We start from the raw sequence: 56,426 nt of genomic DNA on the forward strand, positions 1-56,426 counted from the left end.
AATTATGACAAGTACTATAAATAAAAGTCAGCTAGCAGCACTTTTTAAATACAGACTTGATCAGCTTATACTGTGTATTTTACTCTCATTAGGAAACTTTGAATAGTTCACCCTATACCCAGAGATCTAGGAATTAATTCCTTTTGAACTCGTCCATTCAAATGGTAGAACGGTGATTCTTCCTAATTATTACCCAATTTTGCTTCTTTTTTGATATTATCAGTACTATGTTTCCTTTTTTGTTTTTAATTATAAAAAATGTCAAATGCAAAAGGTAGAGAAGATGATGAACCTCATTATCCACTTTCAAAAGTCATTAACTCATGGCCAATCTCATTTCATCCATCATCTCATCCATCTATTTCCCCCACCCCACACGCACCACACACAGGCTCACAGATTATTTTGATGCAAAACCCGGAACTCTGACTTCATAAATAGTTCAGTATCTACCTCTAAAAGATATCCTCCTGAATTAATTCTGAAACATTAAATATCAAGATGGTGTTGAAAGTTCCCTAGCTGTTGGAAGTGTTTTCGTACATGGGTTTGTCTTGATCAGGCTCCAAACATGGTTCATACATTGCATTTGGTTGACATTGACATTTCCTTAAGTCTCTTAATCTTAGAGTTCCCCTTCTTTATTATCTTTACAATTTATTTATTGAAGAAACTAGGTCATTTGTCCAGTGTTCCACATTCTGGCTTTTGCAGATGTGATCAATCCCTGGAATAATGTTTAACAGGTTAATCTGTCCCCTATTTCCATAAACTGGTAGTTAGATCTAGCAGCAAAAACTAACCAAGAGTGATTTTGCTACCCGAGAGACATCTGGTAACATCTGAAAACAGTTTTGGTTGTCACAAGTAGAGAGGCGTTACTGGCATCTAGCAGTTGTATACCAAGGATGCTGCTAACCATCCTACAATATCTAGGACAGCTCCCACAATAAAGAATTATCTGACCCAAAACCTCAAGTGTCAGTGTTGAGAGACCCTGATCTAGAGGCTTTGCCTATTGATGTTTTTTGTTTTAGCAAGGAGATACTTGATAGGTAGTATTAGTCTTCCTTCAAGAGGCACATAACATCTGGCTGTCATTCTTTTTATGATATCAACATCTGCCTATGGCCCTTGATGTTTCTCCTATACCCTAGCCACAAGTTCCCAAGATATTATGTAAAGTCTGGCCAAATGCAAAATTTTTATTTCTGGGTAACGTGACTTATGTCCCTTCTATCATGGTGAACTCAATTACAATCCAACATTGACTAACGATGTACAATGTAGAGGACGGGGGAGGTACAGAGCATGAGGAAAGGCACTAAGTAGTCCAGGAAAACTAGAAAGAAACACCTTTCCACTGGATACCCTAACCTTGGAATAAACAAAAAGGCAACCTCCTCTCTCCCATCCGCACCTGGCCAAATGTCCCAGGAATTCAAAAAGCTCTCTTCACCAAGAGGTTAGCTCCTTACAATACAGGTTGAAGCCCTAAAGCCTATACTAAACTTATTATATGGATTTGTTTTCTTTAATATTTATTTATTTTTACTTTTTAGTGAATCTAAATATCAAAATGCTGGTATTTTGGTATTCCTTAAGCCAAATATCAAAATATCTACCATGCACATTTGAGCATTAAGATCACTATATTTTAAGGTCTTCAGATGGCAGGGGCTGTGATTGATGAGAGACAGTAAGGCAGGCTTTTTCCATAGCCATACATTTTAACATGAATAGGCACACTGTAATGTATCATCCCCACCATTACCATGCATTTATATTGTCTTTTAAACGAAAACTGGCCATAGTCATTTACATTGGCTTTTAAAAAATTTTATTTTTTATACAGCAGGTTCTTATTGGTTATCTATTTTATACATATTGGTGTATATTACATTGGCTTTTAAAATGCGTTTTTACTCAAAACTATTTACTCATGTAAAGTGGATAATCCACAACCCATTTAAAAGACTAATGGAAATACTTAAAAGATTAATATTGGGCTGGCCAAAAGGTTTGTTTGGTTTTTTCCATAAGATGGCTCTCGTATCACTTAGTTGTCTTTAACATCATTTGAAACAATTTTGTTAAGATTGTATGCAGGCTGTCATATTACTGTGCATTTAAAAAAGACATCAAAATTGGTGAATTTTTGTGTAGCCATTTTTATATTGAAGATTGAAGAAAAAAGCAGTATTTTCATCATATTAGGCTTTATTATTTCAAGAAAGGTAAAAACGCAACTGAAACGCAAAAAAAAACATTTGCACAGTATATGGAGAAGGTGCTGTGACATTGAATGTGTCAAAAGTGTTTTGCGAAGTTTCGTGCTGGAGATTTCTCACTGGACGATGCTCCATGGTCGGGTAGACCAAGACCAGTTGAAGGTGACAGCGATCAAATCGAGACATTAATTGAAAACAATGAATACGACGCGAGAGATAGCTGACATGCTCAAAATATCCAAATCAAGTGTTGAAAATCATTTGCACCAGCTTGGTTATGTTCATCGCTTTGAAGTTTGGGTTCCACATAAATGAAAAAAAACCTTCTAGACCCTATTTCCGCATGCAATTCTCTACAGAAATGTAATGAAAACATTCCGTTTTTAAAACAAATTGTGACAGGTGATGAAAAGTGGATACTGTACAATAATATGGAATGGAAGAGATCGTGGGGGAAACGAACCACCGGCAACCACACCAAAGGCCGGTCTTCATCCAAAGGTGATGTGTAAATGGTGGGATTGGAAGGGAGTCCTCTATGATGACCTCCTTCCAGAAAACCAAATGATTAATTTCAACAAGTACTGCTCCCAATTAGACCAACTGAAAGCAGCGCTCGAAAAGCATCCAGAAGTAGTCAAAAGAAAATGCATAATCTTCAATCAGAATAACACAAGACTGCATGTCTCTTTGATGACCACGTAAAAACGGTTACAGCTTAGCTGGGAAGTTCTGATTCACCTGCTGTATTCACCAGACATTGCATCTTCAGATTTCCATTTATTTCAGTCTTTACAAAATTCTCTTAATGGAAAAAATTTCCATTCCTGGAAGACTGTAAAAGGCACCTGGAACAGTTCTTTGCTCAAAAAGATAAAAAGTTTGGGGAAGATAGAATTATGAAGTTGCCTGAAAATGGCAGAAGGTAGTGGAACAAAAGGATGAATACCTTGTTCAATAAAGTTCTGGGTGAAAATGAAAAATGTGTCTTTCATTCAAGCTCTCTTCAATCATTTAAAGAAAATAAGTGTAGGGAAGAAAAAAGTTGCAGTTGGGAGAGATACATTTTAAAAAATGGTTTGAGGGCTTCCCTGGTGGTGCAGCAGTTAAGAATCCACCTGCCAATTCAGGGGACACAGGTTCAAGCCCTGGTCCGGGAAGATCCCACATGCCGTGGAGCAGCTAAGCCCATGCGCCACAACTACTGAGCCTGCGCTCTAGAGCCCACGAGCCACAACTACTGAAGCCCGTGTGCCTAGAGCCCGTGCTCCACAACAAGAGAAGCCCGCACACTGCAACAAAGAGGAGCCCCCCTCGCTGCAACTAGAGAAAGCCCACGAGCAGCAATGAAGACCCAATGCAGCCAAAAAAATTTTTTAAATAAATAAATAATTAAAAAAAAACGGTTTGTAAAAACCTGTTTCTCAAATACTGTCCTACTTACTTCAACTATCCATACATCACCCCCCAACACACACACACAGACTCCCTAAGAATGTTGTTTCAGCAGAGTAAAACCATTATTTATTATCATAATAGGCAATTTCTTCTCTAGCTATGCCAGTTTTCAAGTATTCATGGGGAGAAGGTACGAATCAGAACTCATAATCCCTACTCCCAGTGAACTCACAATCTACTGGTATAAAAAGCTGTGTACTGTTCAGATAGATCTCTTCAACAGTCTTTTCAGGATCCCAAGTTCTGAAAAAATTTTTTAACTGTTGATGTTTGATTTTTTTAAAACGGGAGAACAAAATTATTTATAATCCATGCCTTTGCTATCCTATAAAATATTCAAATTAACACTTAAAACATTCTTTTCTAATTTTTCCTTTGAGCTCCTCCTTGGTTAGTCAGTAATTTTCCAAAAATTTTATCATAAAATAAAGCCCATGACACTTAAAAAAAAATACTCTTTATACCTTCATGTAGAAATCTTATATAAGCCTTCTTATTGGCTTACAGTACACTTATCCTTCATGGTTATTTTTAATGTTAACAAGAATAAACTACATTTGAAATAAACAATTCCTCTTTCTAGTTCAGCAGTTCATGTAATATGATTTGATTTACTAGGGCCATGAATATAAATACATATGGAGCATCAAAAATATTAACTCAAAATTATCTGAAGAGTCTACATTTACCAGGAAGCACTGTGTCACATTAGCAGTGAATGAAGTCAAAGCGCACAGAGTAATACATAGCAGCGGGGAATAAACTCTTGAAACATAACATTTTGGGGAAATCTGGTTTTCAAATAATGACCCATAAGAGCTAAAGAAATGAACTAAAAAAGAAAAGATAACAATGGTTTAATTTTATTCACATGTAGTTGCCATGAAAAGGTTAACTCATTCATAAAGACATTTTTGCTATTCAAACATCCTTTGCCTCTCATCATCTCTTACAAATAAATCCCCACCACAGAGCAGAAATGTTAGAAGTTATACCACAAATGGAGCACACTAAGTATTTTTAAAACCTTTAAAATATGGCTTATGAACAATTTTACATAGCAGGTTACCTATTAATATGTTACATATTAAACAGATCTCTGGTACCATTTTAGACAATCAGATTTCCTTGATATTAAAGATGGAGTTGGCATTTTTGTCAAAAAGGTATTTTAAACCTGTTAGGGAGTTTCTATAGTGTGGAATTTCACTTCTTTCTAAAGTGGCATCTTAAGCATATCATTTTTAAATCAAACAAGAAATTAGATCCATCTCTGGGAAAACACCAATTTTTATTGTATGCATCATGTAAACTCCTTGCTATTAGTGTCTATGCAGATACTCTTAACTAAGGGAAAAAAAACAGATTCTTGTTCTGGATATACAACAAAACCTAGATTATCTTTGTATAGTAACATTTATATAAAAATTTTGACAAGAACCTGATAAATGTTGCCAGAACTAAGAGCACTCGATTTGATTATAATACATCCTAGCTTTCACAGAATTTACTTCTGAGCTCACTAGACTCAAGTTCTATACGATAGAGTCTGTTTACTTTACCAATGTATATCTAGCACCTGACACAGTACATGGCACTGAGTGGGTATTCAATAAATATTTCAGTGATTGAAGAAAAGCTTTTAACAGCAAGTGAAAAAAAATACAACTTTGAATAACTGGAATGAGAATACCAATTGTCTCATGATGCAGCAAGAGGTACTTTCTGTGATAATTCTAGGATTACTTATAAGTAGATCAGGAATTAGGTAAAGAAACTGTCATAACGGGAAAAAAAGAAAAGCCATAACATTTTACCCTCCAAAGCTAATGCGTAAAACTTGGAATATGAGTTAGGTGAAAACTACCATGATAGTAAGTAAGGCAATTCCAAAACTAAAGTGTTTTGCATATTTATTAAATAATCCATTTTCTTTCTGACAATACTCCTACACTAGATGAAAATATTTTTTAAAGGTTTTACCAAACTCCTAATAGAATATGTCTAATTAGTTCATCCTTTTAGTCTCTGAATCCATGTTAGATAGTTGTAAATAAGGAAGAACTTTATTAGACACTCAAATCATTTAAAAAAAATTACCTAAGATCTAAAATAGTTATTGGATAATTAATACATTTGAAATGGTGTCATGATTTTGTCCAGATATATTTCACCCAGCATTGTCAAAATTAACCTGACAGTCAATTAAATGAAAACATCTATAAATAATTTCAAAAATGATTGTTTGAATTTTTTAAATCAATAGTCATAACAATATCATTGTGTTCTGAAATTAGAAAACTCTTGGCATATAAAAAACACATTTACCTACTTCAATTAGGTCAATGTCAGGATTTATCAAAATTCTCCATCATCAAATCTTAAAAAATCTTGAATTTTAGGTACTACAGAAAAATACTAATCAAATGAGATGTGTTTGGTCTGACCAATTCCACAAACTTAGGAGGAAAAGGAAGGAAAAACAGCTTGTACAGTTAAATTTCAAATCTTAAACATTAATCTTTTATTGGCGCCTACCTCTCTAAATTTAAAGATATCAGCACTCTTGGAAACCAACTGTAAGCAATATAGAAATTTCACTGGTATGAATTCTAATCAATTTAGTCCATCCATTTTCTTACACAGTGAATATCTTTTCCATCAGAATCCAACAGAAGAATAATACAAATCTCACTTTCTTGATCACCTTTGAGCCCAAGGCCAACCAGTCTCAACAATAACCAAAAAATGTAGCCTTATGACTGGCAGTCTGTTTCCACAGTAAAACTATTTTTTCCAGTAATCAAAATTGTCATCTGAGGAAATCCTTCACTGTTCTAGAAGGACAGTTCGAAGCTCATCTTCTTTATTGATCAACATTGAAGCAATCGCTCCGTCATTAAACTCAAAGGAAGTTCCTCCATCTACAACCATGCAGGCATCCCAACAACGAGAACGAACACAAACCCTAAGCAGAAAGAAACACCTCATTAAATATTAACACTTTTCTTAATCCTAAATTACAGTTTCTTTAAAACACTTCATTTTCATCTAAATTGGCAGATAGATCATTTGGCCTTGATTTTAAAAATCAAGTTGCTCTTTGGTATAAGAGAATTAGTCACTATGTGAATACATGGGTACATTATCAAAAAAATCTCAAAACTTAAATGTTCAGGAGAGCTCCATTCACCCAAACATTTATCAGTGAACAAGTTCTGATGGAATTCATAGGCTTTTGAATGTTGAGTTATTACCATTACAAGTATTTTAAGGAGTGAGCGAGAATGTAACTATTTTCATGTAAAATTTTTATTTACGTACAACATACAGAAAAGGCACAAATTATTAGGGTACAGCTCAATGAACACACTTGCGTAATCAACACCCAAATTAGAAACTGAATGTTACCCAGCTCCCCAGAAGCTCCCTCACTGCTCTTACTCCCATCTCCCAGTCTCTACCCCCAGCCCCTCCTTCCCAAGCATATCCACTATCCTAATTTCAATCACCATAGTAGTAATAGTTTTGTCTATTCTTGAACTTTATATAAATGGAAGAACACAATAGGTATGCCTGTGTCTGGTTTCTTTTGCTCAATAGCATGTTTGTGAAATCATCCATGTTATTACCTGTAGCAGCCGTGTGTTCATTTTCATTGCTGTCTGAAAACACTTGCATTGTACAAAAATACCCAAATTTAAGTATCTCTTCTACCATTCATGGACATTTGGGTTTTTACCTATTGGGAATAGTGCTACTATGAATATCCTTGAGCATGTCTTTTGGTGCACACATTTCTGGTCAGCGTATACATTTCTGCTGGATATATATCTTGGAGCAGAATTACTGGGTCACTGCATGCGCTATATTCAGCTTTGGTAGGTAACTGCCAAACAAGTTCCCAAACTATTCCTAATGGTAGTATATAAAAGTCCCACTTGCTTCACCTTATCAACAACTGGTATTTCAGCTATTCTGGTGTGTGTGGTATCATATTATGTAGTTTTAAGTTATATTTCTCAGATGAATAATAAGGTCAAGGATATTTTTCCATATCCTTATCAGCCATTTGGATATTCTCTTTTGTGAAATGCCTGTCCATGACTTTTGGCCATTTTTCTACTGGGTTGCCTGTCTTTTTCTTATTGACTTGTAGGAATTTTTAAAATATATTCTGGATATGAGTCCATTGCTAGACTATCTCACTCTGTGGCTTGCCTTTTTATTTTCTTAATGGTGTCTTGATTAACAAAAGTTCTTAACTCTAATGTAGTTCAATTTATCAATCTTGTTGCTAAGAAATATTTTCCAACCACCAAAGTCATAAAGCTATTCTCCTACTTATAAGAGCAAACATTTAAATGAATCTTTATAGTTTCACCCAAACTGAGTATAGATTCGTTGATTAATCAAAATTAACTCTCAAATGATAAAGTGATTTTTAAGTATGACGAGTTTCCTTTTTTGTGTCTTTCCTGGAAAAATTCAGTTGTGTATTTTCAAAAAACTATATGCACACTGTAAGCAGCAATTTGTAATTAAACTGTTCTTTGCTTGTCATGAGATAGATGACAGTTTTTCAGAATTATAGCAGGGTTTCTTGTTAGTTTGGAAAATTGGGCAACCTTTACAAAATAAGAAATTGCAAACATTTCTGTATATCCTCTTCCCCTCAAAAAAAAATCCAAGGCAAATTTAATAGATGTGGGGGGGGGGATTCACTTTTAGGGGAAAGCTGGAAGCAATGAATCCTACTCTAGAGTTATACTGCTGTACAGGTTAGACTTTGTACGAATGCATGTCCTGCTTTTATGCCACAGCATATGAAAAAAAAAGTTGCTTTCCAGTCAGTTTCTTTTGAAGTGATAATTTGATCTTACTGTGTCTTACTAGAGTAAACAAACAAACAAGCCCACATCACCCAATAAATAACTTTGTTCTCCTTTCTATTAACTTTTTAGTTTCTCTAAAATGGAACCCTAAGTTTTAGACAAAATATTACTTTAGCCAGGTTAGCATGACACCTCTTTAGTTCTACAGGTTCTACTTTCCCTGCTAGATTAAGTTTGAAGGAGTGAATATAATGAAATTGAACACTTTTAAAGCCAACTGTGCTTTATAAATACAAGGGAGGAAAACAGCCACAAGACAACTTTGGAAGCTTACTTTGAGGTGAAACAACGCTGACGACTGCTTGAAAAAACTCTGTTTGCTATTGGTTCTCGAATACTGAAAAGTATTTTTGGTTCTTCTGGACTGTAGAGCAGCGATTCATTATATTCATTTGTTACTATAAAGGAAAAAAAAAACAAATATTAGCACATTCGATGAAAGACAGTCACTTCTGAGAAGTGCAAAATGAAAATGGATGCCATCCCAAGCACAGTTCTATTCCAAAGGTCTGGTTGGCAGCAAGTTTCCTGGAACTCACAACACATTCCATTAAAAAAAAAACAAAAAAAAAACACTTATAAATGAGGAGTATGTTCCAAGATTAGCCCACAGAAGCCTACATCACCCACAATAGAGCAGAAATAGGTACATTTGGCTGGGGTCGGGGGGTATCTATAAAGCTAGTAATCAAACAAAAAAAAGAGAAACTAATTTGAGGCACTCGAAAATGGACGTTAAGTTGCCATAATCTCTTGCTAATAAGTTCCTTTACAAAATACCACGCCAAAGAGTTCATAAGTATAAGTTAATAGTCTTGATATAAAATTCAGTCTCAAACAATGGCAGGCAATATCCTTTCTCTAATGAAACTGCTATTACTCAAGATATTTCTAGAAGTCTTTCGGATCTGCTTTCTCTCTAACCAAGAGGCACACAAGAGTTGGCATGCAGAGCACAAACTGGTTAAAAACAACTGTACAAAGAAACTGGGCTTGAAAGAACATTTAGTTGAGCACCACATTAAAAGACATTGCAAGACTATTAGATAATCTACCCTATATACCAAAATTTCATTTGAATTAAATGAAATGGCTGTAACAGTGACTGCACCACTGGCATTCACTATTGCTTCTGAAGATAGTCAAATCTTCAAAGGAATAATATTCATTCAGTAAAGCAGTATGTTTATTAAAAGAAAAATCAATCACTGTATTTTATATATATCCTTAAATTAATTTGTATACCTGATATAAATTTCAGTTGTTTTATACATATTATGCTTTAAGTTTAATTATATAATGAAGAATCAGTTACTATAAATGTCTAACTTTCCTTTCTTTGATGCAGATTTAACACTAATTCTAGCTCAAAGCCATGATTAAAATTATCTTTTAGGTCTCAAATTGAGAGAGGGAGAAAACAGTCCATTTTAGAGAGCTGAAAGTAACTGCAGAGATTTAGTCCTGTTTACAAACTATATTTTAAAGACAAACTATCTCCCCAACAAAGAAAGTCTTACGAGAATCCAAAATATATAAATAAAATGAACTCACACTGTTAACATACTCTATCATGTATTCCTAAATCTTTTTTTTTTTTTTTTTTTTTTTGCGGTACGCGGGCCTCTCACTGTTGTGGCCTCTCCTGTTGCCGAGCACAGGCTCCGGACGCGCAGGCTCAGTGGCCATGGCTCACGGGCCCAGCCGCTCCACGGCATGTGGGATCTTCCCGGATCGGGGCACAAACCCGTGTCCCCTGCATCGGCAGGCGGACTCTCAACCACTGTGCCACCAGGGAAGCCCTGCTAAGTCATTTTAAAAACGACCAGTAAGAACATGTCTGTTCTGATATCTCTCAAACTCAAATGTTTATGGATGACAGCTGCAGCATAGGTAAATAGATGCAACTATAAACAAGTCTGGATTTTTTGTTGTTTTTTAAAAAATAATTTACCTTGAAATCTTAGGATACTCCTCAATTAAACAGAGACAGCACGATTTAGCTTTAGTTTGAGGTCCATACTTTTGAAAATGATCCTAGCAGATGAGCAGACTTTAGTGTGTTAAAATTTCATATGCAAATCAAATGAATGTGGTTTTCAGTTTACGAATTTAAATATTTAAAACAAATAAAATTTAACAAATAAATTTGAAAAATTCCTATGCCCCAGCCATCTACGTCCACTCTCTCATTCCACAGTTGAGGAAGCAGAAGAGCAAAGAAAGAGTCTTGCCCATCGTTTCACAGTGAGTGACTGGCTGGTCTGGGATTGGAACCTAGTCTTCAAATTCGCTCATCAGTATCCTTTCTCCAACTGTGCTGGTTCTCTTAAAGGAACCCTGAAATAACTGGGCAGGGATACACAGGAGAAGGTTAAAGAGAACATTGTAGTGAATGTGAAGGTAAGCAATCAGAGTTCAGTGAATTCCTTCTCATTTAGAGGATATTAATGGCACACTGAGTTTAGGTGTGCACTTCCTAATTTCCAGATGTGTATTTTTCTACATTTTCCTATCCGCCAGGACATGTTTGCAGTCACACTGTTTTGACACAGAGGTTATATTTCCATGGTTGACAAAAATCATAATATAAAATTCCAGCTTTAAACTTTTTATTGCTTAAAATATATTTTAAGGGGTATTATATTAAGAGCATGTTTGAGTCAAAAGAGTACTACGCTTTGCTTAATTAGACAAGTACACTTCACAATAACATCCTCAAAATATGTACAGAACTTAAGTGAAAGTGTTAGTAGTTATGATCATTGGTCACTGACCTTTCTCTACAAATTCTCTGTTCAATGGAAGACTTAAATTTCCTTGTCGTTTTGCTATTGAAAAAGGAAAAGGGGAAATACCTTGATTAAATAAAATATTTTATAATGTACAATACAGCTGACATACAATAAAATATATTCAGCATATTATAATAGTAACATATAAGAGCTATTTGGTACTCACCAATATTTAGAACATCTTCCACAGCCTGAGGTGCAACCCTGTTAATATTGAATGACCTAGAAACAAACACCATATACATCTTTTCTTATTTTAGTTCTAAAAACATATGAAAAATGAAAAAGGAATAATCGACTTAATGTACAGAGAACTCTTAGAAATTATCAGGAAAAAAAAATGACCAAAAGGCAACAGCCACCTTACACAGTTTTAAAAAGTGGGCAAAGTATATGGGCAAATAGTTCATGGGTCTATATGAAAAAAATGTTCAATCTTACTCATACTTGAGGAAATACAAATTAAAACAAGATTTTTCTCAGATTTTAAAGATTAAAAACTGACAATGTATTGACATGGGTATGGGAAAAGAAGTATTCTCATATACTAATGGAATTATAGAAATTGCAATTGGAGGGCAATTCTGCTCTATTAAGATTTAAAATGAACATATTCTTCAACCTAGTATTTATCCTAAAATATATTTGTACATATAATACACAAAGACAAATACAAGGATATTTACTGAAGCATTGTTTATAATAGCAAAACAACTGGGAAGCACATAATAGCAAAACCATAGGAAGCTGGGTAAATATATTATAGCCACTCAGTAGAATACTATGTAGATATTAAAAAGGCTAAAATACAACTATATGTACTGATAATGGAAAGATAACAATATGTTAAGTTAAAAAACCAAAAGCATTATATTGTATGTATGTGTGCATATATATATAAAACTTACCTGTTTTACTTATATTAAAAACATACATGCATATACAGAGTGGTTATATCTGGAGATTAGTACTAGAGATATGAAATGAAAGAGACTTTTTGTTGTATACTCTGCATTATTTAACATATTTTAAAATGTGTATTTCTTCAAATTATAAAATAGTTTCTGAAGATGAGAAATCTTTTACTAGCAAGATGCCTTGCTTAACCACTTAAGAACAAACGTTAACACAAACATGAATAACTTTTTTTAAAATTAATTATTAATTAATTAATTTTTGGCTGCGTTGGGTCTTCGTTGCTGCGCGTGGGCTTCCTCTAGTTGCGGCGAGCTGGGCTACTCTTCACTGCGGTGCGCAGGCTTCTCATTGGGGTGGCTTGTCTTTGTTGAGAAGCACGGGCTCTACATGCACGGGCTTCAGTAGCTGTGGCACACAGGCTCAGTAGTTGTGGCTCACAGGCTTAGTTGTTCTGCGTCATGTGGGATCTTCCCGGACTAGGGCTCGAACCTGTGTCCCCTGCACTGGCAGGCGGATTCTTAACCACAGCGCCACCAGGGAAGTCCCTGAATAAATTTTAAAAGAAGCTCTGTGCTGGGGTCTAAAAAGATGGTTAAGGAAAGGTTTTTAGAAAAAAAACTCTTCCAGGTAATTTGGAATTCTCCTGCCTCTAACTCTTCTCACTCTTCTCAGTAGATAATCCACATGAACAGGCACAACGTTTCATAGTCACACAACTCCAGACCTAATTCAGTGGCTCTTAACATTTTTGAGGAGGAGGAATAAGAGATACTCCATATACCCCTCTAATCCAATAGCTTCCACATTTTGAGAAATGTGAAAACATTTTGGACATTCTCCAAGAAAAATGCAGATACACAAACTTTTACATTAAAAAATTGGGGTCATTCACAGACCATACCCCTATGCTAAAAAAATCTAAAATCTGGCCCTTGCCTTTCCTATTTTTCTCCATTATCTGTCCTCCAATTTCACATTCCAAACACTCCAGGCTCATTCTCGCCTCTGTACCTTTGCTCATACTTACTATGTGGTATAAAGCAAAATACTTTGAGTGTTCTGACTTTCTTATTGTTTAGTATGAGGTTCACAAAACCTATCTCATTTGCATTACTGTCACACACTACAAGACATAAGGCACTTAGGGCACTACCTGGCTCACAGCAACAACTCAACACTGAATGAAAATGTCAAATTCAAGGAATATGTATGAGTTATACTCTAATTCCTCTGAATATACCCATTACTGAAAGATACTGTTTTGGAATTATACTTTAAATTAAAAGTTACATAAAAATAAGGTCTTTATTAGGGTGCCACTGAGTTAAAATATGTTTAGGGCAAAAGATATTAATGACTTATATCTCCTTATTGTAGTTAAGACTTAGTTTAAGAGAACAGAAGTCTTATAAGACATGCTCTAACATTCCTAGAACTATGACTTATTAGAGATACCACAAATCAACACAAACTAAGTTCTCTGAATGGAGTTAAATTAAAACTAATTTCCTGTGGTTGTAATCTAAATCTCAGCCAATTCACTCTACCTTTAGGAGTGGTTTACATTCTATATCAAAGACAAACTATATGCCAAAGCAGGTGTTAGCTAGCACACAACTTTTTCCTTAGATCTACAACCTTCACCATTCTAAGAGTTCTGATTTGAAACTGGACTTAACTTCTACTAAAGACAACAAAATTGAAAGACAAAGAGTCTCATATCTTCATCAGCTAGTAAAACTTTCTCTTAAGAACACCTCCTCACCCTTAATTAAGTCTGCTAGTGCAGAATGTATGGAGGAGGAGGACTGGCAACAGTCTTAAGAAGGCATGGAAACATAAATAATCCCGCTCTGTGGTACTTCTCCTAGTGTGTGCTACAGATCACATTCCACACTGGGAAGAGGACCGAGATGAGGATGCAACAATGCAGAGACACTTGCTATGCAACATAACCATTACATCCTATGTCTTGTGCAAGAATTTTTGGAAATGCAAAGATGGGACAGCTAATCCCTGAACTCTCTTCCCCGCCCCCGACCCCAGACACATGATTAGGCTATATTTCCCACCCCCTCTTGCCACATAGCATGTAACTAAGCTCTACCTAAAGGAACAAGAGTGGCTATCATGGGCAACACTTCTAAGCATGTCTCACAACCTCCCACAGGGGACCGTCCATACTTTTCCTCCTTCTGTGGCTCATGAGGTCTACAGCTTATAGTTAAGTCCAGAATTTAAATCCTGCCTCCACCATTTAATAGCCACATGGCTTTGGGCAAGTCAGCCAACTTCTGAGACTTTTTAAACTCTATTAATGAAAATAAAATCACTTAATTCCAGAGTATTTTTGAGAATTTAGGTAAGACAACATACTTACTTGGGACAAAGAAAGTGCTCAAAGATGGTACTGCAGTAAGTTGAAATTATTAACATATAGAACATATAACTTTCCCTCAGTCCCTCTGGCCCCTAGGCTTCTTTTCTCCCCCTACTTTCTGAAGAGAAAAAGGATCAAAAGATACATGGGAAATGCAATCGTAACAAAAGAAATGTTATCAGTTATGACAGGGAGGACAGTAGAACATGCTAGAAGCAAGTAAGCTACATAGGGCTGAGTAGAGAAGAAAAGGGACTGAGTTAACCAAGGTGGCAGGGACAGGATATAGTTAGAGAGACAGAGAGAGTTGGTTCTATACTAGAGCACGGGAGGCAAAGCAGACTTTAATCAGCAACACAGAGAAGACTGAAATTCTAGTCTCAGCCATACTTATTTAAATGCAACAACAACACAGGACTCAACTATAAAGTGTGTGGTAGGGGAAATAAAACTCAATTTTAAAGCATCCAAACTTAAAGTCAGTTTGATAAGCACTGTTTTAGCTGTATTTGTGAGCATGTAGTCATTTATTCAAAAAGTATTTAAGTGACTTTGTATAAAGTACTGTGCTATGCACATAAAAAATTAAGCAGGAAAAAAAAAAACACTAGTCACCATCCCATGTGCCTCAAGTTGCTCAAACTAACTGGGTATGAGCTTATCAGAAACTAATAATGTGCTAAGTGCTATAACAGTGCGATGAGGAAGAAGTGCTGGGTAAGGGCAAAAAAAGGGATCAATTAATTAGGCTTATGAAAGGAACTAGGTCTTAAGTAAAGGTTTCCTAAAGAAAATGACATTTGAAGATTGGAATTTTCAGCCAGTGGATGGAAAGGGGAGAGTGTTCAGGCATTCAATGCAGGAAGAAGCTGCATTGAGCAAAAACAAAAAGCCCAGAGAGAACATGGCTTGTGCTAAGAATGGCAAGTAGCTTGCAGTGTCTCCAGCGTGATGGGTTAGGGTCAGGCAGGAGTAGGCTGGCAAGGAGGTCACACTTAAAGGGCCTTATATGACAGTCTGAGCAATGTGAACATAGGAGTCAATGAAGCTTTAAAGCACAGGAGGAATAGGGAGATATACCTACATTTTAGAAATATTACTCTGTGGTAGTAGTACGAATGACAGCCTGAAGAATAAAGGATGAGACACAAAGAAGAGTCACTGAAAAGATGGGGCCCTATACCCGAGAAATAGCAATAGAAACTGAAAAAGGGGGCTAGAGCTTCTGAATTATATCTGACAGGAGTTAGAGACTGGTAAATGCATAGGGGAGAAAAGGCAGACTCAAAGATAAGAGCAAGGTTTAAAGGAATAATGTGTTTTCCTGAGAATGTGAAGTCAAGGTTAAGGGTAATACTATTAAGCAAGACAGGGAACACGGGGAGAACAACTGAAGACAATAAATTCAGTTTTAAATGTATTGAATTTGAAATGCTATTAAAATCCTATGTAGTAGGTAAGTTTACAATATGAGTTTATACTCAAGAGAGAAGACAGCTACAGATAAAGGTCTGGGAGGCATGCGCATGTGTGTACTAAGAAGTAGAAGAGACTTCCCAGAGAGAGGTCACAGGGTAAACAAGTTGCAGGATGTCCCTGGTTATCTCCAGTTAGGCCTTGAATGCACAAACCTCCAGCATAGTTTTTGGTACTGTACTTTGTTTTCTTTTCTTTACTATTACTTAAAATATTCATTTTTAAAAATATATAGTCCCTAAAAACATTTCTCATTTTCTTTTTTCTCTTTACAAACCTAGTATGGGAAGCTAAAGAATGACCAGATCCAGGCTGAGCTATAATCTAAGAAGTCAAAGCCGGACTCCTGGACCCAATCAATGAGTGTAGCATAAACTGAGCCAACCGATATAATAACACCAGGCTAGCTACCTCTTGCGTATTAGAGGGCTTAGATACACCGATATGAGATAGCAACTAAATTACATTACTTAAAGTATTTCACAAAAGTTGATAAGCAACATCCCAAGTTACTCACCAGGCCTTTGATCCTGTTCCAGTACACAAATTGAGCCCTGAACTCTTCTGTTTTTCCCATGGACCATCATCAACTGAAATCTCATAGTAGGAAGCCCTGTGAATTGAGAATATAAAAGTGGATTGGCTGAACTTATGTCTCATGGTAAATAAGATAAACATAGTCTTTCAGCGCTGATGAAATCTAAGTAGGCCAGCTTGACTCAGACATACCTGACTTAGTCGGCACACACATCATGATGCTAATTTCAATACTAATTAAGTGAAAAAAATTTTTTTAATATCTGCATGTCTGCATCCCTCTCTGATCTATACGTGCCTATCAATACTTCTATCAATACTTTAACATTTCAAACAGGAGTTTCTTGTAAATTTTTACCTAGCATTGCTGCTACTGCTTTTATGGAAACATACAGAATCTTATTTCAGAATTCAAAAAGAAAATACCATTCCTAGGAGAGTTTCATTCTTGGTAGCTAGTCCTTGATACATCTAAGTCTGCATCTAATCCTTCAAGTTACCAATAGTTTCTGCTAAACTCTTGTTTCTTAAGTTACATACTAATGTGCCTTTTGAATTGATAGTAAGCTAGCAGAGATAATGAAGTTCTAAAGAAAAATCTCAACCAGTCCTGGATCACTGGACGAAACTAGGGAACAAGAACTGTAATTTTTTAAAAGATTTATATTTCTTAGAGTATTTAATAAATACGTAATCAACTGAGTCTTCTGCCACCAGCAATAATGACACTATTCTTTAACTGCATTAATGTATAAATGATGTGCAACTATTCAAAGAGCTTTTGAAACACGTAAAAGCCAATTTTGTGAACTATATCTTAAAATAATGATGTCACTGGTCAACAATGGGTTACTTTTCTCCAGCAAATAAAAAAGTTAAAATAAACCCTTAACAAAATACAGCTTTTCAAAATAATGACAATTATTAGACATGCCTGCAAATACTAACATTCAATGGATAATTTATCTCTTATTCTAACCCTTTCATTTTCTCCGCCAAGCTCTTGGTTTGTGAACGTTTTACATGATATAACTCCATGTTATTTTTTCTCTAAAGTCAGCATTCTCTACAAAAATAAAAGATATCAAGCCTAATATTCACATTTAATCTATTTCATAGCTTTGTTATATCTTCCTAGAAAATTAGGAATTTTAGGTACATTAGGAGCCTATTATACACAGACAAGCCATCTGAATCCATAGGAATGGCTGCTATTATGCCAGAATCACATAGAACCAGAGATTATAGGCAAGTGGGGATAGAAGAGAAGCAGACGTGAAGAGAAAGGAAAGTATAGTCAGGTGAGAGACGTTGAGCCCAAAACAATGAACAAATTTAGTGTCATTCCCACATGCAGGTTTATCAAGATTAGTCAACTGATAGAATTTTGGCTTCAGGGAGATTATTTTTTTTAAGGCAGCAATAAAACTCACAGTCCCTTTAGAGTGGGTATACTTCTTCTTAAATTGTCCACTGCTACAGCCCAAGAATAAGACATTCTAGGTTAGAACAAATAGGAGAAAAGAAAAAAAAATTGGGCTTTTAAAATGTTCTTAAGTCTAAGAACATTATAAATGAGGCAGGAATAATATTGCTGCACTTCATATTTTCCAAGCAAAGCACTTCAGTTTTCAGGAAGACCACAATTCCATTGTATACACTGAAGAAGAGCACAGGCTTACCCTGGCTATTATTTATTAATTGTGTGATTTGGGGCAATTTACTTCACTTCTCTGAGCCACAGACTGCCCTATAAAATGGAGATAATGATAAGATTTGGCAGGACTCAATATTTATTCATTCCATAAACATTATTAAGTGCCTAATATGTTTTAATAAGTACTATGCTGGTACTGGGGATTTAATGGCGAACATAATAGACACGATCTTCTTGACGTTTATATTCTAGTAGGTAGGTCAGAAATTTTAAAGTAAATAATAATTACCAACTATTTAGAGGGCTGTTTTCTGCTTTAAGCAGTAAACAAGATGCTATATAAGAAATAATACAAGATGACCTTGAGATAGCACTGCCAGTAGGAAGGCGTGTACAGCCAGGGGCAGTCCAAAACACTGGCAATACTTCACAAGTTTTCATGACAACTCAATACAGGATCTGGAATCAGAAATTCTGGGTTTACATGATGGTTCTGATGCTAATTAACTAAATATATGACCTTGGGCAAGTTATTTGAATTCTCCAAATCTCAATTTTTCACTGATCAATACAACTACTTTTCTCACAGAGTTGCTATGAGCATACATGTGACAACTTACACAACATGCACAGTGCCTGACACATAGCAGGCATCCAATAAGTGTTCATTTCCTTTCTGCCTAAGGCTCTATGTCATAGAATCTTTAAAAATAAGTTCTAACATTTCCAGTCGTTAAATCTATGTCAGTAGCATCAGAAGCCAACACATTGCTGCCCTTATCTTAGTAAAGATATCAGGTGAGGCATCTAAGATCACAAAAAGAACAAGCATCAGACATCAGGGGTAAACCAACCAAATCACAACCACCACAAAAAATAAAAGCATTCAGTCAAAACCTCCTAATGGGACTTCACTGAATTTCAAAAAAATCTATCAATTGACCCCAATTTTCCTCCTTTTGTAAGTTATTTTTAAGTAAGTACAAATCATAAAGCAACACTAGTAGAAGCTCTCAGAAGTTATGACCTTTAAAATATACAAACAGAATAATGTAAGCCATTAAATGGCTTCCCTAGAATTAAGCATAAACTCACAAAACATCTTTACCTTTGTCATCTATTTATTTTAATGCAGACCTCCTCCAGTCTCATTTTGAAGTTGTTGTTCTCTTCTGCCTCTTTAGCAATAATGACTAGATTATATCACTAATTAGAGTTACATTCTCTTCCTTCTCTCTTATGACACAAATGTATCCATTACTCATTTCCATGTTGTTTCAAACTTGATATGCTATATACAAAGTTTTTCCATTGCTGCATAAGTCTTACTATATTAAATACATCTTTACATTTTACCATATTTTAAAGTTCTTTAAGTAATATATTTTTATTTGATTTCTTTGAAGAATACATTTTACTTTTAATAATTTTTAAATTATGTATTCTACTACCTTTATGTGAGATACCACTATCTTTACCTTATTCATCTTTATATCCCTAGTGGGTGCACAATGTATTTTATTGCATAAATTTAAAATTATATTAAGCAAAATAATTACAACTCAAAAAGATCATTCAAATCATTCTGTTGAATCAAGGCTTTGTTCTCTTCAGTACTACCTACCTCAGTTAAGTTATTGGCTAAAATGTGGCTTTTTTAAGACAAATTTTTCTCATCATAATTAAACTTCCTATAAAAAGATATGACTTATAATAAAGAGGACTTCAGAATATATGAAACTCTCGGTAAACTAGGGAATCAATTATGTGACCTTCAAAGGGTCACATGGTTCTGGAAGCAGGAAAGTAGGATATAGATTCATCTCTATCTTCCACCCCTAATTCACTTACATCAACAAAAATGAGAAGGAAAGTTCTAACATACTACCAAGAGTTAAATTAACTTTATATTATGGCAGTCACTTTATAACTGGTAACTGGTGTCACACAAAAAAATTTTTGCAAAAAATTTCTACTGACAGTTTAAGCCTAAATTATATTCAACACTCACAAAATAGATTTTATCAGTAATAAAATACTATATTTTTATATTCCTAGTAAAGAACTTCACTAACCTTAATTTTTGGTAATAATGGTTACAAATCTTAAGCTGTCAACACACCTGCTTTATGATGTTGCACTAAGAAGGATCAATATTATCTACGTTGTATACCTGCCAAAAATGCTCATTCTGAATCTTATCATGCAGAGAAGAAAACAAAAACCTACAAATCTAAAAAAAGGAATATTCTGCAAACCAATTGGCTTAGACCATTCAAATATGTTAAAATCATAGATGACAAAACAGGGGTGGGGCTAAGAACTGTTCTTGATTAAATCTAAAGGGCCATGATAGCCAAATGCATTCTCCTTACCTGCATCCTGGACCAAAACAAGCAAACAAATAAATCAGCATTAAAAAACATTAAGACAGTCAGTAGGGCAATTTTAATATGGACTGTCTATAAGATCAATGTTTTTTATCAATTGCAAATATATGCCTATATATCATTCTCTTAAACATTTATAAAGCACCTTTATGATAGATTAAAGGCTCTGCGAAATACTGCAGTAAAGAAATCTGAATAACTTTGTTTAACCTAGGGTTTCACAAACGTTTCTGGTAATAACACCTTCTTTCCTCTTAACATGTATTAACATGTACAAAGGTTTGGAAATATTTCATTAAATAATTCATGTCTCTTCCTTATACAGTATTAAATCATTCACAAATCTTAGGTTGTAGAAATAAATAGCTTAAAAATTACTAAAATATTAAAATTTCAAACTCAAGATCACAGGTTTAAAAGTACCTGGATGACAGACTCTCCCCAATGAAGACTTCATTTAGTGCTCTCACTGGCAAAAGCTGGGGTCCAGAAGCCTCAAACCCTGAAGGTAATGAAAAAAAAATCCAAGACAGCTTCTTAAATTTTATCATATAAATTTTATAAAATATTAATATATTCATATTTGTCTTACTAGTGTCTATACCTTAACATTATTAACATATAAATTAAATCATATTTAAAGTATTCATAATACAGACCCACAAAATCATCTAAACATTATGAAGCAATGAAGCCCCTGTCTCTCCAAAATAAACCTTAGGTCTTCTTGAAACAATTTTTCAAGAGTGATAAAATATATTTATCCATAGCATAAGATTCATGTGGTCACACTTGACTTAGTTTTACTCTGGAAGCTTCAGAAGTAGAAATGATCAAGTACTTCCAAAGGACAGCCATTCTGGATTTAAGCAGCAAATTACATGAATGGCTCATATAGGAAACCAAATCAATTATGTTAAAAATCAGATTATTTTTTCAAATAGAAAACCTCAAGAGTGATTTTTAGCAATGGCAGCACGGGAGGAACAGAGCCACATCTCTTTTTATGACTCCTAAAAAAATGTCATCTATTTTTCACTCTATAAGGTTGTACGCACAGCTTAAGTAATCTTCCTTGATGATTACTTAAACATCACTCCATCATGGAAAATCCTCCAAAGAATTCCCACTGCTTTCTGGATCAAACTTGTGATTGTCACCTTCAAATGGTCTCTCTTACTTTTTATCTTTTACCTGTCTCCAAATGGAAATGCCAGGCCCTTCCTCTCAATGTCACCAATAGCAGATTCACTGCACCCAAGTATCTCCTGGTGGGCAAGCACTATGGAACAAGTTCCCTTTTCTGTCTCCTCCACATTTTTTTCCTTAGTCAAAGCTTAAAAGTTCACCTCAGCTGTAGCAGCAGCTAGCCTCTAAGATGGTCCCCAGTGATTCCTGCCTCCTGGTATACACATTCTTGTACAACTCTCCCTCTCACATCACACCAGGATTAGTCTATGTGACCAACGTATGGCAGAAGTGACGGTACGTTACTTCTGAGATTTGGTTAAAAAAGACACCCTGGCTTCTACCTTGGTCACTCTCTCTCTCAGATCACTTGCTCTGGGGGAAGATATTTCATAAGCAGTCCAATGGAGAAGCCAACATAGTGAGGAACTGAAGCTAACAGCCATGTGATGAGTTGTGACTCATATCTTCCAGTACAGTCTTGTCTTCAGATACTGCTGTCCCGACCAACAGCTTGACTGTCACCTCCTGAGAGACCCTAAACTCAAACTAACAAGCTAAGCCACTCTTGGATCCTTGACCTTCACAATCTCTGTGAAATCATAAACATTTTGTTTTAAGATGCTCAATTCTGGGGTAATTTGTTACGTTTTAAGATTCTATGTTTCGGGGTAATGTGTATAGATATCTAATACACATTAGACAATTAATACACTAATAAAACTTTCCACCACTGTCACCAACACAACCACCAATCCGTTATTCTCCTCTGACTTGTAGCCTATTTATGTTTATTGAATGTTAATTACATGTATCTCATATCTTTTCGATTATAACTGCCTAAAGTGGCCCAACTATTCTTTCGATTATAAGCTGTTGTTCCAATACCAAGGAACCTTTGAAAACTTATTTGACTAAATTATGTAATGGGTTAACATTATTAGCTAAATATCATTAATATAGTAGAAAGAATGTGACAAAAAAAGGTATATAGAAAATTTGCTGTGTTTAATCAAATTTGATTGTACTTCAGACTGAAAAACCTAACTCTTGAAAACTCTTAATTTGGTACTAGATATATTCACATTTTCACATCTGACAAGTTTTACCAATGTAAAAAGTTAAAATTTATTGTTTAAATTATTTTTCTTTGCATAGGGTAAATCACTAATGGAATGTTTTACATCTCCCCACAGATTTTCTGCAAATGCTCAACTAACAGTAAGTACTCACTAAATATTACTAATAAATCTGAAATCTCACCATCAGACTGTAACCATATATTTTTATTTTATATGGTCTTGACTTTTTAACCTCTATACCCATTTTTCCTTATCCTAATTTTCCTTTCTGTATTGCACTTTTATTATGTGTGCTTGCTGAATTTCACTTGAAATCTTTTATCAAAGAAGAGAAAACGTAAAATTGCTTCGAGTCTCATTAATCATCTTAATTCTGCTTATATTTTCTTTCATGCTAATTGACTACCAAACATTATCTAATCATGAACTGTTCATTTACAACTTGCTTCAACAGGACATGATAAGATGGACTCAATACCAATTAACAATTTTCTATCCAAGAGAATGCATTACAAAATTAATTATTAATTTGTATTTTTAAGTATAGAATTGTTATACTAGTGACAGAGACTGCAACCCTGTGCAATTCCCTCACGCTGTCAGGCTGTTAGACTATGCTTCCAGGTCTACTTGCATTGGGTATACCCATGGGACTAGTAATGGCCAATAGAATATGAGCAAAAGTAGTGAAAAGGCCTGGCTCCTAAAACTTCCCTAAGGATCCTCCATGCTCTCACTGTCTTCTTCTCCCCACAAGCTACAGAGGACCCAACAGAAGACTCAGAGGCCTTAGAAGATGGTAGGAGCCATTGCTCAGAGGTTGCCTGAACACCCCTTGGACAGTGAGCTGAGCTCTAAATAAACCTTCAGTATGTTAAGCCACTGAGATTATGGGATTGTTTATCAAATCAATTCACTTACCCAAATTAATACAACCAGGCTTGCAAATAAGAAAGTTACTAGTTTATGTGATTAAAAGTTTTTAAAAAAATAACTAATAAATCAACCCTACCTTCCCTTGAAGGTATAAAGGTAATAAAAATGAATTCTTCTTCATCAACTTGTATACAAATATAACCTAGTTAAGGATAGATAACACTAGATAGAAAACTTTATTTGCTTAAAAGTTAAATCATCCCTTTTGCAAGCTGAAGTTTAAAAAAAAAAACTAGGATTGTTTTTCTCTGTAATCTTTTGTTCTAAATTAGAAAGCGATCAGGGATCAAACATGGTGGTATATTTATAATCTCAAACCTACTCCTATATTCAAAAATCCCAAATGGTAGCTTCCTAGAAAATGTTCCCTGCCAACTTGAAGAGAATTTAAATAGCAAATATGAGATATCCTTGAAATCCTTCTGAATTTTTCTCAGAAAATAAAGCTCTTTTATCAAAAAAAACCCCTCAAAAAACCCTCTAACAAGCCCACTAAAATAGTGCCTAGACACTGTAAATGTTATATAATTGCTAATAACAATGTTAATAATTAATATAAGTAAAGTAATTTCCAGGGTTATTATTGAGAAATCTGAAACTACTCTGATTCCAGATTCTTTATATATCAAATAACCTGTTCCAACCACAATCACCACCAACACCACCATCACTTCCTTTCTGGAAGCTTGCAAGAGGTTTGCTTTATCCCTAGTATTCTGACATACCTTGGTGTGGGACCTCTTACCACTGACTATATTAAGTACTTTGTGGGTCCTTACATTCAAAAACTGGTGCCTAAGTTTTGAGAAATTTTCTTATATATATATTTTTTATTTCGAACATTTTCTGTTCTTTTTCTAGAACTAACACTAATGAGATAGGAACATCCTGAATATTACTAAGTTTATGTGTAATTTTGTTTCATATATATTAATTTAGCTTATAAACTAAAAACAGTGAATCTGAGATAGGACTCTGAGCAATGAATCTTTGAATAACAATCTACATCTTTCCTATAATGCTGTTGGTGAAAAAAACCAAATCCTGAACATCTTTTGGAGACAGCAATAACTTCTTTTGGTGAGGTATAAAGTAAAATTTCTAGCTAAGATTTTAATATCTTAAAAAAATTTTTTTAATCTTAATATTTACTGCAATCTTTCAAAAATGATAATAAGAAATCATATGCTTATGAATTACTTGAAAGATGTCTGGATTTTTAAAAAATAATTACTTTAAAACTTTCTAAAACACAAATGATTTTTTTTCCCGGGGAAGAAAAAGCATCTTTAAAACATGGCATTAACTCAGTTTAGGAACATGTTAACCTATAAAGCTATAAATCACCATGAAAAACTCTGAAAAAAAATAAACATAAGTAAACATCAAGATACCATGACAAGACAGAAACAAAGCAAGCAGATATGTAAAGATAGCTTTTGCTGATACGTTTAGCCAAGAAATGAAATGCAGGAGGAAAAAAATATCCTTTTATACAGTCCACAGACATTTAGGATATCTCTTGGGATCTTCTTGCATCATAAAAGTCTTACAGTTACTGGAAAAAGTGGGAAAATATTGCTAAATTATAATCCACAAATTAGCTCAAAACTGAGCATTCATCTTAACACAACAAAAAACCTGCATATCACCTTATGCTAATATTCTCTTAGCATCTTACACAAGTATTTGAAATGCAAATCTTAAAGCTGGGATGCGAAAATTTCCTAACAAAAAGATTCTAATCAATAACTAGAACCATGGTAAATATAATTAAATGTAAGTTTATAAATGTATAATTATTATGAAATCTTTCACAGATTAGTTCATTTTCTTTCTACCATTTTCTTTTTTCTTTCTGACATTTCAAAGATTAAGGCCAAGAATCTTTCCCTAAATATCAACTATCCTCTTGGACATTTTATAGTCCTTCCCTAATCAATGAGTTTTCAAACCCACCCTAGAAAAAATTTCACATGGAAATATGCTATATTTGTTATTTCAGAATCTAATCATAATAAATTTTACAACTCAGGTAGTTCATTGCACTTCCTTAAGTGTTGTCAGTGGCACTGAAATCTCCAAATAAGTTAATTATAAATTATTACTTCTAGAAATTAGAGATCAAAGGAACTATAAATTACATATTGCCCCAAACACACTTAATTCCCAATCTACCTACTTTCATCATGAACTCTCTCAATGTTGAAGGCTCTACTATGCTGATTCAAACTTAGCTGCTGTTCGTGAAGGTCCACAGGAACAGGGTTGATGCCAGTCCCTTCAAGGTATAACCTGATTCGCTGCCGCCACAACCATCTTAGAAGAGTGAAGGAAAAGCAAATTATATTTAAATAGAATAAATTAAACAAAGGATTAGACATTATAATTTCTCCAAATTAAAAAATTCATAATAAAAAACTAGTTATTCCATGAACTTATTATACTAGAAACACCTAAAACCCACAGGTTCCTGATCAAAGACAGATTTAGATGTTTATTTCTCTTTTCTATTACAATGGAAATATCTAATGTATTTGTATAAAACCTCCCAAATAACTTGAATTAAAGTCAAACTCTTTATCAAGTATTCATTAAATCCTATATACTTAGCTAATAGTTGTGTTTTGCTCATCAAAAAGTATAACACATATATAAAAAAGAAAGCATTCTGAAATTAAAACACTATTATGTTAAGGTGGTCAGATTAGATAAAAATCCCTTCCCTAAAATTCTGTAATAATGTTTTTTATAATAAGAGATCAATAACAAATATTATAACACTTAAGATTACACCTAAAACTTAAATGACTTTTTGGTAAAAGTGAAGAAAGCAAGAATCAGGTTTAATGTCAAAATCAAAACGTAACATATGAAAAAGCCAATGGGACAGATTCTACTAGGTAAGTATACAAAAGTATACTCCTACTTGTAGTATATTAGTCATTTGTGAAGGTGCCAAATTTCTGAAATGACTAGAAACTGGAATCGTTACTAAAAAAAATGATTCCAGGGACTTCCCTCGTGGTGCAGTGGTTAAGAATCTGCCTGACATGGGTTCGAGCCCTGGTCCAGGAGTATTCCTCATGCCGTGGAACAACTAAGCCTGTGCGCTACAACTACTGAGCCTGCACTCTAGAGCCCGCCGTGTCACAACTACTGAGCCCGTGAGCCACAACTACTGAAGCCTGCACGCCTAGAGCCGGTGCTCCACAACAAGAGAAGCCACCGCAATGAGAAGCCTGCACACCACAATGAAGAGTAGCCCCTGCTCGCTGCAACTAGAGAAAGCCCGCGCGCAGCAATGAAGACCCAACACAGCCAAAGATAAATAAAATAAATAAATTTTTAAAAATGATGCCAGAAGTCAAGAAGATTTAATACAATTTCACAAATACCTAGAGAAAAAAAGTTTTCTCAAACTATAAAATCTAGGCTAAGTCAGGGAAAGAAAAGTACTCCAACTTGGCTCTAATTAATCGGCCAACCTCAACTCAGCTCCTCCTTCCACCCTTCTCTTTTCAGGGCAGTCTGACCACTGAACAAATTAAGTGAAAGAAATATGAAAAAACATCTCCACTGCTTAAGAAATACTTAACATGTAAGACAGAGATACCAGGAATCTCAGCATGGTTAGAGTAAATCTAACCCTCAGTCATCCTGGATGGGAGAAGATGAGGATAAAAAATATAAAATCTCAGAGAATTTGAACATTTAATTTTTCACCAACAGTTTTAATCATCTTTCTAACAAACTGCTAAAAACGTGTAACGAGGTTAAAGTAGAGGCATGGCCTCTATCTCACTGAAGGAGAAAAACCTCTACTTGCAATTACATTACAGGCCAAGTGGCACTTGGCAGGGTTTCTCCATACAGTTCTTCTTCTGACTGGAAGAAGGGAAGTTAGATGTGGTTGTGACTCAGCTAATGTATTATTTTTTATGGCTACTGTTACAACTATGGACTAATTCAAATATTATCTAATTTGTTCTGTTTAACAGCATTCTTAATGGCACACATTAATAATATAATTATATAATAATATTATTATTTTAATAAGATAATGATAGAGCAATAGTAAGAAATTCCTACCTGAACTCACCACGGTAGAACTTCTGTAAGGCTTCTGGGAAGGAATGCGTGTACCGAACAGGAAGACATAAATGACCCTCAGACCTTTATTTTAAAAGGAATTTGCATGGTATAAAGGGAAGAAGAAAAAAAAAGTACTTAATTCAAGAGGTATCACTAAACTACAAAAATCAGATATGAAATTTTTTGAATTTCTACTTCTATAATTCATTTTGCCACAACTTGTCTATACTTTCAACAAGAACAACAACAACAAAAAAGACCAAATAGAAATAGTACTTTAAATCCAGGTTTAATGCCATAATACAACTTAAGTTTCCACATTACAGTAAAACTAAAAATAACAGCAAATTTGCCACTGATTGATTTCCCTGTAAAATTATCTAATGGTATAGTGGTGTTTGCATCTTACCTTTAAATTATTTAACTGTAACTTTGGGCAAGTCACTTTAGCATCAGCTTCCTCATCTCTAAAAGGGCCATAAAACCTCCAATCTAAAAGGTTATTCTGAGGAATCAAACTATTTATATGAAAGTTTTTTGAACCATAAATCCCTTTTAAATGTCATTTAAGATGTTCTCTTAACCAAAAGAGAACTCACAGCTTAACCTAATGTAACCCTTTATTTATTCAAAAAATATATAAAGGGGCTTCCCTGGTGGCGCAGTGGTTGAGAGTCCGCCTGCCGATGCAGGGGACATGGGTTCGTGCCCCGGTCCAGGAAGATCCCACATGCCGCGGAGCGGCTGGGCCCGTGAGCCATGGCTGCTGAGCCTGCGCGTCTGGAGCCTGTGCTCCGCAACGGGAGAGGCCACAACAGTGAGAGGCCCGCGTACCACACACACACACACAAAATTATTTATATATATATATAAGGATGAGCTCCTTCAAGGAGTTAACAGCTTTATGTGGAAGACAAATATTTTTTTAAATTGCAAATTACAAAGTGTTAAGATTGCCTATAGGTTGATACAGGAAGATGAGAGGATATGGCACTTAACGTGAGGAAAGGTGTCCAGAAAGTTCGATCATCATCATTTATATGATGCTTCAATCTTGAAGGAAAGGTTGAGAGTAGGCCTGGCAAAACAAACCCTTAATAATAACTGTAAATTAACATAAACATGAAGAGCAGAGAAAAAGGCTTTTACAAAGTTGTGACTAATCAATTTATCTGAGAGGGTCAACAATGTGGTTAAGAAACTTAGGCAGGGGACTACATTTAAAAAATTTTTATATTTACTGCAATACTTCTCTACAGTGCTAAGATTATAAAAGATAATCACCATTTAACAGAATACCTATGGAGGTCAACTGCAGGTCTAAAACACTCTAGAGAGAAGAATCTAGACCTGACCTGGAGGATTCACTTTCATTGTGGCTCACTCACTGGTGCTAGCTGTTGGCAAGAGGCCTCAAGTCTCTCTCCATGTGAGCCTCCCCACAGGGCGGCTCTGGTATCCTCACAAGGTGGCTGACTTACTCCAGAATGAGCAATCCAAGAGACCGATACAGAAGTTGCAATACCATTTATGACCTAGCCTTGGAATTCACACACTGTTATTCCATATTCTGTTGGTCCCACAGGCCGGCCCTGATTGAATACAGAAGTGGGAAGGGAACCACATAAAGGTGTAAATACTGGGAGGCTATCTTGGAGGTTGGCTATCACATGCCCTCTATCTCATTTTGATCATTAAGCATTTAAATGTCATAATTATTTACAGGGGTCAGTGGAGTGAGTACAGAAGACAAAAGAGAAAACCGAAATTGTATATTTAATTTAGATGAGTCCACAAGTGAGCCATCTTAGAAGTAGATCCTCCAACCCAAGTCAAACCTTCGGATGCCTGCAGCCCCAGCGGACATCTGACTATAACCTCATGAGAGATCCCAAGTTAAAACCACCCGGCCAAGCTCTTCCTGGATTCCTGACACATAGAAACCATGAGAGATAATAAATGATTATTACTGTTTTAAGCCTCTACGTTTTGGGATGATTTGTTATGCTGCATTTGACAACTACTACAGAAAAGAAGAAACTTAAGTTGAACATTAACTTCTGGGCTTATTTAAGGATTGTGAGACACCTCAGTGCTTAAGAAAAAGAATTCAGGCAACGTGAATTATGGAACAAGCCAGGGGCTTAATACATTTCTGCCTGGAGGCAAAAAGAAAAACCAGAGGACTTCTAGAACACATCACTTTAGGCAGAAATTAGAGAAGCAACACCTGTTGCTTACCAGTTTCAAAATCCCCACAGGCTAATGAGTATTAAGCCAGCTTTTAAAGGAAAATATATTTCAATGAACTGTATAAAATATGATCACTAAAGAATCTCTTACTTTAATGATGTAAAAATATGTCATTGCAAAGTTCTAAAATACACGTGCACGAATACTAAAGGCAATTAAAATGCTAGCAATAGAGAAATTAAGTCCTATACTCAAGGAATTTATAGTCTAATGGAAGAGACAATCCAGCAGAAAATAATAGGAAGAGATAAGTGCTCTCTGTACAAGGAATCATAGTCAGAGCCCAGGAGAGGTACCAGTCTTGAATGAAAAAGAACTACACAATTGAGTAAGTGTCGTAAGGGCACTCTAGGCAAGGGCACAAACAAAGGCATGAAAAGCACATGGACATCTGGAGAATTCTTTCACTTACTTACTCTTTCAAACTCTTTCTTGATATCAACAAAGCTCCTCACTAGAGCAAAAACTCCCATATGTGAGCCTTCAATCCTGACATTAGGATGCTCATACATTACACTGCACTTAAGAACCACCTTCAGAGGTTAGGGGAGAGGGGACTGAATGAAGGTGGTCAAAAGGCATAAAGTTCCATGAGATAAGTAATTACTGGGGATGTAATGTACCACATGATGGCTATCGTTAACACTGGTGTATGGTATATTTGAAAGTTATTAAAAGAGTAGATCCTAAGAGTTCTCATCATAAGGAAAAAAAACTTTCCCCTCCTTTTTTTTTTCAGCTATATGAGTTGACAGATGTTAACTAAACTTATTGTGGTGATCATTTCACAACACGTGTAAGTCAAGTCATTATGCTGTACACCTTAAACTTATACAGTGCTGTATGTCAATTATATATCAATAAAACTGCGAAAAAAAATACAATTAAAAAAAACCCCAAAGAACAGACTTTAGGAAGGATCCTAGAATGTTCCTAGAGAGGCATCAGTCTTTTTTTTAAGCTGAAGAATGTATAGTGCCTACAGGTAAATGAGGGTAGATGAAACTAGAAAAGCAGATAGGCAACAGATGGTGAAAGATCATATATATTATGCTACGGAATTTGCAATATAACCTGAAGGTCATAAGGAAACCCTGAAAGACTTTAATTAAGGAGTGGATACAATCAAATTTGTAATTTAGAAAGACCATTAAGGCAAAGTATAAAGAATGGGTTGGAAAGAGCAAGACTGGAAGTTACTACAGTAATTTAAACCACAAACTATAAAGCTATGTTTAAATACAGTGAGGAGGGCAAGAGATGGACTCAAAGGTAAGATCCCTAAAACTTAGAACTAAATCCCTAGACCAATACGAGGAAGGGAGTGATGGAAGGCGGTGAGGGATGGGTCATCACAGCTTCAGCACCCATTATGATTCCATTTATCAAGTATGGGTGGGGGGAAGGAGATAAGTTCATCTGTAGACATGTTACATTTTTAATGCCACCGGATACATGCAAGTGGAGGTCAGTATGGCTAGAATAGCATGAAGAAAGGGAAAATAATAGGACATAAGGACACAGAATAGTAAGGGGCCAGATAATGTAGAGTCTTGAATGTCACAGTGAAAGGGACCAACTGTCCCAGTTTGCCTGAGACTGACAATTTTCCCAGGACATAGGACTTCCAGTGCTAAACTGAGAAAGTCCCCAGCAAACCAGGATGAGGATGAGTTGGTCACCCCAGTCATAGTAAAAATTAGATTTTATTCTGAGTTAGATGGGGAACCACAGCAAGACTTTGAGCAGAGGTCACAGAATATATCAAACTTTTATAAAACAATCACTGTGGCTGCAGTGGGGAGAAGAGACTATAAGGTAAGAGTAGAAGCAAGATCAGTGTTAGATATACAGATTCTGGAGTCACCAGCAACTAAGTTAAAACGACAGATGTTAATCAGTTATTCTGGAGACAGTACAGAGAGGAGTAGAAAAGACTCATCCATGACTGAGCAGAAAGATAATGGTATAAAATATTTAAGAAATTTGTCAGGAAAGTGAATGAAGTAAGGGAGAATTAAGAAAAAAAATAGGGCTTCCCTGGTGGCGCAGTGGTTGAGAGTCTGCCTGCCAATGCAGGGGACACGGGTTCGAGCCCTGGTCTGGGAAGATCCCATATGCCGCGGAGCAACTGGGCCCATGAGCCACAACTGCTGAGCCTGTGCGTCTGGAGCCTGTGCTCCGCAGCAAGAAAGGCCGAGATGGTGAGAGGCCCGTGCATCGCGATGAGGAGTGGCCCCCACTCGCCGCAACTAGAGAAAGCCCTCGCACAGAAATGAAGACCCAACACAGCCAAAAATAAATAAGTAAATAAATTAAAAAGAAAAAAAATAGAGGGGATCAACACACTGAAAGTCAAAGGGCAGATTTACTAGAATTGAGGAAGAAGGACTGCTATTAAGGTAGGCGGCTATGGTCAGAGTGATTTGAGAGGTGGGGAAATTCTAGGTGATGACAAAGTCCAAGTATGATCATGGCTGTGGGTGGCTGGAACAGAATGAGGATAAATGTCAGTGAAGCTAAGGAAAGGAAAAAAAAGTGGTAATAGGGTTTGGTCTATTTATTAAGTCAACGAAGTCACCCAGGAGATCAGCGGAGGCATATTCAGGAATGTAGATGAGAGCCAGAAGGAAGGGTAGAAGATGGAACATCATTAACTCATCCATCTTTGGCAACACCAAAGTCACCAGTACTCACCTGGGTCAAGGGCTCAAGTCTATTCTCCCACAGATATTACTCCCAAACTACCCAGGAAGTCAAATGTGAGAACTCGTCCATCCCATATCATAATTTTCTACCACCAAAGCCAGCTAAATGCGTATATATTTCTCATGCCTAAGCCAAAAAAGAGAGCTATGTCCTTGAAAATAACGACAAAGAAGAGGAATCTACTAAAGGTAGAGATCAATTCTACATGCCTAAATTTCATCACTGAAATGATTTTGGAACATGGTTCTAACATTCACGATAGCCTGGAACGGTGATGTTTCCACTTACACAGCATGCACCATAGTAAACACCCTGTACCAATAGGATAAGGAGCTTCCAAATTTAAGATTTATCATAAACAGGTACTATGCAAAGCAAAGCACAAAAAAGTTTTTCCTTACCGTTCTGGGTCAGTATTTACTCCAATAACTGGTTTAAGTCTGTCCAAGACTTTACTTGCTGCCAAAAGCATTGTGCCATCACCTAAAGGACATAAGACATAACCAGACTTGTTACAAAACTAGTTTTTAACAACATTTTGAACACTAGTTCTTTTAATAATCCCACCCGCACCCCATCCTCTTGGCTGCCACAGTCTACTCCTTTCTACCCACTATCCCTCTGTATTATCTCTCCCACTCTAATCCAGAATTTCTCAACAGTGGCAAGATGAACACTTCAGGCCAAATAATTCTTTGTTGTGAGGGCTGTCCTAAACTTTGTAGGGTGGCGAGCAGTATCCCTGGCCACCCACTGGATGCCAGCAGTAGCCTCCAGCTGGGAACTGCTATTCTAACCCTATCACTTCTATTAACCAATCCTCTTTCCCTCTTGCATAACATCAGTCCCAATTCATAAATTATTTTGATGAGAATACATCCAACAAAAGTGTCCAGCTTTGGATTTTTCTCTCCAAAAAAAAATGTAAAGGTTTATAGAGAACACTCACTAACATAATAATAAAGCTCAGGAAAAAACAAGTGTAAGTGTAAGTATATTGGGGCCAAAGAGGGATGGAATTCATCTAATCTCATTAAACTCTTAAACTCAACTTTTTTCTAAAGACTGGCATAACTAAACCAAAATAGTTATAAATAATCCTTTGAATCATACTTAAAGTTAAATACACACTTTAAATATACACACAGAAATACATGCACAGAACCTCACAGTAACATCGTTCACTAGAAAAGTAAAATGTTGTATAAAGCACGTCTTTTAAAAGCTGATCCTAAAAATCCAAAAATTCGTCTTATGGTAGGACTCTGAGAGCTTCATCACAGCTAGACCACAGGGTACTTGGCAATATGATTATTAAAGAGCATTTCCATATTCCAGCACCTTTACCTCTGCAAAACTATTACCTCCTGCAGCTATGACAGCATCTGCCCATCGAACAGTTTCTTCATCATATTCTCTCCTCTTTACAAGACGAACCTCAATCCCCTCGTTCCTAAGATAAAAAAAGTAAAGCGTGTATAAAATTTCCACTAACATAAAGGAGTATGTTTTTTGAGAGGCAGATTATTACAATAGAGATTTAAAATAAATAAGCAAGTTTGTTTTATAAACAAATTTATGTTTAGCTTTGTAAGGTCAGCTCCATTTTCACTTAACCACAACAACCAATTAACTATTAACTATAGGAAGCATATGAATAAACTGACTATCCCAAATCGCCATGTGCTTTAAAAACATCTCTTAAAGCCCTTGACGAATAGCAATATTGATTAATTAAAATTGCATTTCCTTTTCTCTACTCTTTCTGATGCTAAAATTCATGAATACAAAACGGCCCAGAAGACTAACACCTCGAGAGACAATTTTTTAAATTATAAAAGTGAATAGCTGTTATTTTAAATTCAACAAATATTGAGTGCCAGACACTGAAAGTGACTAAAATACTTTCTAATTTGCGTGCTCTCACACTGATTCTCTTGCATACACAGAAACTTATTTGCTGACTCATTTAGCCCCTAATTAACTGAAGTTTCTGTACTTATAATTTTTAGACATTCAAAGACTATTATAATGAACACGTACATAATCCACTATTCTGTTTAAGAAATAAAATACTGCACTACAGTTGAAGCCTGCTGTGTACAAAATTAACTCTTTGTAGAAAAGGCACTTCTTGGGCAGACCAAATAATAACTGAAAATCTGTGAAATTTTCAGAGTACAATAAAAATTTCCTTAAAAACACTATAATATCAGGTCCATTAGCCATGATATAATTTTCTTAAAATGATTCTATAATGGCCATCTTTACTAAAAATCTAAGTATTAGCTGCTAGTAAAAATAAAAATTGAAAGTCCCACTCAAGACCTGATCCCACAGACTTACCGTAAACTATCAAGAATGTGCTCTACATTTTTGGTGTGAATATGATGTCGTTCAAGCAGTCCACTGTAGCTAGAGCCTTTCAATGCAAGCTATATCAAAATAAAACAAGTTTTGCCTTATTACATAATATATATTACATATTATATTTCTTTAAAAAGCCCTATATAAAACAGAATGGGTTTTTTTTTTTGGAAGATACATTTTAATGACTATATGTGAAACCTACAAGTATAAACTTAATTAGAAAGTCTGGTTCCAGAAAATCATAACTTGGTTTTAATACCAAATACAGCAGTAAGTTTCCTGAATCATGTGGTCAACGGGATCTCAAAAATCTCATGCTTTACAGCGGGGGCACTTTTTTTTCCTAAATGGATTTTTAACATACTGCATATGGCTACTGAAGACCAAAGATGAATAATATTTTAGAAGGCAGTTAGATGACCTTTGTTTTACTTGGATTTTCAGCTCTCTTGTATTCAGATTTATGAACTCTATTTGGAATTTACACAATCCAAACAAAGGGCTTGTTAGCTGCTTGAGAATGGATAACTTTTAGATATAAAGACATATAGCCTTCAAGGATTATTTTTCCTAGTCATTTAGAATATTTTATAATGTCACTATCTTATCACTAATATTCTTTTAAAGTATATGTCTTCTAAATAATCCATAAAGTAAAATGTTGAGAGAGAAGTTTAGAAACATCCATTTAATCATCAAGTAGGAAATATGTCCACTAGAGTGAATGCTAGAATTAAAAAGTATGTTATTTTCGGCATACAACAAAATTACAACTACTTACAGAGAAACTATTCAAGAAAAAAAAACAGAAGACTAGCAGAAAAGATCACCTACACCTGAAGATATAAAAGAGAACCACAACGAGACAGGTAAGGAGTTCAGAGATGCTGTATAGTCAATACCCATACCCCTGGGTGAGCAACCCAGAAACCGGGGGAAATAATTTACAATTGCAGAGGTTCCTCCCAAGGAGCAAGGGGTCGGAGCCCCACACTGGCTCCCCAACCCAGTGGCTCTGCATTGGGAAAACGAGTTCCCAGAACATTTGGCTTTGAAGGCCAGCAGGGCTTACTTTCAGGAGAGCCGGAGCTTTGGGGAATAGAGACTCCACTCCTAAAGGGCACACACAAAATCTCACACACTCCAGGACCCAGGGCAGAAGCTGTAATTTGAAAAAAGCCTGGGTCAGACCCATCTGCTGATCCTGGAGAGGCTCCTGAAGAGACAAAGAGGCAACTAGAGCTCACCCTGGGGACACAGACGCTGGTGACAGTCATTTTGGGAAGCTCGTTCTACCACGAGGGTGCTGGCGACGGCAAGCACCATTTTGGAATCCTCCTTCTAGCTTTTTACTGCCAGGATGTGAACCCACAGGTCTGCTGCCTTAAGACCCCGAGGCCACAGATACCCCAGGACCCAGCCCTGTCCACCAGAGGGCCCAAGACCCAGCCCACACACCAGTATGCTCACACTAGCCCTGGGACCCCAAGGGCCCTGCAATCAGAGACCCCAGGACCTGGCTCTGCCCACCAGTGGTCCTGCAACAGTCTGGGAGCCAGCCTCACCCACCAGTGGGTAGGCACCAGCCCCAGGACCCCCTGGGCCCTGGCCCTGGCCACCGGTGGGCTGAAATACCGACTCCAAGACCTCCAGGGCCCGGCAGCCAGAGACTCCAGGACCGCCTGCATCCACCAGTGTGATGGCACTAACCCCAGGACCTGACCTCACCCACCCGTGGGAAGGCACCAGCCTGGGGATCCTCTTGACCCCAGCCCCACCCACCAGTGGGCCAACACCAGCTCTGGGGCACCCTGGGCCTCTCAACCAACTGCCCCAGGATCCGGCCCCTCCCACCAGCTTTGAGACACCCCCGACCCCACAGACAGTCATGTCGAGAACCAGCCCTACCCATCGGCAGGCCAAGACTAGACCCGGGGCTCTTGGCCCCGCAACCACCTACTCCAGAACCCAGCTCTGCCCACCAATGCAAGGAGCCCCAGGGCCCCACAGCCAGCAGCCTCGTGACCCAGCCCCACCCAACAGCAGCTGGCAGCCACCACGCAAGGCAGGGCCTGACAACCAACCAGACCTGGGACCAGCCACGCCTTCCAGACCACCCACAGTAGTCAGCCCATCACAGGAGGGCCCATGCAGCCCACACAGGGGGCACCCCTAGAGCACACAGGTCTGGTGACCAGAGCAGAGTGTGCTGCTGGCATGCAAAGGACATCTCCTACAAAAGGCTGCTTCTCCCAGGTTGGAAAAACATAACCAACCTACCAAGTACATAGAAATAAAAACAGCAAATTAGGAACAACGAAGCAACAGAGGAATATGTACCAAATAAATGAACAAGATAAAACCCCAGAAGAACTAAGTGAAGTGGAGATAGGCAATCTAAACCTGATAAAGAGATCAAGGTAATGATCATAAGGTTGTTCAAAGAACTCTGGAGAAGATGAAATGAAAAGGGTGAGAAGTTAGAAGTTTTTAACAAAGAGTTAGAAAATATAAAGATGAACCGAACAGAGAAGAACACAATAACTGAAATGAAAAATACACTAGAAGGAATCAACATTATATTAGATGACATAAAGGAATGGATCAGAAAGATGAAAGATATAGTAGTGGAAGTCACTGAAGTTGAACAGAAAAAGGGAAAAAAAATAAAAAGAAATGAGGATAGTTTAAGAGACCTCTGCGACAACATCAAGCATACTAACATTCACATTATAGGCATTCCAGAAGGAAAAGAGAGAGAAAGGGGCAGAGAACATATTTGTAGACATAACAGCTGAAAACTTCCCTAACATGGGAAAGGATAGACATCCAGGTCCAGGAAGCACAGAGAGTCCCAAACAGGATTAACCCAAAGAGGACCACACCAAGACACACAGTAATTAAAATTGCAAAAATTAAAGATAAAGAGAGAATATTAAAAGCAGCAGAGGAAAAACAAGTTATGAACAAGGGAACTCCCATAAGGCTATCAGCTGACTTTTCAGCAGATACTCTGTGGGCCAGAAGACAGTGGCATGATATATTTAAAGTTAAGAAAGGGAAAACCCACAACCAAAAATACTCTACACAGGAGGGCTTTCATTCAGATTTGATGGAGAGATCAAAAGTTTTACAGACAAGCAAAAGCTAAAAGAATCCAGCACCTCTAAGACAGTTTTACAACAAATGTTAAAGGGACTTCTCAAAGCAGAGGGGAGAAAAAGGCCACAACTAGAAATATGAAAATTACAAAAGGAAAAAGATCATTGGTAAAAGCAAATATACAGTAAAAGTAGTAAACCAACCACGTACAAAGCTAGTAAAAAGGTTAAAAGACAAAAGTAGTAAAATCATCTATATCCACAATAAGTAGGTAAGAGATATGCAAAAAGATGTAAAACAAGATGCCCAACAGTAAACATGAGAGGAAGGAGCAAAAATGAGTTTGAACTTAAGAGATCAGGAACTTAAAACAGTCACATGTATATATAGATTGCAAGATATAAACCTCACAGTAAACACAAACCAAAAATCAACAATAGATTCACATGAACAAAAAGAAAGGAATCCAAAGATAATACTAAAGATAGTCATCAAATCACAAAGGAAAAGAATAAAAAAGAACTATATAACAACCCCCCAAAATTAACAAAATGGCAGTAAGTACACACCTATCCATAATTATTTTATATGTAAATGGACTAAATGCTCCAATCAAAAGACACAGAGTGGCTGAATGGATATAAAAACAAGACCCATATCTATGCTGCCTATATATACACACAATGGAATACTACCCAGCCTTGAAAAAAAAAGAATGAAATCTTGCCATTTGCCACAGCATGGATGAACCTAGAAGGTATTATTATGCTAAGCCAATTAAGTCAGACAGAGAAAGACAAATACTATATGATTTTACTTATATGCGGTATCAAAAAAAAAAAAAAAGAACAAACATAACAGAACAGAAACAGTTACAGATACAGAGAACAAACAGGTGATTGCCAGAGGGGAGAGGGGTGGGGGAAGGAAAGAATAGGTGAAGGAGATTAAGAGGTACAAACTTACACTTGCAAAATAAATGGGTCACAGGTATGAAATGATCACGTGGTGACCATTTTGAAATGTACAGAAATACCAATCACTATGTTCTGTAACAGGAACTAACATAGCGTTGTAGATCAATTATATTTCAAAAACAAACTCACTCATAGAAAAAGAGGTAAGATTTGTGGTTACTAGAAGCAGGGGATGGAGGGACGTGGAGTTGGATGAAGGCAGTCAAAAGGTACAAAGTTTTAAGATAAATAAGTATTAGAGATGTAATGGACAACATGGTAATTATAATTAGCACTGCTCTATGTTACATATGAAAGTTGTTGAGAGCAAATCCTAAGAGGTCTCATCACAAGAAAAAAAATTTTCTATTTCCTTAATTTTATGTCTATATGAGATGACAGATGTTCACTAAACTTATTGTGATAATCATTTCATGATGTATGTATGTCAAATCATTATGCTGTACACCTTAAACTTATTCAGTGTTGTGTATTAATTACATCTCAATAAAACTGGAAGGGAAAAAAAAGCATGTTATTTTCTTTCCTTTTCCAAATTCCCTTACGTCTTGCCTCTTTATGATACAAAATTTGTTTCTCAAGTACCTGTCCAAAATACAATCTTAAATATATTCTTTTGTTTTAAATCATTACTTACTGAATTATAAAGTAAAACCAATTTTTAGATAGTATTTTTAATAATATGTATTTTTTTGAAAAGGTTATAAAAACAACACAACATGGAAGATACATTCATGAAAAATTAAAACTACATATAATCTTATTACCTTAGGATAATTAGTGTTAATATTTTGATACCTACCTTCCCAATCCTGTTTATGAATAATGGGTTAAGACTCTTAAAATAGTGTTGTCCTCACTCTATAATCTACAGGGAAACATATGCTTTTCAGAAGAGGAGCTGAGGACATATTTGGCTATTTGAGAATTAGTCCATCTACAAATAATAAATGCTGGAGAGGGTGTGGAGAAAAGGGAATCCTCCTACACTGTTGGTGGGAACATAAATTGGGGCAGCCACTATAGAGAACGGTATGGGGGTCCCTTAAAAAACTAAAAATAGAGTTATATGAACCAGCGATTCCAGTCCTGGACATATATGCAGAGAAAACTATAATTCGAAAAGATAAATGCACCCCAATGTTCATAGCAGCACTATCTACAGCAGCCAAGACATGGAAGCAACCTACGTGTCCATCAACAGATGAATGGATAAGGAAGATGTGGTATATAGACACAGTGGAAGATTATTCAGCCATAAAAAAGAATGAAATAATGCCATTTGCAGCAACATGGATGGACCTAGAGATTATCATACTAAGTGAACTAAGTCAAAGAGAGGAAGACAAATATATGATATCACTTATATGTGGAATCTAAAATTAAAATGATACAAGTGAACTTATTTATGAAATAGAAATAACTCTCAGACACAGAAGACAAACTTATAGTTACCAAAGGGGAAAGGGGTGGGGAGGGATAAATTAGGAGGTTGGAATTAAAATATACACAATACTATATCTAAAATAGATAACCAACAAGGACCTACTGTACAGCACAGGGAACTATACTCAAAATATCTTGTAATAACCTATAATGGAAAAGAATATAAAAATGTTTTATATATATATATGTATACAAATATATGTGTGTGTGTGTATATATATATATATAACTGAATCACTTAACTGTACACCTGAAATTAACACAACATTGTAAATCAACTATACGTCAAAAAAAATTTTTTTAAGGGAAAAAAATAAACAATTCCACACACAGAAAAAAAAATTAATCCATAGATGTTAACTCGCATATACTAAATAAGACAGCCTGTACAACAGTTTAATGCCTAGATATAAACCTCATTATATTTAGACAGAGCAAACCAATGCTAAGATATTTTCTCTAAAGGAAAGCAGCAAGCAAGGTAATAATTAGATAATCGTTCATTTACTTTGATCAACAAATCAATGTAAATCAGGGTTGAAAAACTATTCTAAGAGTATCATTTCTCAATATGGATGAACATAGCATTAATATTCAGATTATTACTTCCATTACCCAACCATAGATTAACTAAAACTGCACTAACCACCTTTCAGTAAATATGGATCACAGTGATTTTCTTCTCTGCTCTCTCCCTGGGGATCTCTAGTTTCAAGGCTTTAAAAGAGATCTTGTATGCTGATGCTGATGACTCCTAATTGCAATCTCTAATCCGGGCCTATCTTTAGGGCTCCAGGTGAAGGTACCCAACTACGTCTCTGACATCTTTCTCTGGATATCTAACAGGCATCTCAAACTAACCTGCTCAATATCAAGCCCATGATTTTCTAGCAGATTAGTTACCACGCTATATTATTTTTTTTACAATAATTACCTCTCATGAAGCCATTTCAAGCGTAAACACTGAATAGCTAGAAATTAAGCTGTAAAAAAATTGAATGTATTCATTCAGATATGTGAGTGCCTACTACCGTGTTCAGTTAAACATTAGCTGAGCTCAATCAAATGCATTAAATGCAGCACTGAAAACTGAGACAGTGAGAACTCATTCAAAGGTAGAAAAGTCTATTAAAATATTTTCATCAAATTTACTGCTTCTGACCTGCTATAAATAAAACTTAAGGGTAACTGGCCTTCAGAGTTCAATTCACTGTCCGGATTTTTATCTTATGTTCCCATTTTTGGCTTCCACAATATAGAACATGTACCCAGGAATAAAGGACATAAATCCTACATATCCGTACTATTAATTCTAAGCTGGTGGTTCAGGAGTTTTGGTGCTTACTTCCTGGTTCTCAGAAAACTCCAGAAAATTAAGATTGCTCAGCAGCTGAGTTTTATGAAACTTCAGTTTGACATGATGAAGGAGGTCTGAATTTGCGGGGGGAAAATTATAGAGAACTAAGAGAAAACAAAGTTTTCCACGATTTTAATGTGTTTTGCTAGCAACACTGAAGTTCCAAATTTAAAGACAAAGTTCATTTAGCATTAGAATACTTAATATTGGAGCAGAAATGTCACTTCATAAATTCTTATTCCCACTCACATTTCTTCTTGTGAACTAATTCTTTAACAACTCATGCTCGATACATTTATTTAGAGAATACAAGTTCTTTAATTATTTTCATAAACAATCTAGCTGGTTGGGATAGTAAGCTGCATTAACATGTACTGGCTAACTAGGCAGGTAAGAGATAAGACATTTTTAAACATCACTAATAAAAAGCATCAATTAGAAAGTCTTAAATCACTATTCAACTGGCTCATATTTTTTAAAGTTTTTTTTTAAGATTCAAAGGCTAGTAAGAATTTCTAGCTACCCCCTCAGAAAATAACAACACTTCAAAGATTTAAAAACATACTTCAATCAGACAAAAACCAGAACATGTGAATTCCCTGTAAAATGTCTTACAATTAAGAGATTAGAGAAATTACTGAAATTTAGAATACATTCTCAATTCTGCAATGCTACACCTTAGGTATTAGTAACAAAGTTCTTAATATTTCTTCCCTTTTTTCCCCAAAAGCTTGTTAGTTCCTATCGGCATTAAAAAAACAACAACAACAACAAAAAACCTTTCTTTTATGATTATTCACTAGGATACTTGGAAAAAGCAGTATGAATCTAAAAGCTCTACAGGCAGACACACTCAGTATTAGCAATAGAATTTTCTTATAAAATCTCCAAAAGCCAACATCACTTCTCCCCATGCGGCTCAGAGGTTAAAACACGACACAGCATGAAAGGAAAAAAAAGAGGGTTCTGAAGGGACAGAAATTCACCACACCTTAAGGTCAGAGGTGATAGGCTATTTTCTAAACGGCCCAAACACTTTTATTAAAGTGTCACAGACATTTTTACTTGACCAAAACTGAATCTATTACAAATACAAAATTTTTAAACTTGTTGTACTAGTCAGCTGAGCGTTACCATTTTGTACTCCAGTAAGGGAAGGAAATATGTCTTTCTAAATTTAACACAGAAGTTTAACACAGTCTCACCAACTCGTGAGACAATGACAGTTTGGTATGTAAACTCACTAGGCATAATTTAAGCGCTCTTGGAAGAACACACTTAACTAAATGGTACACCAAGCACCATTCAAAATTGCCTTAAAAGGATTAGTGGTACCTAATTGACAGCTAAAGGAAACTACTTACCTAGTATGATCAGGCCAGGTGCAGGGAACCCTAAGTATTTCTTCAGCTATATTTGGTATTTATCTTGGATCATTTCTGTTCCATTTATTCTTTATCTCAGACTCTCACCTTTAGTTTCCCCATTGTTTTATTCCTACTTCTTCATTCCCCTTAATTCTGTTTACCTACTCCCTTATATGTTGGGATTGCTCAAGTTACCTTCCTTGGCATTCTTATCCGTTCTCCCTTCATTTTCGTTATCTCCCCACTCTAGGGACTTGATCTACCAAGTATACACCAGTACCTATGAAATTAAACTGTTAGGGCAAGTTTGTTTCTTGAGCTACAGGCTCAAATTTTCAAATGCCTACCTTTATATTCACCCACATGTAGATCAAGTACCTCTCCCCAAAACCATCTAAATCTGATTATATATTCCCCGTTCTAATTTGCTTTTCTGAATCCCATGTAACAGTTAATAATGCTTCAATTTACCTAGTCAACAAAGTAAACCCCAGGTGTCACCTTTAATTCTCCCTTCACACTCAATCTCCATAGCCGGCCAATGGTGAAGTCCAATAATTAAACCTGTAAACTGTTTCTCCAATCTGTCCTTTACATTCATGCTGCCACTGCTTGAGTTCTGGGCAATATCAACTCTTATCTGGTCTATGCAACAGCTCGCCTCTGGAATTTCCAAATGAGTTTCTTCCTTAAAAAGTATTTCCTATTCCCCTCATCATCTAACCACTCCCACCAGAAGCCTGCTTTCACACTAGTCCCAGAATGGTGACGGCTCAGAAAACTGACCCATCCCTCCACTCCTGTGGGGAAGAGAGTAGGGCTGAGCAAGGGCTGTGTTCTGCTGCTAAAAGACTGAAAACCACTAGGAGATAAAACCATGGCATTTAACAACTTTATAAGGCCCATTTACATGTTTAGCCTCAATATTACTTCTTCTTGAGCAATGATTTTCAAATTGCCCTTAGAATGGGTACCATACCAACCCAGTGATCACAACCAGCATTATAAATAAACTATACTACATGTAACAAGGGTAAACTGCTTCATGTTATCTTCTATTTCAAATATGAGTACATCATGATGTAAGATTTTTCTGACTGTGAATTAAAGTCACCAATGTTTGAGTTCTTTTTACTGACAAAAAGATGACCTTTCCCTATGTCTTACTAGTACTGTTCTCTCCCCTTCACCTATACATTCTTCCTTATTCTTTAATATTTAAGTATCTTAAAATTAAAAGATACAATTTCACCCTCATCACATTGGCAAAAATGTTAAAGTCTACCAAGTGCTCATGAGAACACTGGGAATCAGGGAGTTATTCAATGCTTATGGAAAAATTATTTGTATTTTTAAATGCAGCATTTCTTTTAAATAGTGGAAAAACTGGAAACAACCTAATTATCCAAACAATGGAATACTATATAGCAGTTAAAATGAATTAACATATATCAACACAGATAAATTTCAAAACCAATAGTGAATAAGAAAATTTCTAAAAAATAGACACATTCTAAAGAATATGATATTACTGATGTAACTTTTTAAAGACACAAAACAATATTAAAAATAAAGTCAACTTATACTTTACTAGCTGAGAAGATATTAATGTGCATAATATCTTAACTCAGAGCTTAAGCCATATAATTAAAAATATAGAAAAAGTGATCACAGTAAAAATAAATTATGTTATTTACAATTTCATGGCTGGCTACAGGCTCCCCCAGGTAAGCCTGATACATAGTGTAGGTTGAAAATCAGGGCTCTAAAACATATTGGTCAATGATTCTGTTAATGGTTAATTCCAGCTACTGTGATATTCAATCCTTTTACATCTTTATGAGTCTCCTATTTAACTGCAAATATTTACGGGAGTATACCTTAAGCCTCTATTTTCCAAGTTGTGTTCCACAGGATTATGCACCTCCCCCCCAAAAAAATTCATAGTCAAATAAAAATCATCTTTTGTTTAGGCTCATGTTTATCAAACATATTTAACCATGAAACCTCTTTCAGGGCACTCACATCAATAATCTCTACCTTAAGTTTTTAGCAACTAACATCTTTTGGAAGCCTGACAGCTGGAAATAAGGCCCTGGACTGGCAGCCTCGGGTGAAAGAACTAAAAATGTCTTTTTTTAAAATTCAGAAACATTTCACCACCTTTAACTAGTGGGGATGGAAAGGCAGAGAGGATAATGAGTAAGATACATTCCTTGCCCTCAACTCCAGAGAAGAAAATAACCACAGATAATATACTAAAATGGAAAGGTCAAAAACATATGTATTATGAAAATACAGTGAAGAATACCTAACATAACCTTGGTGGCCAGAGAGAGGCCCAGCAAGGTTACCAAGCATGGCTTCCTGTGAGAGTAATGTGTAAGCTTCACCTCACAGCAAGAACAGGAATTGGCTAAAAGATGGAGGAGCATTCAAAGCAAAAGGGGCTACAAAGGTAAAGACAGTGATAGATGCAAATCAAACTACCCTGAAATACCATTTTTCACCTACCAGGTTGGCAAAGACCCCCAAAGTATGCTAAACTGTTTATGAAAAAACAAGCACTTTCATATACTGCTGGTGAAGGTATACACTGGCACAGCCTCTAAGGGAAGCAATTTGGCAATACCTATTAGAATTTCAAATCCATATACTGCCTGACTCAGCAAGTCCAGTTTTAAGTATTTTAGTGTTTGATTCATTAACACAAATATTATTCATTACACAGTGTATTTTAATAAGCTAAAGCATGTGCACACAGTAAGTACTATATACATACTATTAAAAAAAAGAACAAGGTGCAGAATAGCTTAAATAATGTTATCATTGAGTAAAAAGGGATGGGATAAAGAAAAAAAATATTTCACTCTGTTGATCTGTATGTATATATTATTTCTGGAAGGAAAAACAAGAAATTGATTAACATTGGTTACTTCCAGGGACAAAAACTGAGTGCCCGGTGACAGGAATAAGAATAAGACTTTTCATTGCGTACTCTTCTGTATCGTTTACATTTTGAACCATTTTAACGTGCTACTGATCCATAAATAAGTTAATTAAATAAGCACAACATCTAATGGAAATCAAAGCAGTTTGAAATCAATGGAAAATGAAGTTCTAGACAAGAACTGATTAGAAATGAAGCTCAAGAGGTGGACAGGAGTCAATTCATGAAAGGCCTTGGTTTAGCACGCTAAGGATAATAAAGGTTCACCTACAATAATGTTTCTCGAAGTCTGATCTGGGGACCACTTGCAAACGTGGAGAGCTTGTTAAAACTGCAAAGCCCTGGACAAAGCATCAGCAACCTTAAGGGTATGGTTCAAAGAGGCAGAGTCTGGGAGTTCTCCACAAACTGAATCTTTATATTGAGGGGGATGAGAATACGGTTCAGGTACCTTCATTCTAACGAATCCCCTGGGTGACTCTATAGGTTATAGGGAGCTTCTGAGGGGTTCTAAGCAGAGGAGTAAAGTGGCCAGATGTTCACTTTGGATAGACCATTCTGGTTCCTGTGTCTGGAAGATTTGAAAGGAGTGAGGCTCCGTTAGAAGGCTCTCTGGCAGTACTCCAGATCATGTTCTTTAATTTGATAAATACTCATATTGCATACACGACACTCATTGCACATGTGGCAAAAATATTATCTACCCAAGAACTACAACCTAAGCTACACCAGTGTTTTAAGGAAACTGAGTAAGGGAAACAAAATCCAAGGCACAGCAACTCCCAAATCTGCTAAGAAGGCAATAACTAGGAAGAATGTAAGCCAATAATAGAGGGACCACTAAATGAAATTATTCCATCCCATTAGGAAGTTAAATTTTTTTTTTTTTTTTTTTTTTTTGCGGTACGCGGGCCTCTCACTGTTGTGGACTCTCCCGTTGCGGAGCACAGGCTCCAGACGCGCAGGCTCAGCGGCCATGGCTCACGGGCCCAGCCGCTCCGCAGCATGTGGGATCTTCCCAGACCGGGGCACGAACCCGTGTCCCCTGCATCGGCAAGCGGACTCTCAACCACTGCGCCACCAGGGAAGCCCAGGAAATTAATTTTTTTAAAAAAACTAAAACTGGAAACCGTTAAAGGGGGTTGCTTCTGGGGTTCTAAGACTTGGAGTCGGGGCAGAGAAGGGTGGAAACTGCTCATTTTTTATTTGGTATGTATTAAAATATTTTGAAATGAAACATTCTCTTTGGCCAATAAGGCATGTTTATGACATCAAAACCCTTTCCAATCAGCTTTGATTCACCTAAAGGTCTAGTTTGTGAGTGTCATCGACCCTGTTAATATAAGCTCCACATCCACCAACAGCTACATCACTTATGATGCAAGTAAACTGTAATAATAGTTCAATTAGCCCTTGCAAAGTCTTGAGCCAGTAGATGTAAAATCACTGACTAGAAATCCTCTATTCACAAGTCAAGTCACTGACAGGTTAGGGGGAAGAGAAATGCAAGAATTAAAAATAAACCAATGTAAAACCAATATGAAAGAGCAAATGAAAGTCAAACTTTGAGCCAGTCTGTACATGCTTTATCAGCTAAGAAGTATTTCCCCTAATTGTTTAAGTTTCTACAAAGTTAGAGAACCACAAGGCTTCGGGGTATGAAATTATACTGGCACTCCATCCCTCTTCTTCCATTTGCATTTTAACAAGTAACCTAACAGAGATCTATTTTGCCACAAAACAATCACCACCACCACAGCAAAAGAGAACCCTCTGATACAAAACTTCAGGTTACCAGGACACCACAGACATAGCCAGCCACGGTGCCAGAAGACTCAAGTAAGCACTTGGCCACTTTCTTTTATACCCAATTCACATGATTCATATACCTTAGTATCTTTTACCCCAGGAAAACAGCAAACAGTATTAATCATCGTATCATTCCTATTACAGAATCCCATTTCAGAACAACTTCACACAGTCTAGTATTATTTGGTCTGTTCCTGATCTCTGGTCCGGGCTCCACCTAATACTATGCCATTCTGAATACTGGCCTTAACGTAAATGATAAAACTCAAATCAGGAAGAAACAAATCCAGTAAAATGTAATTGAAATGATAGCAACAACAACTATTTCAAAACTGTGTTCTACAGTCCAGAAGTCTTACTTCAAAAGTTTCCTTATTCCAAACAGCATACTTAGCAATAGGCAAATATTTACCTATTACAGATTTCTCTTCAGATACTCAGAGTGGGTGTACTAGGTAGTTCGATTTTTAAAGACTTGATTTGCCTTACATTTAAAAAGTTTGGATTAGTGTCAATCTAGTTCAGAGGTCCAAGAATTAATCTAATTCAGATGCCACTCATGTTCTTGAGGTCTTGTAAAAGTTCTTCAGTTTTAAAATACCAGAAAGGGCCTTGGAGGCTACCTAGTCCAATCCTAGTATTTCACACACTGAACTAGGTGAAAGCACTTTGGAAACGACAGCACAACACAAAAAGTATCGCTGTCACCAAGGAGGCCCACGGAAGTTAACCACAGAGAACCTGGGCCTGGCTCCAAGCTCCTGACCCCCAATCCCACACTCTGAACATGCCAATCAAGTATACTATTTTTACTTGTCGTGAGAGGCTTCCCTAAAACTGTATGAAGAACATATTTATGCGTATATGGCATCCGACAACTTCTAAAACGTAGATCTGCAAAATCAGGAGTACAACCCATAGGGCGCACCTCTTTCCCAAATCAGAAACGCTTGCTTCAGACATTTTTATTCCCTGCCTCACCCTCAACTTCACTCCCTAACACAAACTCAACTACTCTGACCTCCTGCTCCAACTGTTTGCTGATTTTCTCTTTAAATGATGCAAATGTTTTCTATAAATCGTTACCTTCAAACACTAGGGAAAAGGAGAGAAATCTGCACCTAGCATGGCGACCCGATGAATACAGGGGCCCTCCTCAATTAACTCATTAAACAGTCAAGAAGTTAAATGCTGAAAACAGTCAGTACTTAAACAAGGATGATTTACAATTTCATTTTGATACCTCCACAAAATACTACCAAAAGATTGCTGATGATGACGAACCAGAAGTTCAGAACAGGCTGTCTACTCTTGCACAGAATTCTACAGGATTATGGTTACAGGCAATTTATTCCAAAGCCTTTGGGTGCAGTGTCAACAATTAGAGATTTCCAATGGAGATTTTTCTGGACATACTGCTCATGGTAGCATCATCACTCTCGTTTCCTTAAAGTGGGTGGGGACATGGGATCAGAAGTTCCAAGAATAAGAGTGAAGGCAGATAATATTCAGGGTTTTTTCCCCCCTTAGGTGTATTTATATACTTTGCAGAGATATTAATAAATATCTATACCAAATATAGTCTGTTGTGGAGGCACTACTATATTATATAGACCTAGACGCTGTATTTCATAATTACCCTGTTTACCTGCCTTTTGTCTGGACCTTTCTACTTAACAACATACATTCAAATTTTCCCCGCTGCTCTGCCCAGCACTGGAGACACGTGAGCTTTGGAAACAAACTCCTGGAACCTTGTCTGAGAACCACGTTCCAGCGCGGAAAAGGCTCAAGCAGACCGGCTCCCCGGAGTGCCCAGGCCTGGCAGTCCTGCCCAGTAAAAGGGGGTGTGTCTGCGGTACCACAGCCTCTTTTCCTCTGCCCACATCGGCGCCCAGGGGCTCCCTTTCCCCCGGGGCGGCCTGCGGAACGATTCCCAGAACCCCTCCCAAAGTCACGGCCGAGCCAGTGAGCGAACCAGCGCCGGGCCGAGGCACAAGGGCGGGGGCCGCCGGGACCCACCAACTGCTTCAGGTCCTCCTCAGAGAGCTCCGCGTAACGGTACCGCTGCTGCTCGAACTCGTACCGGGTGGTTTTGGCCACCACCACCACCCGGGACGGGCGGAAGCCGCCGTCGGGGCGGCTGCCACAGCCCGCCAGCTCGCGCGGCTGCCCCTGCCCCAGGTGCCGCCGGCCGCCGCCGTCACCGCCGAGCCGCGGCCGCGCGGCGGGGCCTCCCGCCCCTGGCCCCCTCAGCGCCGCTGCCCGGCCCCCCGCCACGCGACGACAGCTGCCCAGCAGGAAGCCTCGGTAACAAGTCATCGTCGGCCCGGCAGCAGCTGCAGGCCCGGGCTCCCGCCTCCGCTTCCAGCCGCCAGCAGTGCGCGCCGCTCGCGCCGCCCCGGCCTCTACGTTCCAGCCGGGCGGGCAGAGGTTAAGTGCACAGCCGTGCGTGGCCGGCGCCGCGAAGGGGACGTGCCCAGACGTTGACGGGGGCGGGGAAAGCCGGGCGATTGGGAGTCGGGAGAGCCCTCGAGAGGGAAAGGTGGGCGGGGAAAAGCTGGAGGCCTCCAGGTGGTGGGTTGTGTTTGTTTGGGAGCCTTTTCCATCGACGCCTGCGCAGTAGCCGCTTCCCCCGCCCGGGGACCGACCGCCAGCTCCACCCCTTTCCCCCCGCGGTCTCCACCCTCCCCCAGGCCACCTCTGCCAGCCAATCAGAACCCGCAGCGGTTTCGGAGGCCGAGGGGCTCCAGGGATTGGCTGGGCCGGGGGAAGGGCTGGAATTCTATTTGGTGTTGGAGCTGAACCTAGCTGGAACTGATCTGAGGCTGCGCCGGCCCTGCGAGTGCGGTTTAAAGGGCTTGGCGGGAACGTGCGGGAGGCCGCAGCTTCTTGCTCGGGGTCAGTCCTTTTTTTTCTGTTATTGCACATAAGACTAGACTCTTTTATTATTGCACATAAGACTTGACCCTTTGTTCGTTCATTCAGCCACCTCGTATTGGATGGCTGATATGTCCAGCTCTGGGCCAGGGTTTGAGGTGACGGACTCAGGACCAGCTGCACAATTTGCGGGGCCGAGTGCAAAATGAAAACGCAGAGTCCCTTGTTCAGAAAGTGATAAGAATTGCAAGAGGGATAGAGAGCAGTAAGCCGAGCACCGGGCTCATTTAAGCATGGTATCCTGTGGGACTGCGCAGGTGGTACATCTGCTAACCTCCAAAAAACTATTGGGGCGGAGGGGAGGTGTTAGCCTTTGAGAAAGTTAGAGGATGATGGATAGATAAGTCTGGCCAAGTGGAAAATTTCTAGATGGGAAGATATGGTTGAAAAAGTAGATAGGAAAAGAGTGAAGGGTTAAGAATGTTAATAATTTGGACCTTATCCTGTAGGCAGTAGTTAGCCTTTTGAAGGCTTTTAACTGGAAAGAAATGAGTCCTGAGAGCAATGTTTGATGACTTGATCTGGCTTTCGAATGTGGAACAAATTGGGAGACAGGAAGAGGAAGGGAGACTTGGGCGCTGTTGGAATAGTTACACTTGGATCGAAGCTAGAGTAAAAGTAATGGAAATGGAAGAAAATGCTCCTGTTACAAGAGGAGAATCAAATGGCAGTGCACATCCTAATGTTTATCCCTCCTGCTCTTTAGATCCTTTTGCTTTGGCGGTCTCTTTGCTTCTTTGTAGTCCTAGCACTATCAATAACAAGCTTTTGGACTTTGCGCAGGTTGCTTCATCTTTCTGGGCCTCAGATTCCTCATCTATAAAGTGAGGGAGCTGAATTAGAGTGATTCCAAGGTTCTGCCAAGCCCAAATTGATTCCAAATCTGTGACTTACTTTTCAGCTAGCCACCAACGCCAGCATTCACTCTTGGGTTCACTGAATATTTACTGAGTCCCTGCTATGTGCCAGGTAGTATATTAGACTGGGAAATACACAGTGCAGTCTGATAGTTGTTTGCTTTTAGTAGGTCACTGACCCCTTCTGGCCAGGAACTTTGCCTCACTGTAGCTGCTAATACTGACTCGTAGTGCACCCTAAAGCACACCTCTTAACTTCTGTGAGATGTGAGTTACTCATTTGTAACTTTGAACATCCTCAAGGTCCTTTCTAGTCTTACTAGTTCAACACTTTATAATTCCTTAGATACTAGGAAGGAAGAAAAGGGAGAAGTCACAGATGACACTGAGCTTTGAAGCTTGGTTACTAGGAGAATGTCAGTTGATCCATTTGACAGAAAAAATGAATTTAGAAAACCTGTTCTGGATCAAAGTCTATGAGTTCTGTTATGCATATGCAAAATTTCAGACCCCTTTTCTTCCCATTTCACAGATAAGTACTCAGATTTTTGGATCTCCCCCATTTCCAGCTACAAACTTGTCTACACTGACATCTTCTCATTTGGTATATCTCTTTGTCCATTGTTATTTTGGGATCACATCTCCTTCCACCTGCTCAGAAATATTACTCCGTCAGGTTATCACCTTTAATATACCTTTAATTATCCCTCTCTATTGGACTTTCCTCTTCACTGTTTAAACATGCTCATGTCTATGACATCTTTAAATTAAAAAAAAAAAAAAACCTTTTATGCCCTAGCTTTTATATGTTGCTTGTTTTCTCTTTACAGCTAAGGTTCTTGAAAGAGTAGTTGGTTCATCATTGGTCAACATCCCTGCTGCCTATTCATCTGTCAACCTGTTGTAATCTAGTTTCTCCGTGCTACTTTACTAATTACTGCTATTTCCATGGTGACCAAGGATGTGATTGTAAACTCAGAAGACATTTATCAGCCCTTAACTGACTTGGTCTTCCTGCAGCATTTGAAATGGTTATCATTTCCTTTTGAAATTTTTTACTCTGGTTCACAGCACACCGGTCCCTAATGGTGGTCACCATCTTTCTGTCCCTTTTCTGGATTCTTTTTAAGCTCATATTTGGGATCTATCCTTCCCTATCCTTGCCTTCCCTTTTCTCTCTCTCTCTCTCTCTCTCTCTCTCTCTGTCTCCCTCTCTCTCTGTCTCTTTCTCCACTCTTCTGCATGAGCTTATCTACTCTTGTGTAATGTAAAGAGCTTGAGTTTGGGATTTAAAAAGACCTTGGTTCAAATCCCAGCTTTACCATTTATTACCTTTGTCAACCTTGGACTGTTCCCTTAATCTTTCTGAACCTACTTCTTCATTTACAAAATGTAATAGCTTCCTTGTAAAGCTGTAAATATATGTACAAATGCCTAGCCACATGCCCATTACAAAGTATACACTTGGCAAATATTAACCCCTTTCCCCTTCCCTGACTTCAGCTACTACCAGTATCTTTAGCCCAGACTATCTCCGGAGATTTACACCCTTATTTCTAGCTTCCTGTTGGATAACACCCCTTGAGTCTTATGTATGCAAAACGTCAATGGAGATCAAATTATATTTGATTGCCTGCTATGGGCGAAACACCCTGCTAGGTGTTGGAGACAAAATGGTAAATAAATAAGTAGTCTCTCCCCTTGAAGAACATACAGTCTGTGCAATGGTAAAATTATTTACAGAGTGCTATAGGAATTTGGAGGAACAAATCTTAATTCAGCCTAAGTGGAGTTAGGGAAAGCTTTCTGGAAATGTCTCAAGCTAAACCTTAAAGAATGAGTTAGGTATTAGCCAGAATCAGCAAGAGTAAGAAAGGAATTCCACAGAGGAAACAGTATGAGCAAAGATATGGAGTGATAAAATAGCAGTTCTGAAATCCTAGAACATTTAGAGAGAGGCAGGCAACAGTGGGAGGTGAGGCTAGAGAGGTTGACAGGGGGAAAGACATGAAGTGTTATATCCATGCTTAGGAACTTGGCTTTTATCCTGTATATGCTAGGAAGCCACTGAAAGGAGAGAATGACATGGTTAGCTTTGCAAAAATTATGAACAGAAATTTCTTAGAAGAAACACAAGCAGTGAATACATATCTAAAAGATCCTCAACCTTATTAGAAATCAGAAAAATACAAATTAAGCTAATAGTGAAGTAGTCTTTTACATCCACTAGATTGGCAGAAATTAAGAAATATTGGTAAGCCTCTAATTGTTTGAAAATTATTATATCATCACGTATTTATTAGGCTAAACATTTGCCAGTTATTTCAATAACTCCTCCAATGCCATAGTTTCCAAATATCATCTTAGAAATTTCAACTATGTTCAAGTATTCGAGTTAGTCAATTCCGAGTATGATGTCAAAAATTACTCAGTACTGTGGGTATAATCTGGCCATTGCGAAACAAACAAACCGAAGTGTTGGCATTCATGGATTTAATATCAGTTTCAACTACCCTCAAACAACTAAAATAATCTGTAGTATTACTGAATTTCAAACTCAAACCTCGCCTATGACAAGGCTGGTGTTCTTTTCTAGTGAACAAGCCTACCCAGTAGCCACATCTCAAGCAAGCTTAATTATAGGGAAGAAATTATATATCACTGTGATATTCACAACTTGAGGATTTACAAAGGTTAAGATCTATCCTTCCCAATCCCTATAACCCCCTCCAGCTCACTTCATGTACATTCTGATTCTGAAAGATATATATGACCACCCCCTGGCTTTTTTTTTTTTTTTTTTTTTTTTTTGCGATACGCGGGCATCTCACTGTTGTGGCCTCTCCCGTTGCGGAGCACAGGCTCCGGGCGCGCAGGCTCAGCGGCCATGGCGCACGGGCCCGGCCACTCCGCGGCATGTGGGATCTTCCCAGACCGGGGCACGAACCCGTGTGCCCTGCATCGTCAGGCGGACTCTCAACCACTGCGCCACCAGGGAAGTCCCACCCCCACCCCCCCGGCTTTTTAAAAAAATGACATGCACGTACTCTAAGGCCTGTATAGGATATTAGGCCCTGACAACTAAGGGTTCCTGGGTTTGGCAGTAATGGATGTAAAATATTTTAAGAGAGAACATTTTGCTGGTTTACAATTAAGCTGAATAACTTGGTATAAAAGTACTGTTGAGGGCTTCCCCCTGTTGATAGAAAAGAATGTTTAGATTATCGTAATATATAATCGGATATCATATTAAATATATCTTCTGTATTGGGGGAATATTTATCTAAGTAACTTTTAATAAAAGCAGCTTCTGGGACTTTCCTGGTGGCACAGTGGTTAAGAATCCGCCTGCCAATGCAGGGGACACAGGTTTGAGCCCTGGTCTGGGAAGATCCCACATGCCGCGGAGCAACTAAGCCCGTGCGCCACAGCTACTGAGCCTGCGCTCTAGAGCCCGCGAGCCACAACTACTGAAGCCCACGCGCCTAGAGCCTGAGCTCTGCAACAAGAGAAGCCACCGCAATGAGAAGCCCACACACCGTAATGGAAAGTAGCTCCTGCTCGCGCAACTAGAGAAAGCCCGTGCGCAGCAACGAAGACCCAATGCAGCCAAAAATAAATAAATAAATTTATTTATTTTAAAAAGCAGCTTCTATGGAAGAAGACGTATATGCTTTGAAATCACCCACCTAGTAACTTGTGAAAATGAATGTCATTATATGATTGATCACTTCACACTAAAGGTGGGGGGTGGGGGACAAAGGATATTGAAAAGCCAAAAAGGAGAAGGCTAGATGAAGATACAGGACAAGGAGAAACTATAAGATGTTTCTATTTCTATTACCTCCCAAAATATTACTAAATATATGCATAAAGAGTATAAGAAGGAATAGCAGAGTGGAAAAGGGTTGAAAGTCATAAGCTAAATGTCGTGTTTCTGCTGTTAGTAGCCATGTCATAATCCCTAATTAAAATGTTTGAGGCATTGAGAAAATTCATCTCCACAACTAAGGAGGGGTCAAGAATGAACATGTCAGGAAGATAAGGAAAATCTCTGTTTCTCTGCTTTACTTTAACAATTTAGCATAATCCCAATGTTCCCATATCAGCTAAGATCTTATAAGAGAGCCAATTCTTTAATATCTTCTCCAAATGTCTCCCTGTTTATATTACGCTTCTAATGAAAATTTTCTTCCGAGTTTGTTCTGCATCAGAGTCACTCTTTTAGAATTAAAAAGAAAACACTTAAAA

At 37.3% G+C, this 56,426-nt stretch overlaps 1 protein-coding gene across 2 annotated transcripts; it reads right to left on the bottom strand.

The window, feature by feature from the left end:
- Positions 1-4,549: 4,549 nt before the first annotated feature.
- On the bottom strand, positions 4,550-50,805 carry NADK2 (NAD kinase 2, mitochondrial). Of its 2 annotated transcripts, XM_060091633.1 has the most exons (13): positions 50,401-50,805; positions 35,347-35,435; positions 34,365-34,453; positions 33,402-33,483; positions 28,036-28,119; positions 26,126-26,262; positions 21,161-21,239; positions 18,124-18,189; positions 16,671-16,766; positions 11,546-11,601; positions 11,362-11,415; positions 8,859-8,982; positions 4,550-6,657 (listed from the first exon to the last, which is right to left on the bottom strand). In XM_060091633.1, exons 1-13 carry the CDS (start codon positions 50,698-50,700, stop codon positions 6,519-6,521), a joined length of 1,395 nt encoding a protein of 464 aa, XP_059947616.1. In that variant the 5' UTR covers positions 50,701-50,805; the 3' UTR covers positions 4,550-6,518. The 2 variants fall into 2 exon arrangements, with proteins under 2 accessions (XP_059947616.1, XP_059947617.1); XM_060091634.1 differs by lacking the exon at positions 18,124-18,189.
- Positions 50,806-56,426: the final 5,621 nt, after the last annotated feature.

The sequence above is a fragment of the Mesoplodon densirostris genome, chromosome 3, assembly GCF_025265405.1.
Source record: "Mesoplodon densirostris isolate mMesDen1 chromosome 3, mMesDen1 primary haplotype, whole genome shotgun sequence".
Classification (NCBI taxonomy): Eukaryota; Metazoa; Chordata; class Mammalia; order Artiodactyla; family Ziphiidae; genus Mesoplodon; species Mesoplodon densirostris.

Excerpts from the sequence above, each read along its gene's own strand:
- NADK2 (XM_060091633.1), bottom strand. The coding sequence starts at position 50,700 with ATGACTTGTTACCGAGGCTTCCTGCTGGGCAGCTGTCGTCGCGTGGCG. Across the intron at positions 34,454-35,346 it reads CACATTCTTGATAGTTTACG|GAACGAGGGGATTGAGGTTC; the intron begins GTAAGTCTGTGG and ends TTTTTATCTTAG. Across the intron at positions 28,120-33,401 it reads GTAAATACTGACCCAGAACG|GTCTGAGGGTCATTTATGTC; the intron begins GTAAGGAAAAAC and ends TTTAAAATAAAG.